Source organism: Saccostrea cucullata, unplaced genomic scaffold, assembly GCF_032062105.1.
Source record: "Saccostrea cucullata isolate Sc308-1 unplaced genomic scaffold, CSIRO_AGI_Scuc_v1 ctg4436, whole genome shotgun sequence".
Lineage (NCBI taxonomy): Eukaryota > Metazoa > Mollusca > Bivalvia > Ostreida > Ostreidae > Saccostrea > Saccostrea cuccullata.
This window is the reverse complement of record NW_026933696.1, coordinates 1-58,513: the sequence shown is the minus strand read 5'-3', so window position 1 is coordinate 58,513 and position 58,513 is coordinate 1. Positions and strand designations below refer to the sequence as shown.

Genomic DNA, 58,513 nt, shown 5'->3' with positions numbered 1-58,513 from the left:
GCTTTTCCAGTTCGCATGCTATTTTGATTGCAGCATTATTTGTAATATTAGGATAATATATTTGTTATTCTATTTTAATTAATTTGTCTTAAACGATTTTTCCTATGTTTCAATTTTAAAACAGGGTTACGTATATTTCTTCATATTTTTAATATTACAAGAAATTACTGTTGGAGGTTTGGAGGTTTTTTAACAAAATTATAAGGATTAGCAAACCATCCGTTAAAATGTTTTAAGAAATTTATTCCGCAAAGAAGTAAAATGCAACTTACGTAGGATATGTACGTTTGTGAGCTATCTTTGGCTTGAAAGAGGAAATATCGGAGATTTATGATTTTGAATGGAAAAATATGAAGTCGGGAAATTTTGCAATTGTGTGTGTCGGTTTAAAGATATACCATAGAGTCTGACACATCTGTTTCATACTTGGATATTTTATTTGAAAATTGTTTTCAAATAATGTCGTAAATGTTTACGACAACAATGCCATCAACAACGACCACATTAACAACAACAGACAACGGACACATTCTAACTAGAAAAGCTCACTTGAGCCTTCGGCTTAGGTGAGCTAAAACAAGTCCTACTGCAGTGGGAATGTAAGTCCGTTTGTAGTACCTACCAATTCAAGCCTAAAAACAAGTCCTACTACAGTGGGAATGTAAGTCCGTGTGTAGTACCTACCAACTCAAGCCTAAAACAAGTCCTACTACAGTGGGAATGTAAGTCCGTGACTAGTACCTACCAACTCAATCCTGAAAACAAGTCTTACTACAGTGGGAATGTAAGTCCGTGTGTAGTACCTACCAACTCAAGCCTAAAACAAGTCCTACTACAGTGGGAATGTAAGTCCGTGACTAGTACCTACCAACTCAATCCTGAAAACAAGTCCTTCTACAGTGGGAATGTAAGTCCGTGTGTAGTACCTACCAACTCAAGCCTAAAAACAAGTCCTACTCTAGTGGGAATGTAAGTCCATGAGTAGTACCTACCAACTCAAGCCTAAAACAAGTCTTACTACAGTGGGAATGTAAGTCCGTGTGTAGTATCTACCAACTCAAGAGTAAAAACAAGTCCTACTACAGTGGGAATGAACAATCGTAAATCTATTCTTCCTATGGATGCTTTTAAATTAATATGATACATAATGACTCTGCTGTTTATAAGATGAACATTTTTATTGATATAGCCTCTACATTTCTTTGTATAACTATGATCCACTTTATTAAATGGCTCCTCTATTCTCCTGATTGGTCATGATTTGAACAAATTTCAAACAACATTACCTTTTCTGATGCTTTTATATTAGTGATCAGTCATGGCTTTCTTGTTCTTGTGAATAATATTTACGATTTTCCCTTTGTATTCCTTTATAAAATCTTGATCATCCATTGTGGTCCCATTCTACCCCGGGGGTCATGATGTGAATAAAATTGAATCTTAACCACCGGGGATGCTTACATATAAAATTATGAACAATCACAGATTTTTAAAGATTATTCCTATCTATTCTTATGTATTCTTGTATAAAATCTTGATCACCCATTGTGGCCCCATCCTACCCCTGGGGGTCAGGATTTGAACAAAACTGAATCTACACTTCCAGAGGATGCTTCATTATAACTATGATCAATCATGGCTTTGTTGTTCTTCAGAAGAAGATTTTTAAAGATTTCTCCTATATGTTCCTATGTTAATCTTTGATTACCCATTGTGGCCCTACCCCATCCCTAAGGATCATAATTTGAAGAAATTTGAATTTACACTTCCCAAGGATGCTTCTATATAACTATGACCAATCGTGGCCTTGCTGTTCTTGAGAAGAAGATGTTTTCTTATGTACATTGTATTCCTATGTTAAACTGTGATACCCCATTGTGGTCCCAGCCTTTGAACAAACTTGAATTTACGCTTCCTGAGAATGCTTCCACATAAGTTTCATCTTTCCTGGCTCAGTGGTTCTTGAGAAGAAGATTTTTAAAAGATTCTTCTATTTTTTCACTAATTCATAATTATTTCCTCTTTGTTTGCGGACATAAATCTTCATTTCCATAAACTTGAATCCCATTCACTAAGGTTACTTTGTGGCAAGTTTGGTTGAAATCAAGCCTAAAAACAAGTCCTATTAAAGGTGTGGTTGGCTTTAAAAAATGTAAAGGATTTGAAAAAACTAGTGATGCATATTCTATTTTAATACCAAACCTATCTTGAATGGGAAAGCAAGTACATACCAGTATTACTTTTATACATCCTAGTGATTTTTAAAGAAAATAATATTTACAGCGGAATTCAGTATAATAATTGCAGACAATCACAATACTAAATACTCAGGTCATTAGAGCCATAAGGGGCACCTGTTACTTATTCAAAATTTCCATTTCTTCATTTGATTCTTATCTTAAGTCCATAATCAGTCAGGGGGGAGACTGAAATCCATCACATTTAAAAATGATTGATAATTGTCAGTTCTTCTTAAGTATATAATGTACATGTTTTTATTATTTTTGTAAATATGACCTTTTTTCATCACATTTCCATTCCAAGTGAATTTCTCCATTTTATTTACTACGGTAATTGGATATAGTACACTATTCTGCCCTAGACCCATGTGAAGACAAACATCTTGCCACGTAATTAAAACCATAATAATTTACTCAGTAATGTGCCCCATAAAACTAACAAGATAATTAAGTGTGCCAAGGCCTAACAATTTGATAAAAAAAATGATGAAATACAGTAATATTTAATTTCAGAGGTAACTCTATTTTCTAAAATAAATTCTAAAATAGATATACCATTGCTTTTCATTATTATTCTAAAAATGATGAATTTAAGTCATTATTAAAAATAAATTGATGACTCGAATTCATCATTTTTTTTTAAAGATGGATTTCAGTCACACCCCCAACTGTTAATAGAGTTGCTACAGGCATTTATAGCAGTTTTTATAAACATACTTTTGAATTCAAAGAATGAAAAGGAATGTCTTTTTGAAATGCATATACATATACAATTAATTACAGTTCTAGTAATTGCTTTAAGCATGGCCCATGTCAGATTCTGTAAAAAATGGTTTAATAAAACCAAAAAAAAGGACAATAATATTTTGTGATAAAGTTGCCTGTTTTTATTTTGATTAAGAGTTATTCCTCTTGTACTAATTTAAACTTTTAACTGCTTTACTTTGGGAAAAGACCCTGACATTTTAAGAAAGCAAATTAATATTGATTGCTTTGTTTCATTGGTATTAATATGATCATTCTTTTTAAATAATTAGTTTCAAAAATCTAGAGAAGTTGGTACGAATTTGATCTTTTGGATACTAATTATTTTCATGCATCAACTTTGATTTGATGTTCATTTAACTATTTTGTTTGTAGAAACCTTCCAACATTCTAGACGTTTAAGAATTCCTCAAAAAATACATTTTCGTTGCATATTTTCGTTTAATCATTTGTGCATCTCTTCGAAAAAATGTAAATGACAAATAAACCAAGAAATTAATGCATGTTAAGAAATATACTGTAATTATAAATGATATCTGATAAATGTACTTGCTGGGAAATTAATAGCAAACTACACACAAATTATTGTAGCAATCTATTTTATTTTCCAGGGAACCAGAGTTTAAACTGTAATTGTTGACATTGATAAAAATAAACTTGTTTTATATACCATCTTTCTGGTTCCCATGCATTAGTCCCCTACAGTTGATAATCTTCCGGTCTTCAAATTTAGACGCTGTTTTTCCTTTTAATTAAATTAGTTGAATTGGCAAGTTTTTTTTTTTAAATATTTAATTAATTAGATTAAGATTTCAAATACACCGTGTGTGGCATGGCATGAGACACAAATAACATTGAAACGCAGACAAAGAAAACAGAGAGTTACAAATGTTTGCAAGAATCAGCGAAATAGCAAACAATTTTCAAAGGAATTAAAATAAATAATGTTGCTGTCAGATATTTCTTCTTTTCTAGACGAACCATGTGATTTGAGACATTACTGCAGGCTGCTGATCAGGAAATGTTTGGGAGCCGGAAGACTTAAGTATATACTGGAACTTCCGGTACCCAAACTACTCCATCAATACTTGCGACTTCGGGTGCTAGTCCTCCAATGGAATTGCTTTTACTATATGTTATTTCGATTGTTGCTGTTTGTGCGAGGACTCTTTTGTTTGAAGAAAGGAATAATAAATTTGTCAAACAAAAGTAATGAATGTCTCGTAAACTATCTACCGTGTCCTCATCCTTACTTTTTCGTAAATAAATTGCTATGAAGAAGGATATGGAGATAACGAACAGTATTCAATATCAAAGTCCATAAACAATAAAAATGGCAGAAAAGCAAACACGGACCTCCGAAACATCAGAGCTGTGATCAGGTGCTATGGAGGAGTGAGCATCCCCTGCTGACCGGTCACACCCGCCGTGTGTTCCTTGTCATAATATGGAAATAACGGAAAAATCCCTCGAACCCGAAACTGCAGATGAATTGCGCTACAGTATACTCAAAAAGTTACAAACAAGGATTTTTGAACGCCCAAGAACTTTTTAAAAATTTGGATTTTTTGCATATGGAGCTAATGTCTCCCAAGTGCATATATATAAGTTCAGAGAAATATATCTTGATACATATAAATAAAAAGAGCAGGTCTTCTTCGAATGGATCAAAAGTTGACCACTTATGGAATTTCTAATAGAATATACTTTTTCCAACTGTTAAATACTAGATTAAGTGCAGTAGTGTTACTACATGTACATACAGTATACAGTTCATGCATGTTATCTGTACAATAAAATTCAAAAGAAAATATTTCACTTATCAGAAAAGCAGTCACTCCTTTTCAGTTCTTGCTATGCTAAAAAAGAAAAACAACATGTTCATTTATTTTATTGATTACGCATACAATGCATACCTCATGACATGCTTTTAATTTTTTGCTATGTACAAATATTAGGTTAGTTTGATCAAATTATATCATTACTTCACGAGCCAATAACATAAGGATATGGAGATGACGAACAACATTCAACATCAAAGTCTATAAAACAATACAAAATAGGAACGGAGGAAACACGGACCTCCAAAACATCAGAGGTGGGATCAGTTGCTATGGAAGAGTGAGCATTCCCTGCCGACTGGTCATACCCGCAGTGTGCATCTGACTCCTCAGATAGAGGAATAATATTGATTTGTTTTTGTTTTTGTTTTTTTTAACATATTTCCTTTATTCTCATTTGTGTAGCTCTGTGTATGCTGTTTATTGGTTCTTGTCTGAGAGATTGTTGGTATGAGTATAGAGCAGCCTCAAGGTTCCCTGTCACCTGTTGACAGATCCCCAGAATCTACCACGATATATCTCTGTTATCTAATTATATAAGCTCTCCCTGATCACAATGAACTAGGGTCTGTAGATCATCTAGAGCTGTTTGTGCTCTCATTGTGTCTACATGTCTGTAGTACAAGATTTCTAGCATGTATATTAGTATTAATAATGGGACAATACCCGGTATATGCAGGGAATTGGTTCTGTAGAGCAGACTGTTGTTCTTGTATCAATTCATTGATGTAATGGATTTCATTTTCAAGTTCAATATTCCATGCTACAGCATGTCTCATCTTTGTAACCCAAGACTGTCCCCCTTAAGCCTTAGTACAGTGGACCCTCATTTATCCGGACGCTTTGGTTCCCAGTCCATTTGTCCGGATATGTGAAGCATCCGGATATCTGAATCACCAATAAAATAAGACAACACAGCATTTAAAAATTTCGTTCCGATGAAAAATCCTCCGGATACTGAAGCATCCGGATATCTGGCGTCCAGATATCTGAAGGTCCACTGTATACCTGCACTGCTACTTTAAAGTTATTTATCAGATATGGCTGTGCTAACTTAGTGTTAATCATCTCTATAATAGATAAAGAAAACTGCTGTCTTCATGTGATAGGAACACAGTAAGTTATCATCATCACATACTCCCTCGTTAATTATTTCTGTTAAGAACAATTAAAGTAAGCCGTAGGTTAAAAATTGACAGTGGTTCATTGAATACACTAGTTTTTGTTCTGCCAGAGAGAAGGAAATTCTCCATTCGTGGTTTTCATGTCTACCTAGCTTATGTCCAACTGCTACAAAGTGACATCGATTTCTCACTATATCATTCACAACATGAGGCTGTGATTGACATCTATCTATCCATGAGGAGGCAGATGGAAGCCATAAGTCACTAACAAAACTGTGAGCATTATCATAATCGAGTTTTCTAAATGTTCCACTGGAACATGGTCCATGTGGAACAGTATGACGAGGTGATGCAGAACACATAATCTGTCGGTATTTAGAACTAGATATATAATGCCTGTTATAAATTCTGACACAAACTATTTGGGCAACTATGTTGGTACTTGGTGACAGTAAATACAACAAAGTGTACCCTGGTGGACTATCAGAACAGTCACAGAGGATCAGTGTTTGTCTGTGTGTGTTGTAATACTGAGACTGAGATAATTCCCAGATCACACGGTGATTATTTGGCCAGAACATCATGTCAACATCTGATCCTTTCAGTCTGAATCCCTCTTTGTAATTTCCACCTAGTAATACACTATACCCATCATCTGTTCTCACTTTCTTTTCCATCACATCATTAATATCCAACACATCCCTCCTCATAGCCACCAGTCGTGAGGTCCCCACTTTATGACACAAAAAAATAATATTTTGTTGTCCGGAATGTTTGAAAATACTGATTCAGATGGGGGGTTTTTCCATAAAAATATTACTATCATTGAAACGTACATTGTGAAGTTTTAGCAGAGTCCATTTTTACACGAGAGACCAAGAAAGTTTCAGGTGCAAAATTAAGTACAGTAAGCAAATTGGGAGATTTATACCCCTGCTTTTAAAGTCTCATATCTTGGTTGAATTGCCAGATTTATGGCATTTTGTACCTGTTCTCTCTGCCCTGGATTGTTTATCTAGCATGCAATGAAATGTTTAGTATTTTAGAAAAAATTTATTTGATTCAAAATAATGGTTACATGCATGTCATAATGCACCACAATTTAATTCAATTTCCCTCTGACTTTCCCATATGAAATAAAACATCCTTGATGGACTTAAAGACCATCAGTTATTCATGTATTAATTATATGTCCTGTCTGAACTTTTTTGATTTCAAAATGTACACTATACAATAGTAAGTGCTTTTTACTTTTTTGATAATCTTTTGATGTAGACTCATCATGGATGAGTATTGTTTTCAAAAATAAACAAACAAATAAATAAACTTGTGTAATATATGCTATTATTTGCCGGGCGTGGGGGTTGGGTCTTCAGATGACTGAAATTTCCTTACCAAATAAACATAAAGAAAAATAAATTGGAGAAAACACTGTTACAACGCCAAATGTAATTTATACACAAAATGTAATAAATCGAGATCATTGCATTTTGCGTCGAAATCAACGCAGGATATAATAACGCAAAATTTGAAAATACACTTTTTGGAATATTACACTTTGCATTATTATTGGCCGCAGCAGCGGCGGATGTATTTGTGGTTGTGTTAGAAAGTGCACATGGGGAAATGAGATGTTATTTTATTAGTTCAGTAAAATAATTATCAAATGATAACATGTTTAAAATCATGAGTAAAATATTTTGAAAAATTGCTTTAAACTAAGCTTTAATCGTTTTTATTATATTTCAGTTTCATTATCATTTAGCATCACATAATTTATAATTTATGGTTTAAAAATTTGTTTACAATAAGTACTCCCCATCCAGCCTGGGAGTGTGTAAGATACAAAAGGAAATCATCGTGATTTCCGAATAATAATGACGTGCACGTGGTAAGAGTGCATGGTAAATAAAAAAATTGAAAAGTTTCTCAACTAATAAAACTTGCATGAAAATCCTACAGCTGCGAATGACAGGAAGATTATTTTTTATACATTTTGCACGGTGCCATGCAGCATAGCCTACTTTGTAGAAAACATACAGGAACTATCCCGTGACAAAACCCAGGATATCAGCACGTGATTCATTTTGAAAGGACTACATCTTCAATTAGATGCCAATAATTTCTCATATATTCATCATTGACTTATTTACATCAATAATTCCATTGGATGAGCAAATGCACTAAAACTTCTATTAACTGTTTTAAAATATTTATTTATTTATTTTGCTTTAAAAACGGCATGAAATATTCCAACTTTGAATATTGTGTGCTTTCCTGGCATGAATGCTTTGAATTTTGAAAGTACTTTTTTGGGGACAACTGCACTTTACCGGTACGTACAAATTAAATGGAAATAGCACGTGCTCTCTCTCTATAATAGAGTCACGCGTTAGCGTGACGATTTTGCTAAAAATGCAATAAAATGCAAAAATAACCCATTTTTTGAATTCCTCTTCATTTTTTAAGTTAATAAACTTCGCTTAATTAACGAAGTTATTAATTAGAAATGAAAGCATTTTCAAAACAAACCATTCACTTTCATTCTGTCGGCCACATTTTTAAGTCATGACGTTGTTAAGCACGTGACTTATTTCAGTGCTGTGATTGGTCAAGGTAGGTGAGTGGAATAGAAAGTTAGACTTCCACTCTATACGATTGTAAACAGTGATTCAGCGTGCACATTGTTTACGATGATTTTTATTGTGTTTTTTATGAATGGAGATTTTTAATTGACTGGCTGCAAAATTCTGGACTTCTTGGGAATTTTAGAGATAAATATGCCCCTTAGTTGACGGAAATGTTTAATCAGTGAAAGGACAAAACTTGTAAACATGCAGTGAGAACGGTCTTGTTTGAAGATACAGCAATCGGCAGTAGGTTTATCAGAAAAATGAAACGTTTGAGACACATCTTGGATTTTTAAAAAACAGATGATGCAGTTAATCTAACATACCCCTGGATTTACGAACTAAAGTACCCGGAGATTTTAATTTGCAAAACACTGGCTATTTTACCAACCATAATATTGGGACTTCATGGAATGAGTCAGGAAATCGCTGCAAAAACAAGACTGCAAAACGACACTATGATAGAAGCTTTAATTAAATATTGACGATAAATTTACCTCCTTCATCACCCATAAACTGCAAAAAAGACACACTATAAAGTTGTACAGCGCAGATTTATTCAGCGACTAAGGTAATGTTTTTATTTTTTATTTATTTATCGTAAGTATTCGGGGCTTCCGCCCCCAAACCCCCGCTTAATAATGCGAGAACCCATTGAGATATCTTTTTCTCTCGCTTCGAAAGTTTCTTACACAACAAAATGGCGTCGCCCATCATAGTTGATACGTTGCTAAGTTTTTACGCCGCGCAATCTCACGCGCGGATCTAGAATCAAAATGGCGACCGTACTGGTAAAGTGCAATCTATCCCTTTTTTGACATGCTAAATATGTTAGCAGCCGATTTGATGCTTTGCATCAATTTTCCTTGTTACATTTTGTGTCGAAATAAACGCGAAATGTAATAACGCAATATGTAATAAAACGATTTTTGGATTATTACATTTTGCGTCGAGATGAAGCAAAAGGCAATCAAACATTTAAAAACAAATCTTTAATCTTAAATAGAGAAAGTGTAACGGGATAAAAAATTTTTATTCCTTTAAAGGGAAAGAAAAATGCGAAAATCTTCACTGTTTTTCCATGATTAAAAGTTATAATGTTATGATTACCTTCATATTAAGCTTTTCCAATCCTATTTTGAATGTTTTAATGATACCGATTGTTATCTCCATCTATTTCATTAGACAGTCGAAAATTTGTGATAAATATTTTGAATGCATGTTTAATAGACTTTGATAAATAATACTGTAAAAAAAAAAGATCTTTAAAATGTTCCCTAACAAAAAAATACTATGGTAAACTATAGTTAATTATAGTTTACTATAGTTAACTATAGTACCAAAGTAAAAACTTTGGAACTTTGATTTACTACAGTGAAAACTTTGGAACTTTGATTTACTACAGTGAAAACTTTGGAACTTTGATTTACTATAGTAAAAACTTTGGAACATTGAATAACTATGGTATAAACTTTGGAACTTTGATTTACTATGGTAAAAACTTTGGAACTATGATTTACTATGTGAAAACTTTGGAACTTTGATTTACTAAAGTAAACTATAGTTAACTATAGTAAACTATAGTTTGCTATAGTTTACTTTATTATTCTTCTGTTAAAATAATTCCTATATAAAGTTCAGAAGGTAAAATAACTATTCTTCATAGTCTGAAAATTTCCCCGCATAGAAAGCTATACCCCGGGGTATAGTTTTTGCTACCCACCCCTCGGAAAATTTTCATGCAATTTTTGACGCCAATTTTAATTTCCAGCGTTAAATCCATAATCTGATGATGTCATAATGACTTCGGTAGCATTGTGGCGTCATCAGGATTTCAGCTTATTCTTGCAGTATTATCTAATTCCAAAGAAAATTCAAACCTTAGAAATTATAATATACATCAGTATAATAAAACACTTATCCACTGGTTGTAAGTGGGATAGCTCTTTCATCAAACCCTTGACAGAAACTATTCCCCTCGGGCAATCCCTCGGGGAATAGTTCCCTGTCGCGGGTTTGATAAAAGAGCTATCCCACTCACAACCATTGGATAAGTGTATAATAGTATTTTTTTGTTAGAGTTGTTACAACTTTCCCGTAGTGGAGATTTTAATTATGTGAAGGACTAAATCTACATCTCTTGGCAATTTGGCAAAAGGAATCAGCCTCTTAATTGACTTCCTGTGTTGTACTTAATTTTTCTTGTTGGCTTGTCTTACTTATTTTGATATTGAATACTATAATTAAAACTTATTTGATATTGTATAATATAGCCAGAACAAAATATTTATTTGAAAAAAATTATTTTAATTTTTATATTCAGACGGTCTTGTGCCACTTACACATGACAATCAATTCTTTAGAATATTTATTAAACATACACTAATTTGTTTTGATGTTTTATTAGGCTGGAACATTGTTAATCACCCATTGTTAATATACAATACACAAAGCTACAGATAGTCCTTAGTTAATTAAGCTTTAACATAACCAGTTTAAAATTACATGATGTATAATTTATTTGTTGTAAATAATACCTACACCACATGAGATATATGTATATCAAACATTTTGAGGATTGGAAAAAATCATTGAAATCTTTGAATCAAGATTAAAATAATTTTACTTGCACGCTACCAGGTATTTATGATAATATTATTTAACAATATTGAATGGACGTATCATGCTGTGGTGGGGCACTTTATTACCTTTATAGAAGTAAAAAGGACTGAAAAAATAAAAAAAAATAAATCAGAAGTAGATATATGTAAATAATAATCTCCATCAGATGAACTAGTACAAATGTCTTACAATTACCCCCGGTAATTAATTGAGGGATTCCATTGACAAATTTCTTGTATTCTCATTTCTGTAGCTGCGTATACACGATTCTTTGAAACAAGTTTGACAGAGTTCTCGTGCTTTGTCACACGGCGGCGTTGTCGTCGGTCGCCATTACGGTGCTGATAATGTGATAAGAGTGACAGTAAGCACTACGAATAAACGGGTGTTAAATGCATTGTTTTCTTTGTTTTCCACAGTCATACATGCTGAGAAACAAGTGGAAAAGTGTGTTGGTATAGTAAATAAATCTAACGAAGTGATATTCACGTGTGTGTTTTAAAATCAAGTTTTCAATTTCATTTTGTTAGTAAACAACCAGTAGTTTTCCGAAACCTTTTTTTTTATTTGATGTTTTGTATATAATTTTATACACCATGTGCTGGTTTAGTCAATAAAAATTAAATAGAAATAATTAACAATGACAAAGAAATTGAGACAAAATTATTATTTTTTTTTAAATATATAAATATTTCGTGTTTAACATTTGAATAAAAAAATATATGTCAGTCGAGAAAATCTAGACGACTGCATACTATTAATTTAATTTTACTTCATGGATATTGATTTATTTAATAATCTATATAGAGTTATACTAAAAAAAAATAAATAAATACGCTCTATTGTTCTTTATCTGATTTTAATTACAGTTCACATTCGCCTAATGGCTATACACATGTATATGAACAGCCCGCCTGCCGAGAAAATCATTTTACGCATTTAGAAAAAAAAATGACTTAGGCCTACTTTCATATATAATTAATATTTAAAACATTTGAGAAGGAAAATTAAACAGATTATTATTTTAGAGTGTGCTGCAATATTAAACACGATTATCGTTTTATGAAATGATTCCACACATGTGAAATCACTTAGAAAAAAAAAACTTTAAAAATGGGAAGTTTAGCCTTGCGTGAGCATTTAACTGACTTGTTGCATGCTCTTCAAAATCAGTCCTTGCTTTATGAATAACATCTTCAACCTTTTTTTTTTAACTAAAAAGATGAATTGATTATAAATTTTATCACACACTGACAGGTATTAATAAGTTTTAAAATATGTACTAGTATACTTAGTAAATTGATGTATAAGTAACTTAAAACTTTCTCCCCAAGTCCTGTACAAGAATCGAGGAAAAACGGAGAAAATTAAATTTTTTTAATTCATTAGTTCTGGATTTATCATAATACTGGTATAATATTATAGGCGTCGGGGGCAAACTGAAATAGAAAAGGAAAGAAGGCACGGGAGGGTGAAATCTTAAATATATCATAAATGATTTTCTTGATCTACCTGTAATAATATTGAAACCATGCGCATGTAGCCCTTCAGAAATTTAGACAAAAATATTCACAATGACAAATGTAGATCTGTGTCGGGCCTGAAAGAAATTTTGTCGTCACTTATAAATTTTTTTTAACGCCCATGGCACGCAGATTTTTTTTTAATGTGAAAAAATAGAAGGGGTAGGTTGTATGTTTCACTTATATAAAAAGGAGAAGATTAGTCGACAACTCGCCCCTCTTTTAAATATCCTAGTTGTTCGTTTTCCAATACCCCACGAGGACCCATGGACCTAATGCATAATTTAACACGTATAGTTTATCAATGAACTAAGTGGGAGAAAATCATCGCAAAAATTAAAACATGAATAATAAAAAGTTTCAGTCATACATTTGTTTGCATTTGTATGCTAATATTTATTTTCAAAACGGATTTACAACTCACCTGTTATAATTTTTCTCGAGACCCCCCCCCCCTTCACTGTGTAAAAGATCTGACATTCTTACTTATATAAGTTTTTGCCTTTATAATCTTGCTAAAATTTATTTCAAAGAAAACCCGGCGTAATATTCATTAAACCTCCACAATACGGATAAAATTTAACCAACTCGGCCTTTAACAATATAACAATCAATCGATCAGTATTGATTTTCAAACATTAATTTTAATTATACGAATAATGAAGAAAAAAAGACCAAATAAAAGAATGAATCAGTTAACTTTGACTTAATATAAATGCGTGTTTGTATTAGTATTACGCCAATAAATTGATGAATAACGAAGAAAAGTTACTGCATTGAGTATGACCGAAATGTGACGTTATCAGCACCTTAATGGCGTCAAGTCACGTGATCCAAACATGGCGGCGCCCATAAATAAGGTCAGAGAATAGAGTATATTTTGTGGCGAAGTGGTACGCACTCGTCTGAGAAATAATTGATATGAGTACTGCAGTATATGAGAAGCCTAAATGTTCCCTATCTCCTGCTGACAGATCTCCAGAATCCGCCATGATATGTCTCTGAATAATAAAGGTATAATCTGTCCCTCTTCATAGTGAATTAGGGTCTGTAGATCATCTAGAGCTGCTTGTGCTCTCATTGTGTCTACATGTTTGTAGCACAAGATCTCTAGCATGTATAACAGTATAAGGGGTGGGATACCTAATGCAGATGATTTCTTCTGAAAAGCAGACTCTTGTTCTGGTATCAATTCACTGATGTAATGGATTTCATGGTAAAGTCTGTTAGCCCATGCTACAGTCTGTCTCATCTTTAGAGACCAGGACTGTCCCCTTACAGCCTCAGGATACATCTCTGGACCTAAATTAAAGTTATACATGTACGTCGCATATGGCTGTGCTAACTTGACCTTGATCATCTCTAAAACAGATAAAGCTTCCGTGTATCTAAGTGTCTTGTAATAATACAGAGCAATGTACAAGCTGTCAGAAATGAAACCAAACTTGGCTGCTAATTTCAGCATGTGACAGGAGATTTTGTCAGCTCTATACCTCAGTTTGTTTTTATGTGTGTAAGTTTCCATGTATACTATGAAAGCAGTTTTATGAAAGAGAGTAGATGTAAGTTTCTGTAACATAGGGACGTTATACTGCGTAATTAGGACTGAACCTACCAGCTGTTCTATTGTATGTAGGCATTTCATATACATCTGTATGTTGAAAAAGTAAAATGTTTCATTGCATCCTATTTCATAATAAAGGTATCTATCAAACTCATGCTCAAAAATCAGAGTATGTTCATCTGTACAGATGGAGAGTCTGGGATTATGAAGGACATCTATAATATAAGACCTAATGGAAGGGCTGTGTAGCAGGAATGTTAAACCCTTCTCATACAATCCATACAGTCTAGTAAATAGTTGATGTTGTTTTTCGCCATGAATTTTACTCAGAAACATGTTATCTGGAATGAAAAAGTTAGGACAGACCCCCTCATTTACCCAATTAAGGATGAGTTTAAAGCAGAGCCAGAAAGCCCCCAGAAGATTTTGTGGTCACCAGTGGGGTATAGTATTTTGTTGAATCACCCAGAAAACTGTTGTCTTCATGTGATAGGAACACAATAATTTATCATCATCACCTAGTCCATTGTTAATTATTTCTGTTAAGAACAGTTTAAGCAAGCCGTATGTTAGGAATTGACAATGATTCATTGCGTTCACTAGTTTTTGTTCTGCCAGAGAGAAAGAAATTCTCCATTCATGGTTCTCATGATTCCCTAGTTTATGCCCAACTGCTACAAAGTGACATCCATTTTTTACTATATCATCAACAACATGAGGCTGGGGCCAAGAGTGACATCTGTCTATCCAAGAGGAAGCGGGTGGAGGCCAAAAGTCACAAGCTAAACAGTAGGCAAAATCAAATTCTACTGTTAAGAATTTTGCACTGGCACAAGGTCCATGTGGAATGTAGTCTGAACACACGATTTGTCTGTATTTAGAACTAGATATATAATATCTGTTATACATTCTAACACAAGCTCTCTGGATGTCTCTGTTCATGCTTGGTGACAGTAAAGATAACAAAGTAAATCCTGGTGGACTATCAGAACAGTCACATATGATGAGTGTTTTTCTCTCTGTGTTGTAATACTGAGACTGAGATAATTCCCAGATCACACGGTGATCATTTGGCCAGTACATCATGTCTGTATCTGATCCTTCCAGTCTGAATCCTTCTCTTTGACTTCCACTCTTCATCATCCTTCGCCCATTAATTTGGTTCACTTGATTGTTCACCATCTCACTGATGTCCACCACATCTCTCCTCATGGCTACCAGTTGTGATGTCCCTACTTTACGACACAGTCCCACAAACACTGACTCTGATATGTGTTGTATGGCTGTCTTACTGTAAATAACCAACGTTAAGTTTAGCATATCTTTTTAAGTGTAACACTTATGTAAATCATTAGAAGTTATCATTCATAAGTTTGTTTATGTTCTACAAAAACAATCTAAATAAATATCTAATAACCACGTCTAAAGAATTAACCAAAGAAGATGTACAAAAGTAATTCAGATTGAAAGCACAAATGCGTTTTCGACCTTTTCATTGCAATGAATTGCGTCGTGTATCGTATGTTCTCAACTCATTATTGAAGTTGTCGTCCGCATGACCCTAGGGACGTGGTGACCGGTCAAGTAAATCAAAATTTGCAGCTCTCCATCGGCAAGTGGTTGCGTCTTCATATGAGCGAAGAATTCTCGAGAGAGACGTTAAACAACCAACAAACAGACATTATTAAAGAAATAAATTGAGGAAACATTCAAACGTCTACGATTCTTCTGACTGTGGCCTTTGATTTTGTATCAAAATATAAAACAGGGGTATATAATCTTTGATTAGTGTACATTTTAAAATGCACTGATTTCAATAACTAAGTGTTGTAAATTATAGAATTATACACCGCTGTCGTGAGAATATTAAATAGAATTCATTTTTTACACGGTTTCGGGTGCTGTACATAAATAAATCCATTAAATCGTCTTTCATTTTTTATGTTCCCATCTTTCAATGATTTATCTAAGTTAAAAATGGGAAAAAAAATTACCAAAATGGGGAAAAATGTTATAAGAATGTGTTGTCAGGTGTTTAAATATTGATTCAGATAGTGTAGATATTTTCAGTGAAAAATATTAATAATGAGACTTACATTTGTGAAGTTCTAGTGGAATCCATTTTTACACGTAAGATCTGAAAAAGTTTCAGATGCAATAAGTAATTAAAGCAAGTAAACTGAGATATTTATTGCCCCCCGCTTTCGGAGTCTCATTGGTTGAATTGCGAATAATTATAGCATTTTGCACCTGTTTTCTCTGTCCTGGATTTTTTCCCATACATACATTGTTTAGAATTTTAGAATAAATATATTTGGTGGAAAATAAAGGTAAAACATAAATTTCATAATACACAATTTAAATCACATCCTCTCTGACTTTTCCATGAGAGACAAAAAATCTTCCTTGTTGGTCTTAGAGACTGTGAGAAATACATGTATTAATTTATTTTATGTCCTGTCTGGACTTTTCTGATTTTTATTTAATTTGATTGCATTTATTTTTTTTAAATAATCTTTTTTCTTATGATGTAGACTCATCAAGAATGAGTATTATTCTCAAATATAAATGAACAAATAAATAAACGTGTGTGTACAATGTATGCGTTTGTTGGCTGGGGGGGGGGGGGTCTTTAGATGACTGAAATGTCCATACAAAATAAATAGAAAGACTATTAAATAAAAATTTTATCCATAGGTCAACTATATACTGCTTCAAAATATGCCGGCTAGATTTTCATTGAAAAATGCACTATGCCATCTGGCTATTGCATCAACCAAAAGAAGAATTAAGTGGAGATTTGGTCAAAGATTGTTAATGAGGACGCTGTTTAAATAAAGAAAGTCTAACGCGAGCTAAAAAATAAAATTTTATTCCTTGACAGGGCAAGAAAGATGCGAAAAGCTTCACTGAATTTCTATATTTAGAAGTTATAATGTTATTTTTACCTTCATATTAAGCTTTTCCAGTTTGCATGCTATTTAGATAGCAGCATAATTTGAAATATTAAGATAATATATTCGTTATTTTATTTCATTATTTCTTTAATGATATAACTATGTATCAATTTTAAATCAGGATTATTTATATTTCCTTTTCTTCATATTTTTAATATTACAAGAAATTACTGTTGGAACGCTTTTTGAAGGTTTTTAACAAAATTATAAGGATTTACAATCCATCCATTAAAAAAGTTTTATTTTGCAAAAGAGTAAAATGCAACTGCTGTAAATGTAGTGTATGTTCGTTTGTGAGTTATTTTTTGGCTTGAAAGAGGAAATACCAGAGATTTATAATTTTGAGAGGGAACATTATGAAGTCGGAAAATTTTGTAATTGTGTGTATCGGTTAAAATATAACACAGAGTTTGACACATCTGTTTCATACTTGGATATTTTACTTGAAAAAGATGTTAATGGTAATCTAACAAACAAGCTATATGATAAACGTGACAACTTTAACTTTTTTATCGTCATTTTCCCTTACTTATGCAGCAATATACCTTCATCACCTGAAAGCGGAGTATATATACATGTATCTCAGTTGATTCGATACGAAAGAGCATGCTCTACCTATGAACAACCATTTTCCATTTTATTCTTATCTTTAGTCTATAATCCAGTGACTGCAAGCATTTATAGATGGAATGACCAGTATTTACAAGCATACTTTTGAATTCAAGGGATGAAAAAGAATGTCTTTTTGAAATATATATAGTTATACACGTACAATTTTTAATTACAGTACTAGCAATTGCTTTAGGTATGGCCCATGCAAGATTAAATATGGTTTAATTTATTCAAAACCAAAAACAGGATAATTTTACTTTGACATGTTATAAAGTTGCCTGTTTTTATTTTGAATAGGAGTTATTCCTCTTGTACTAATTGAAACTTTAAACTGCTTTACTTTGGGAAGGACCCTAACATTTTAGAAAAGCAAAATATTATTGATTGCTTTTATTTATTGGTATTAATCTAATCTTTCTATTAACAATTGGTTCCAGGAATTTACGGAAGTTGGTACGAATTTAATCTTTTTGACACAAATCATTTTCACGCATAAACTTGGATATGATTTCATGTTCATTTAATTATTTTGTTTGTAGAAACATTCCGACATTCTAGACTTTTCCTCCGGAAATAAATTCTAGTTACATATTTACGTTCAAATCATTTGTGCATTTCTTGAAAAAATAAATTAATAACAAATAGAAAACCAAGTCATTAAAGCAATTTAAGAAAAATTATAAAAGATAATCAGAAAATGTACGTGTTGAGGAATCGAGAGCAAAAATTAATTGTTGTAGCAAACTATTTTTTCTGCCAATCAACCAGAGTTTAAACTGTGAATGTTGACAGTTTAGTGAATGTTTCAAAACAACCACCTTTCTGGTTCCCATGCTTTAGTCCCCTACAGCTGATAATCTTTCGGTCTTCAGATGAAGACGCTGTTAAATTAGTTGTCTTGGAAAGCATTTTTTTTTAAAGAAAAGATTATTTAATTAACTAGATTCAGGAATCTTATACATGTATATCGTATATGGCATCATGGTGTGAGACGTTGAAAAGCAGATAAAGAAAACAGAAAATTACACATGTTTGCAAGAATCAGCCAAATACAAAGATTTTTCCTCTTTTCATAAATTATAAGATATAGAACATATTTCTTTAAACATGACTTAAAAGCGAATAATTTGGAAAGGAATTGAAATAAATAATGTTGCCAGTTATATTTTTTTTTTTTTTTAGATGAACCACGTGATTTGAGACATTACTGCAGGCTGCTAATCAGGAGATGTTTGGGATCCGGAAGACTTAAGTATATACCGGAACTTCCGGTTCCCAAACTACTCCATCAATACCTGGATTTCCGGTGCTATATTGAAATTGTTTTTACTATATGTTATTCCGTTTTTGCTGTTTGTGCGAGGACTGTTTTGTTTGAAGAAGGGAATTTAATAAATTTGTTATAACAAAAGTAATGAATATCCCGTAATCTTTTTACCGTGTCCTCCTCCTTACTTTTTCGTAATTAAACTGCTATAAGAAGGATATGGAGATAACGAACAGTATTCAATATCAATGTCTATAAAACAATAAAAAATAGGAGCAGAACAAACACAGACCTCCGAAAAAGAGGTGGGATCAGGTGCCATGGAGAAGTGAGCATCTACTGCTGACCGGTCTCACCCGCCGTTTGCTCCCTGTCATGATCGAGAAATAACGGAAAATCCGTTGAAGCAGAAATTTCAGATGAACTGTGCTACAATATACTCAAAAAGTTACAAACAAGGGATTTATGAATGCCCGAGAACTTTTTAGCTCCACTGAGCCGAAGGCTGTCCGTCTATCTCTCTGTCTGTCTGTAAACTTTTCACATTTTCGACTTCTTCTCAAGAACCACTGGACCAGTTTCAACCAACTTGCCACAAAGTATCCTTGAGTGAAGGGGATTCAAGTTTGTTCAAATGAAGGGCCACGCCCTCATTCAAAGGGAGATAATTGGGAATTAATGAAAATTTGGTTGCATATTTTAAAAATCTTCTTCTCAAGAATCACTGTGCCAGGAAAGATGAAACTTATCGGGAAACATCCTCAGGTAGTGTAGATTCAAGTTTGTACAAATCATGACCCCCGAGGGGTAGGGCGGGGCCAAAACGGCCGACCAAATTTTTACATAGAAATATATAGGAAAATTCTTTAAAAATCTTCTTCCAAGAATGACAAAGCCATAATTCAACATATTTATATGGAAGGATGCTCAGGTAGTGTAGATTCAAGTTTGTTCAAATTATGACCCCCCGGGGTAGGGCGGGGCCAAAATGGCCGAACAAACTTTTACATAGAAATATATAGGAAAATTCTTTAAACATCTTCTTCTCAAGAATGACAAAGCCATAATTCATCATATTTATATGGAAGCATGTACAGGTAGTGTAGATTCAAGCTTGTTCAAATCATGACCCCCGGGGTAGGGCGGGGCCAAAATGGCCGACCAAAGTTTTGCATAGAAATATATTGGAAAATTCTTTAAAAATCTTCTTCCCAAGAATGACAAAGCCATAATTCATCATATTTATATGGAAGCATGCTCAGGTAGTGTAGATTCAAGCTTGTCCAAATCATGACCCCCGGGGGTAACGCGGGGCCAAAATGGCCGACCAAAGTTTTACATAGAAATATATACGAAAATTCTTAAAACATCTTCTTCTCAAGAATGACAAAGCCACAATTCATCATATTTATGTGGAAGCATGAACAGGTAGTGTAGATTCAAGTTTGTTCAAATCATGACCCCCCGGGGTAGGGCGGGGCCAAAATGGCCGACCAAATTTTTTAAAGATATATATAGGTAAATTCTATAAAAATCATTTTCTAAAAAATAGCAAATCCATGATTGGTCATTGGACTAATTTTGGATTTCAACTTTACAATAAAAAGCCATTTTCTACTTTTTCCTACCCTTAGTGCTCAGGTGAGCGATGTGGCCCATGGGCCTCTTGTTAAAAATTTCGATTGTGTTTGCTGATTGCGCGGGTTTGTTAAGGCAGCACATGGATCAGAATTCGGCGAATTAACACTTTTTTTTTAATTATGTAACACTAATATATCGGAAAAGTCAAGGATAAAACTTTTGCTATCATTATGCATTCTATAGACTTCAATGGAACTTCTACTACAGGAGGCACTTCACCACGACGTCATCACGTGACGTCTATAATTAGAAAAAATGCCTTAATGAAAAAGTGAAAAGTTTAACACTACCCCAGGGATAATTAGTTTCAATTAGTTATAATAGTTATGTAAAAACATCTCTGTACCATGCAAAATGCTGCTAGAATCCTACTGTCCTATTATAGAAATAATTATTCAACAATTTCGACCGAAACCTTCCCAAAATTTTTACATTTTGTTCATAACATCGAAAAAAATGCATCAATTCCCGTAAACCATACGATTCTAGCAGCACTGTCCAAAAACAAAAGAATAGGAACTTTAAATAGAAACAAAAATTAAGTTTCAAGGTATGCGGCGTAGTGTTGAACTTTTGCATCTTTTTTGTTACGAACGACAGAGGAAAGGCTGATTGGCAAGTAAACACCCTCCCTGCTTTAATTTTACGAAGAAACTTTAGAATTATATTAGCATACCTTACTCATACGCTTTATTCCGACAAGAATCACACATGATATTCATTCTAATTCTTTTAAACTCCGATTCCCTGTGTTTGTTTACATCAATTCTCGTTACGTTTCACTTTCACTCTGTTACTGCATGATCAATAGTTATGACGTCACGGGTTTGGTATGTAACCCCTGTGATAACTACAGAGGCCCAGGAACGACAAAATTTCGTTTATATTATGCCTCTGCATATTTTGATTCATTTTTACGACCTCAAATCAATCTTAGATATCGATTTAAAGAAATTGTTATCTGTAAACCTCACGTCATATAGCTTACTATGACGTCATATCATATAGGCAATTATATTTGGTTATAACCTTAACCTACCTGCGTGGATATATGAGTGCATTTTTTATTTAGAAGTTCAAAGAAATATATCTTGATATATATATATGCAAAGAGCAGGTCTTCTTTGAATGGATCAAAAGTTGACCACTTATGAAATTTCTAATAGAATACAACTTTTTCCCTTTAAAAGCAGCCACTCCTTCTCAGTTGTTGCTATGCTAAATAAGATATACAGCATGTTCATTTATTTTATTGATTGCGCATTCAACGCATACTTCATGATATGATTTTAACGTTTTGTAATGAACAAACATAAGCTTGCGGGTAATTTCATCAACGCATATCATTCCTTCATAAGCCAATAACATAAGGATATAGAAATAACGAACAGAATCCAATATAAAAGTCTATAAAAACAATACAAAATAGGAACAGAGCAAACGCGGACCTCTAAAACATCAGATGTGGGATCAGGTGCCATTGAGGAGTGAGCATCCCATGCTGATCGGTCACAACCGCCGTGTGCATCTACATTGTAAATCCTCTTGATAGAGGAATAAAATTGATTAAGTAAGTTTATTTACATGTTTCTTTTATTCTCATTTGTGTAGCTGTATGTATGTTGTTGATTGGTTCTTGTCTGAGAGATTGTTGGTATGAGTATTGAGCAGCCTGGAGGTTCCCTGTCACCTGTTGACAGATCCCCAGAATCTGCCAAGATATGTCTCTGTAATCTAATGATATAAGCTCTCCATGGTCATCGTGAACTTAAGTCTGTAAATCATCTAGAGCTGTTTGTACTCTCATTGTGTCTACATATCTGTAGCACAAGATTTCTAGCATGTATATTAGTGTTAATGATGGGACAATAGATGCAGGGAATTGGTTCTGTAGAGTAGACTGTTGTTCTGGTATCAATTCACTGATGTACTGGATTTCATTTTCAAGTTCAATATTCCATGCTACAGCCTGTCTCATCTTTGTAGACCAGGACTGTCCCCCTACAGCCTCTGTACATCTCTGCATCTACTTTAAAGTTATTTATCACATATGGCATTGCCAACTTGGTCTTTATCATCTCTATAACAGATAAAGCTTCCATGTATCTACGTGTCTTGTAATAATACATGGCTATGTAAATCATGTCAGTAATACAACCAAACTTGGCTGCTAATTTCAGCATGTAACAACAGATTTTGTCAGACCTATATCTCAGTTTGTTTTCATGAGCATAAGTCTTCATTTGCAATAAAAATGCTGCTTTCTGAAGGTCAGAAGCTATTAGTTTCTGTAGCATTAGGACTTGGTACTCAGTCATGTGGAGTAAACCCAGTGACCGTTCTGTTGTGTGTAGATATCTCATACACCTTTGCAAGTTTAATTTGTGTAATGTACCAGACCTGTGTATCTCTGATAAAAAGTGTACATCAAACTCAGCCTCAGAAATCAGAGTATGATCATCTGTACAGATGGACTGTGTAGCAAGAATGCTAAACCCTTCTCATACAACCCATGTAGTCTGAAAAATAATTGATGTTGGGCTTCACTATGAATTTTACTGAGAAACATGTTGTCTGGAATAAAATAATTAGGACAGACCCCCTCATACACCCATTTTAGGATTTTTTAAAAAACAAAGCCAAAAACACTCCAAGAAATTTTGTGGACACCAGTGAGGTATTGTATTTTGTTGAATTTCCAAGAAAACTGCTGTCTTCATGTGATAGGAGCACAATAATTTATCATAATCACATACACCCTTGGTAATTATTTCTGTTAAGAACAATTTAAGTACATGTATGCCGTGAGTTAAAAATTGACAGTGGTTCATTGAATACACAAGTTTTTGTTCTGCCAGAGAGAAAGAAATTCTCCATTCGTGGTTTTCATGTCTACCTAGCTTACGTCCAACGGCTAAAAAGTGACATCGGTTTCTCACTATATCATTCACAACATAAGGATGGGGCCATGAGTGACATCTGTCTATCCATGAGGAGGCAGATGGAGGCCAAAAGTTATTAACAAAACTGTGAGCATCATTATAATCGAGTTTTCTAAATGTTCCACTGGAACAGGGTCCATGTGGAACAGTATGACGTGGTGATGCAGAACACATGATCTGTCTGTATTTAGAACTAGATATATAATGCCTGTTATACATTCTTACACAAGCTATATGGGCAAGTATGTTGGTACTTGGTGACAGTAAATATAACAAAGTGTACCCTGGTGGACTATCAGAACAGTCACAGAGGATCAGTGTTTGCTTGTGTGTGTTGTAATACTGAGACTGAGATAATTCCCAGATCACACGGTGATTATTTGGCCAGAACATCATGTCAACATCTGATCCTTTCAGTCTGAATCCGTCTCTGTAACTTCCACCTAGTAATACACTATACCCATCATTTGTCTTGACATGGTTTTCCATCACATCATTAACATCCAACACATATCTCCTCATGGCTACCAGTCGTGAGGTCCCCGCTTTATGACACAGTCCCACAAACACTGACTCTGATAAGTGTTGTATGGTTGTCCTACTGTCGAAGAACAAAGTTAAGTATATCTATTGTAATGTACTACTTTAGTTAATCATTTGAAATTATCATTCATAAGTTTGTTTTAGCCCTCCCCCTAAACTTGTAACGTGAGAGGGTATATAGTGATTGGGATGTACGTCTGTATGTACGTCCGTCCGTTACGATTTAGGGTACCCATCTCTTATCCGCAACTCCCTTATACCACCGAATGAAACTTTTACAGAATGTTTGTAACATATTGCCAGTGCACCTCTTAGTTTACTTTTTGATCGGACATATTTTAAATTTCCCAAAGCAAAACATGGACACTGTCATTCGGTCTATAATATTGAAGGTTACCAAAGGTACCCCGACTCTATTCGCAACTCCTCTTTTACCAATTAAAGGATTAAAGAATGACACTTTCAAAGATTCTTTAGTACAAAATGCCATTTAGACCCTTTTTTCAGATGACACTCATTTCGCGTCTCCCAGAGCAAAACATGGACTTTGACATTATAATCACAAGGAAGGCCTATTTTACCTGTGTTTTTTGTTTTGCTAAAATGTTTTTAAAAAATAGTTTACATCCAACTCTAAAATGTTAATGGAAGAAGATGTGTAAAACCGAATCTGACTGAGGGCACAATTCAAATGCGTGTTCAACCTTTTTCTCACAATGTTTGGTGTTATGTATCGTTTGTTCTTAATTCCTTATTTTAATTGAACAGAAGAAACACAAAAAATTTATTTTCCTCTGCTTTCTTGTATTAAAGTATTCAACATGCATTAAAAATTAAGGCAATTTTGAAATAGTGTAAATATTAAAGTAAAATGCTGTCATGACAATATCTAATATACTAGTACTCCATTTTAACACAATTCTGAACAGTATTGGGTGACCCAACCCTCCATAAAAACTTTCATAATACCATCTTTCATTTTAAATAGCCGTTTGTCTTTTCAACTTTCAACTGATTTTTCAAAGTTCAAATGAACAAAAAAATTATATTTTGTAGTCCAGAATTTTTGAAAATACTGATTTAGATGTTTTTTTTCATATAAAATATTATTGTCATTAAAACTTACATTTGTGAAGTTCTAGTGGAGTCCATTTTTACACGTGAGATCAAGAAAGTTTAAGATGTAAAAATAAGTACATTAAGCAAATTGAGAGATTCATACCCCGCTTTTGGAGTTTTATTGGTTGAATAGCCAAGATTTATGGCATTTTCTACATGTTCTCTCTGCCCTGGATTGTTTATCCAACATGCAATAAAATGTTTAGTATTTTAGAACAACTTTATTTGGTTAAAAATCGGTAATATAAATGTCATAACATGCATAATGCACCACAATTTAACATTGTTTAAAATTCTCTCAACTTTCCCATATAAAATAAAACTTTCTTGATTGTCTTACATGTATTACTCAGTAATTATATGTCCTGTCTGAACTTTTTTGATTTCAAACTTTACACTATACAATAGTAAGTGCTTTTTACTTTTTTTTTGATAATCTTACGATTTAGACTCATCATGAATGAGTATTGAGTAGTGTTTTCAAAAATAAATAAACAAATAAATAAACCTGTGTGGTATATGCTATTATTGGCCGATGTGTGTGTGGGGGGGTGGGTGGGGGTCTTTAGATGACTGAAATTTCCTTACCAAATAAACAGAAAGAAAAATAAATTGGAGCAAACACTGCTACAACGCGAAATGTAATAAATACACAAAATATAATAAACCGTGATACTTGCACTTTGCGTCATTACATTTTGAGTTGATATCAACGCAAGATGTCATAACGCAAAATGTGAAAACACACTTTTAGAAATACACTCTGCATTATTATCGGCCGCAGCAGCGGCGGATCTATTTTTGGTTGTGTTAGAAAGTGCACATGGGGAAATGAGATGTTATAATTTTATTACTTCATTAAAATAATTATCAAATGATAACGTGTAAAATAATGAGTAAAATATATTTAAAAATTGCTTACTAAGTTTTAATCGTTGTTATTATATTTCAATTTCATTATCATTTTGCATCACATAATTGATAATTTATGGTTTTAAAAAGTGTTTTCAATAAGTACTCCCCATCCTGCCTGGGAGTGTGTAAGATACGAAAGGAAAGTGCACGTGATAAGAGTGCATGGTGAATAAAAAAAATTGAAAATTTTCTCAACTAATAAAAACTTGCTTGAAAATGCTAGAGCTGCGAATGACACAAAGCTTTTTGCACCGTGCCATGCAGAGTAGCCTATACTTTGCAGAGAACATATAAGCATTATCCCGTAACAAAAACCCAGGGAATCAGCACGTGATTCATCTTGAGAGGCCTACATCTTCATTTCGATGGCAATAGTTTCTCATATTCATCATTGACTTTTTTACATCAGGGTTAGGATAAATCCATTGGATGAGCAAATGCACTAAAAACGTCTATTAACTTTTTAAAAATATTTATTTATTGATTTTGCTTTGAAGACGGCATGAAATATTTCAACTTTGAATATCGTGTGCTTTCCTGGCATGAATGCTTTGAATTTTATTTGTAGTTTTTTGATATGCTAAATACTGTTAATCACATTTTTATTCGCGAGAATTTTATTTTCGCGTAATTACGCGAGACGGTATGCTTGCAAACATTTCATTCTCGCGTATAATAGAATTCCTTATGATTATATAGAGCAATGACCACATTCCTGAAAAATTTGTCTCGCTTACGAAGAGTCAATGACTATCTCCCGAAAAAAAGGTGTCGCGAAATTTAAGTGATCTACTGTATGTAAGCGGCCGATTTGATGCTTTTTTGTCAAAATAAACGCAAAATGTAATAATTCAATATGTAATAAAAAGATTTTTGGATTATTACATTTTGCGTCGAGATGAAGCAAAGGGCAATCAAACATTTAAAGAAAATCTTTAATCTTTAATAAAGAAATTGTAACGGGATAAAAAAAAATTATCCTTTAACAGGGAAAGAAAAATACGAAAATCTTCACTGTTTTTTCCATGATTAGAAGTTATAATGTTATGATTACCTTCATATTAAGCTTTTCCAATCCTATTTTGAATGTTTTAATGATACCGATTGTTATCTCCATATATCATTAGACAGTCTAAAGCTTGTGATACTTTTTTTTGAATGCATGTTTAATAGACTTTGATAAATAATACTGTAAATAAAATGATCTATAAAATGTTGTTACAACTTTCCCGTAGTGGACATTTTAATTATGTGAAGGACTACATCTACATCTCTTGGGAATTTGGCAAAAGGAATCAGCCTTTTGAATGAATTCTTGTGTTGTACTAGATTTTTCTTGTTGGCTTGTCTTACTTAATTTGATATTGAATATTATAATTAAAACTTATTTGATATTGTGTAATATAGCCAGAACAAAATCTTTATTTAAAAAAAATATTTTCATTTTTTATATTCAGACGGTCTTGTGCCACTTACATGACAATCAATTCTTTAGAATAAACATACACTAATTTGTTTTGATGTTTTATTAGGCTGGAACATTGTTAATCACCCATTGTTAATATACAAAACACAAAGCTACAAATGGCCCTTAGTTAATTAAGCTTTAACATAACCAGTTGAAAATTACATGATGTATAATTTATTTGTTGTAAATAATACCTACAACACATGAGATATATGTATATCAAAAATTTTGAGGATTGGAGCAAATCATTGAAATCTTTGAATCAAGATTAAAATAATTTTACTTGCACGCTATTTATGATAATATAATTAAACAATATTGAATGGACGTGTGTTGCAACCTCTATTGAAATAACTACCACTATTGAAATAATTATATCAATAGTGGTTGAGAGTGCATTTCAATAGCAAACATAAATGGTTCCCACTATTGAAATATGACCACTATAGAAATAATTATTTCATTAGTGAGTGAGAGTGCAGTTCTATATCATAACAATAGGTTTCAACCACTATTGAAATACTACCAGTATTGAAAGAAAAGTTTCACTGCGTCAGAAACTTTTGAAATAATTATTTCAATATATCTTGTATTCATTGATCAAAGCACTATTGAAATCAATAATGTTATCGATATTGAGATATTAATTTCAAAAGTGAACATTGTTTCAATAATGGTCGCACCCTTTGTTTGTTATTGAAATGAATCTCACCCACTATTGAAATAATTATTTCAATAGTAGTCATATTTCAATAGTGGTTACTATCTTTGTTTGTTGTTGAAATGCACTCTCACCCACTACTGAAATGATTATTTCAATAGTGATCGTATTTCAATAGTAGTTATTACCTATGTCTGTTATTGAAATGCACTTTCAATATTTCAATAGTAGTTATTACCTATGTCTGTTTTTGAAATGCACTCGCAACCACTATTGATATAATTATTTCAATAGTGGTTGTATTTCAATAGTGGTTACTAACTATGTTTGCTATTGAAATACATTCTCAACCACTATTGATATAATTATTTCAATAGTGGTCGTTATATCAATAGTGGTTGCAACAAGTAGATATATGTAAATAATAATCTCCATCAGATGAACTAGTACAAATGTCTTACAATTAATCATTTGAGGGATTCCATTGACAAATTTCTTGTATTCTCATTTCTGTAGCTGCGTATATTTTGTGGCAAAGTGGTACGCACTCGTCTGAGAAATAATTGATATGAGTATATGAGAAGCCTATAGGTTCCTTATCTCCTGCTGACAGATCTCTAGAATCCGCCATGATATGTCTCTGTCTATGGAAGGTATAAACTGTCCCTGATCATAGTGAATTAGGGTCTGTAGATCATCTAGAGCTGCTAGTGCTATCATTGTGTCTACATGTTTGTAGCACAAGATCTCTAGCATGTAGAGCAGTATAAACGGTGGGATATCTAATGCAGAATCCTTATTCTGTTGAGCAGATTGTTGTTCTGGTATCAATTCATTGATGTAGTGGATTTCATGGTAAAGTCTGTTAGACCATGCTACAGTCTGTCTCATCTTTAGAGACCAGGACTGTCCCCTTACAGCCTCAGGATACATCTCTGGACCTAAAAAAAAGTTAGACATGTACGTCGCATATGGCTGTGCTAACTTGACCTTGATCATCTCTAAAATAGATAAAGCTTCCATGTATCTAAGTGTTTTGTAATAGTACATAGCTATGTACAACCTGTCAGAAATAAAACCAAACTTGGCTGCTAATTTCAGCATGTGACAGGAGATTTTGTCAGCTCTATACCTCAGTTTGTTTTTATGTGTGTAAGTTTCCATGTATACTATAAAAGCAGTTTTATAAAGGAGAGTAGATGTAAGTTTCTGTAGCATAGGGACGTTATACTGCGTAATTAGAGGTGAACCTACATGTACCATCTGTTCTATTGTATGTAGACACCTCATATACATCGGTATGTTGAAAAAGTAAAATGTGTCATGGCATCCCATTTCATGATAAAGGTCTCTATCAAACCCATGCTCAGATATCAGAGTATGATCATCTGTACAGATGGAGAGTCTGGGATTATGAAGGACATCTATAATATAAGACCTAATGGAAGGACTGTGTAGCAGGAAAGTAATACCCTTCTCATACAATCCATACAGTCTATTAAATAGCTGATATTGTTTTTCGCCATGAATTTTACACAGAAACATGTTGTTATCTGGAATGAAAAAGTTAGGACAGACCCCCTCATACACCCAATTAAGGATGAGTTTAAAGCAGAGCCAGAAACCCCCCAGGAGATTTTGTGGACACCAGTGGGGTATAGTATTTTGTTGAATCACCCAGAAAACTGTTGTCTTCATGTGATAGGAACACAATAATCTATCATCATCACCTAGTCCATTGTTAATTATTTCTGTTAAGAACAGTTTAAGCAAGCCGTATGTTAGGAATTGACAATGATTCATTGCGTTCACTAGTTTTTGTTCTGCCAGAGAGAAAGAAATTCTCCATTCATGGTTCTCATGATTTCCTAGTTTATGCCCAACTGCTACAAAGTGACATCCATTTTTTACTATATCATCAACAACATGAGGCTGGGGCCAAGAGTGACATCTGTCTATCCAAGAGGAAGCGGGTGGAGGCCAAAAGTCACAAGCTAAACAGTAGGCAAAATCAAATTCTACTGTTAAGAATTTTGCACTGGCACAAGGTCCATGTGGAATGTAGTCTGAACACACGATTTGTCTGTATTTAGAACTAGATATATAATATCTGTTATACATTCTAACACAAGCTCTCTGGATGTCTCTGTTCATGCTTGGTGACAGTAAATATAACAAAGTAAATCCTGGTGGACTATCAGAACAGTCACAGATGATGAGTGTTTTTCTGTGTGTGTTGTAATACTGAGACTGAGATAATTCCCAGATCACATGGTGATTATTTGGCCAGTACATCATGTCGGTATCTGATCCTACCAGTCTGAATCCTTCTCTTTGACTGCCACTCTTCATCATCCTTCGCCCATTAATTTGGTTCACTTGATTGTTCACCATCTCCCAGATGTCCACCACATCTCTCCTCATGGCTACCAGTTGTGATGTCCCTACTTTACTACACAGTCCCATAAACACTGACTCTGATATGTGTCGTATGGCTGTCTTACTGTAAATAATCAACGTTAAGTTTAGCATATCTTTTTAAGTGTAACACTTATGTAAATCATTAGAAGTTATCATTCATAAGTTTGTTTATGTTCTACAAAAACAATCTAAATAAATATCTAATAATCACGTCTAAAGAATTAACCGAAGAAGATGTACAAAGTAATTCAGATTGAAAGCACAAATGCGTTTTCGACCTTTTCATTGCAATGAATTGCGTCGTGTATCGTATGTTCTCAACTCATTATTGAAGTTGTCGTCCGCATGACCCTAGGGACGTGGTGACCGGTCAAGTAAATCAAAATTTGCAGCTCTCCATAGGCAAGTGGTTGCGTCTTCATATGAGCGAAGAATTCTCGAGAGAGACGTTAAACAACAAACAGACAGACATTATTAAAGAAATAAATTGAGGAAACATACAGACGTCTACGATTCTTCTGACTGTGGCCTCTGATTTTGTATCAAAATATAAAACAGGGGTATATAATCTTTGATTAGTGTACATTTTAAAATGCACTGATTTCAATAACTAAGTGTTGTAACTTATAGAATAATACACCGCTGTCGTGAGAATATTAAATAGAATTCATTTTTTACACGGTTTCGGGTGCTGTACATAAATAAATCCATTAAATCGTCTTTCATTTTTTATGTTCCCATCTTTCAATGATTTATCTAAGTTGAAATGGAAAAAAAAATATTAAAATGGGGAAAAATATTATAAGAATGTGTTGTCAGGTGTTTAAATATTGATTCAGATAGTGTAGATATTTTCAGTGAAAAATATCAATAATGAGACTTACATTTGTGAAGTTCTAGTGGAATCCATTTTTACACGTTAGATCTGAAAAAGTTTCAGATGCAATAAGTAATTAAAGCAAGCAAACTGAGATATTTATTTCCCCCGCTTTCGGAGTCTCATTGGTTGAATTGCGAATAATTATAGCATTTTGCACCTGTTTTCTCTGCCCTGGATTGTTTCCCATACATACATTGTTTAGAATTTTAGAATAAATATATTTGGTGGAAAATAAAGGTAATATATAAATTGCATAATACACAATTTGATTCACATCCTCTCTGACTTTTCCATGAGAGACAAAAAATCTTCCTTGTTGGTCTTAGAGACCGTGAGAAATACATGTATTAATTTATTTTATGTCCTGTCTGGACTTTTCTGATTTTTATTTAATTTAATTGCATTTATTTGTTTTTAAATAATCTTATTCTTATGATGTAGACTCATCAAGAATGAGTATTATTCTCAAATATAAATGAACAAATAAATAAACGTGTGTGTACAATGTATGCGTTTGTTGGCTGGGGGAGGGGGCTTTAGATGACTGAAATGTCCATACGAAATAAATAGAAAGACTATTCAATAAAAATTTTATCCATAGGTCAACTATACACTGCTTCAAAATATGTCGGCTAGATTTTCATTGAAAAATGCACTATGCAATCTGGCTATTGCATCAACCAAAAGAAGAACATAGCATTAAGTGGAACTTTGGTCAAAGATTGTTAATGAGGACACTGTTTAAATAAAGAAAGTCTAACGGGAGCTAAAAAATAAAAGAAGAAGGTATGGTTTCCATACAAATTTTGCCCTGTGATTTTCTAAAAAATGAAACTGATGTAAAAGTTGAAAACTCGTGCTTTTTAAATAATTGAAATTCAATGCAGAAAAATTATACAAGTCATTTTTCTCATATGTGTTTTTAAATGCTAATTATGACGTCATAAACATGTGCATTTTCCCGTATTTTCTTAAAAAGTTGCAGAAGACACCAATTTTCAATGAAATTTTCTTTCAGATAACATTGTCCACAGGCATCGCCCACAAAGATCTTGAGATCTGTGATTTGTTATTGAATTTTGCACAAGATATCAAAAAATTAACGTGGGCGACGGCTGTGGACATTGTTTTCTAAAGGAAAATCACCCTTGACATGTGCCGATTTGAGGCTTTTTCTTTTGAAAATAGAGAAATGCTTCACATTAATGACGTCATATTTGCAGAATGGTAAACCTTCATGCCATATTCTTTCCTGATTTATCAGAGTCATTTATTTAACTAATATTTAAGCCAGTTTCAAAACTTTTTGATGTCATTACATTTTCAGGGTGCAATAAAGCTAAAACCATACCTTCTTCTTTTATTCCTTGACAGGGAAAGAAAGATGCGAAAAGCTTCACTGAATTAGTTATTATGTTTACCTTCATATTAAGCTTTTCCAGTTTGCATGCTATTTAGATAGCAGCATTATTTGAAATATTAAGATAATATATTCGTTATTTTATTTCATTATTTCTTAAATGATATAACTATGTATCAATTTTAAATCAGGATTATTTATATTTCCTTTTCTTCATATTTTTAATAGTACAAGAAATTACTGCTGGAACGCTATTTGGAGGTTTTTAACAAAATTATAAGGATTTATAATCCATCCATTAAAAAAGATTTATTTTGCAAAACAGTAAAATGCAACTGCTGTACATGTAGTGTATGTTCGTTTGTGAGTTAATTTTTGGCTTGAAAGAGGAAATATCAGAGATTTATAATTTTGAGAGGAAAATTATGAAGTCGGAAAATTTTGTAATTGTGTGTATCGGTTAAAATATAACACAGAGTTTGACGCATCTGTTTCATACTTGGATATTTTACTTGAAAAAGATGTTAATGGTAATCTATAACAAACAAGCTATATGATAAACGTGACAACTTTAACTTTTTTATCGTCATTTTCCCTTACTTATGCAGCAATACACCTTCATCACCTGAAAGCGGAGTATATATACAATGTACATGTATCTCAGTTGATTCGATACGAAAGAGCATGCTCTACCTATGAACAACCATTTCCCATTTTATTCTTATCTTTAGTCCATAATAGAGTGACTGAAAGCATTTATAGATGGTTCACCAGTATTTACAAGCATACTTTTGAATTCAAGGGATGAAAAAGAATGTCTTTTTGAAATATATATACTTATACACGTACAATTTTTAATTACAGTACTAGCAATTGCTTTAAGTATGGCCCATGCAAGATTAAATATGGTTTAATATATTAAAAACCAAAAACAGGATAATGTTATAAAGTTGCCTGTTTTTATTTTGAATAGGAGTTATTCCTCTTGTACTAATTGAAACTTTAAACTGCTTTACTTTGGAAAAGCAGATTAATATTGATTGCTTTGTTTCATTGGTATTAATCTGATCTTTCTTTTTAAACAATTAGTTCCAGGAATCTACGGAAGTCGGTACAAATTTAATCTTTTGGACACAAATCATTTTCACGCATCAACTTGGATTTCATTTGATGTTCATTTAATTATTTTGTTTGTAGAATCATTCCAACATTCTAGACTTTTAAAAATTCCTCAAGAAAAAAATTCTAGTTACATATGTTCGTTCAAATTATTTTTGCATTTCTTGGAAAAGAATGTAAATGACAAATAAAAAACCAAGTTATTAAAGCATGTTTAGAAATAATTATAGATGATAATGTTAAAATGTACTTGCTGAGGAACTGAGAGCAAACCGAGCATTAATCATTGTAGCAAACTGTTTTCTACCAATGAACCAAAATAGTTTGAACTTTTTTGTTTTTTTCCATCGAGTTGAAGAGTTCTAAATCTTAAAGGAACTGTGTGTTATCTTTCAACTTCTATATATGGTGTTGTACACTTCTGTAACGATTCATAAAAGAAACATCTAGAATATATCTTCAGTATTTTTTTTTAATATATTTTTCTTTGAATCATCAAAAAATTTTCATCATTTAATATCTTTCAAAAACCCTTGGGAATGCGTGCTAATTTTTATCTATGAACATTTTATATATTCTTAAATTAAGAACATCTTAAAAAATTATCAATGGGTAAGGTACATTGCGTATGCCCTTAAACTGTACATGTTGACAGTGATAAAAAAAACTTGTTTGATAAACCACCTTTCTGGTTTCCATGCATTAGTCCCCTACAGCTGATATTCTTCCGGTCTTCAGATTTAGACGCTGTTTTTTTAAATATAATTAGTTGACTTGGCAAGCATTATTTTAAAAAAAAAGATTAATAAGATTAAGATTTCACATACACCGTGTATGGCGTTATGGTGTGAGACACAAATAACATTGAATAGCAGACATAGAAAACACAGAATTACAAATGTTTGCAAGAATCAGCGAAATACATAAGGTTTTTTTCCCCTGTTTTCTTAAATTTAAGGAATAGCAACATACCGGTATTTCTTTGAACATGACTGAAAAGAGACTTATTTTACAAAGCAAAGGAAAGTTGTCGTATTTTTTCTTTTCTAGGCTTCTGATTAGGTGATGTTTGGGAGACTTAAGTATGTTTTTTTTTGGCTGCATTTCATTTCCGGAATATTGAGTAATTATCAACTTTTCATTTCCGACATTTTTTTTGTTTTCATTTCCGACATTTTTTTGTTTTCATTTCCGACATTTTTTTGTTTTCATTTCCGACATTTTTCAGATAGTACCTTTAGTAACAGATTTGAAGACTTTACCTTGAAAAATCTAAAAGAAAACATATAATAAATAAATTATTGAAATCCAATTTCTGAGTTTTTTGTAAATTTATCAATGAATCGACTGTGGCAAAATGAACACAACTACCTTAATTAAAGTTTGAGAGATTGACTCAATGTTTACTGAATTACTCTGCGCAGATGTAAAGCAGAAAAAATAAAGCCCTGTGTTGAGCTGTGTGATGAGTGCATTATCAACCGGAGTAAAAACTGGATAAGAGTACATCAAGTGTTGGACAAAAGTTTGGTTCATTGAATTCTTTAACCTAGACTTATTGCTACATGTATGCATATATGTATATAATAAATAGATTTAAAAAAAAAAAAAACTATTTAAAATCAATATTTTGCAATAAATACTTTTAAAATTTCATTTTCGCTGACAAGGAAAACATTAAATTGATGCACAGGTAAATTCCGGAAATGGTATCAAAATTATGTCGGAAATGAAAACAAAAAATGTCGGAAATGAAATAAAAAATGTCGGAAATGCTATGCAGATTTCCGGAAATGAAATGCAGCGTTTTTATTTATTTAATCAATATTTTATTATGTAAAGTAAGATTACATAATTGGATTGGACATCAGGCATGGCCTATATAAGTCCTCTCTAAGGTCAAGGTTACAAATGTTAAGAACTGACAAAAAATTACAATGATGAAAATATTCCCTATAAGTTACATTAAATTCTTTTGTTAACTAACGGTGGGAAAAAAGGAAATAAATTGAATTAAATTATACAGAAGAATTATTACTAAGCTTATGCATATTCGCTATACAATATAATGCAAAATAGAAAAAAATATAAAAAATAAAGAAAGAAGTGCAAACAAAACAGCAAAACAGAATACGTAAAGTGCAAAGAACTAATATTTAAGAAAATACAAAATAGAAGGAAATAGTAACATTTAAAAGTAAATAAATTCAAGCAATGACAGAGTAAAGAGAAAAATAATAAAGTGCAAAGACAAATTACCATGAAAAATACAACATATACATGGAAAATGGAAATGCTGAGACTTGAAATAAGTAGAAAAAATAAGAAATATCTGGATTTGTTTTTTATTTAATTACAAAATACTATCAAAATCTTTTTGAAGACTTGATGTACAGTTGGACTGCTTCAAAAATTGAACAGTTAATTTTATAAGGTAGTTGCCTATCACCAATTAGCAAAATATTCAAAATTTGATCAGGAGACATTGTTTCTAATTCTATTAAACTCTGAAGACTTTCAAAAAGTATCATTCTCTGATTATAATAGGCAGGACATCTTAAGAAAAAATGATAATTATACTCGTTCAGATATCCACACTTAGTACAAGATGCTATTTCACTTAAGTATTGATTATACAGGTGAGCATTTAAATTACTAGATTCATTTCTTAATTGACAATGTATAATGTTTTCCTTGCGATTGCCATAATGAAAGATTTTAACATCCTTTATTCTATCTGCAGCAGGTTTCTTTAAGACATTTTTAAAACATGAAAAAGATTCAATACATTTTGTTTCAAGTGGTAAATTGTTCCATAATTTAATAGTAGAAGGCAAAAAACTGTTGAAATATGAGACTGTCCTTGCTTGAGGCATAACAAAATTAAAATTATCAATATTTCTAAGATTGTAACCATGATTTGGTGGCATAAAAGGTGTGACCATTTCTTGTAAATAAAGGGGGGTAATCCATAAACAGTTTTATAGAACAACAAGAGTTTTTGTCTTTCCCTTCTCTTATTTAATGGTTCCCAACCTAATTCTAAATACAAAGCATTTCTAGATGAATTTTTCCTGAGTCCTGTTATTACTCTAGCAGCTTCTACTTGAATATTTTCTAAAAGATTTGAGAGTTCTTGTGAGCAATTATCCCAAACAATGCTACCATATTCTAAGATGGGTCGAATAAAAGCAAAATAGACTTTTACCATTGCACTTCTATCTAGCAGATGTTTCAACATTCTTAAAAGATTTAGTCGAGAACAAGCTTTTTCGTATAAATTATTTAAATGAGATGTCCATTTTGCATCACTTTGGAAAAGAAGTCCAAGATGGCAGTGTGACCTAGATTCACTAATAATGCTACAATTACAGCCAAATTGGACAGGGGGATGGTTATTTGAACTTCTTGTAAAATTTACATTACAGGTTTTGGTTGGATTGAAATCCACACCCCATGCTAAGGCCCATTTATTAATTTTATCTAAGTTAGATGTAAGTGATACTGCGGCTGCATTAACATCATTATCTACCACTATAAACAGTGATGTATCATCTGCAAATAGCCTGGTATTATTAACTAAATTATCAGTTATGTCATTAATATACAGGAGGAATAAAAAAGGACCTAGAACAGAACCTTGAGGAACACCAGCTGATATAGGTTTAAAATTTGAAAAGAACCCATTTACAGCCACTCCTTGAACTCTATCATCTAAGTAATTTTCTATCCATTTTAGTAATGTACCTTGAATTCCATAAGATTTGAATTTAAAAAGTAGACCTTTATGCCAAACTCTATCAAAAGCTTTTGAAATATCACAAAAAATGAATCTGACATCTTTGCCTTTATCTAGATTAGATATAATTGTATTATAAATTTCCATAATTGGTTGACAGTTGGGTCATTAGGTTGGAAACCCGACTGGTATTTTGTTAAGATATTATTTTCTAATATAAAATTGTACAAATATTTAAAAATAATTTTTTCCATAATTTTGCAAACAGCACTAGTTAGTGAAATTGGCCTGTAGTTATTTACTAAGTCAGGACTACCTTTACCCTTAAAAACTGGGGTAATATTAGCTTGCTTCCACACATTAGGTAAACGTTTTAATTCAAATGACTTATTAAAAAACTTAAGTATGTACAGGAACTTCCGGTACCTAAACTAATCCATCAATACTTGGAATTCCGGTGCTAATCCTCCATTGATTTTTTTTTAATTTATGTTTATATTTTGTTTTTACTGTTTTTGTGAGGACTGTTTTCAGTGTTTTGTTTGTTTAAAAGTCTATTTCATATATGACATGTGCATTACCTGTGACAAGATAATTCCGAGCATGCTATGATTTCATATACCCCTTGACCTTGACCTTCACGATTGACCTTATTCTTTAAAAAAAAAAATCAACTTCAGTGTTAATATCTAAATAAATGACACGTGATAGGGTGTTCATATTAGACACAATATGTCATAAAAAATAACATCTCACCCACAAAGACACCGAAAGCGGGAGACCACAATTCTTTGAATTTGCTTGTTAGTATAGGTCCCTGGATTAACGTGAGTATTTTGAACACAGCTATTTTGATGAGTCCAATCTTTACATGTAGTTACTTAACTTACTCTCGTCTTTGATTACAGATACTTATTTCCTTTTTAAAATATTCAAATATTGAGGATTTTAAATATAATGTCTCTTGAATTCACTGTTAATTTGTTAACTTAATGCATTTCTTTCAAGACTTTGATGCATTAATTAAAAAAATGGAAATACCTTGACAGAAAGACCTGCATTATTATTCATAGCTGTCTTACAATGTGCAATAATGTAAACAGAATTAATCATGACAATGCAAGACAGATTAGAAACATGTATGGCGCTTAACCTAAGTCCCCCGCAGCTGTTAAATTTATGTCGTCTGATTTAAATTCTCTAACTGAACTAGTAAAAATAAAGTCTAAAATAATAATAGGCACACAGAGGAAAGCCGTGCACAAATTATTAAGATAATGAAATAGAACTGAGCAATTTCGAAGAAGCAACAAATAATTTTATGAACAACCAGTTGTAGAATTGAATAGAGTTTACAAATTTTAATTTAGTTTAAGAAGTATTTTATTCATAATATACTATAGAAGTATACAATGAACAAGGATTGAACAGCAGGCCAAGGGCCTATATATGTTCTCTCCATTTTTTCAGGTTTTTTTTTATTTTAGTCACTGGAATTAAAGAAGAGCAAGAGGGGTCAGGATCAAAGATAAAATTGAAAGAAAGAAATTATTTCAAGGAAAACATCGGAGAAAGATGAATGACCTAGTGCAAATTACTGAGGAGTTGTGGTTAAGGTTAAAGCTTCTCAAAAGAAGGTAAAAAGTAAAGGGAAATACAAAAGAAACGAAACTAAAATAAATTTTGATCCCTAGACCTTAACCTTGGAGTTTAGTTAGTTTTTTAAACGTGCCTCAGTCATAATTTTTTAAAAACATAAGTTCGAGATCTTTTATTCAAAATGGGAATTTTTGAAAACTAACAATTTTGAACTTTGGAGTGATTGACATAATTTGAAAGTTGGCCTTAAATTTTGTTTTCCTCTTTTCAAGACCTTTCTTTGGGTTTGTTTGTTTTTTTTCTATTTTTGGTCGTGGAGTTTGACTTGCATTTTAGAAATTAATTTAGCTGCTAAGCTGCCATACAGGGACGTCGGTGTTTCACTAAGGTCCGTGTAACACTTAACAATTCAAATATCTAAAACGATTTAGAGTTTTCGAATGTTAATATATTAGTTCAAATTTCTAACTTTCAAAAACTCAAACTGATTTGGTATATTGAAATTTAACATTTCACTTCAAAAATCAAAACTTCCAAATATCCAAACAAGTTTTAGAATTTTAAGTTTTTCGATTTTTACCTTAAATATTCAAAATTCAAATTTCCAAAAACAAATTTTGTATTTTAAACTTTTGAGATTTTAATCTACCGTTTGTTAACAAAGTTTACACTTAACAATCTAAAGTTCGGTAATATTTTTCGCCTTTTGGGTATTTGAAATTAGCTTCAAACTTCTAAACTCCAACTTTGAAACGCTATAGATTTTTAGAAATTTAGAATTTTGATTCAAATGTTCTAATTTCAAATAACGTAAACACTTTGAGTTTTTAGAATTTTACTTTAAATATCCAACATTTAAACCAGTTATGGAATTTGATATTTTGGATAATTGAAGTAAACTTCTAAAAACTCAAAATGTACAAAGTGTTTTGGTTATTTAAAAGTTGAGTTTTTATATCAAAATTCTAAATTTCTCAAAGTTGAAAGCGTTTGAAAGTTGGAAGTTTGAAGTAAATTTTAAATATTCAAAAGACGAAAATGCTACCGAAATTTAGATTGTTAAGCATAAACTTTCTAAACAAACGATATAATAAAATGTCAAACGTTTAAAATACAAAAATCGTTTTTGGAAATTTGAATTTTGAACATTTAAGGTAAAAATCTAAAATAATCAAATTCTAAAACCTTTTTAGAAATTTGAAAGTTACCGTAGGTGTTTGAACTAAAATATTAAATTTCAATATACCAAATCAGTTTGAGTTTTTGAAAGTTAGATATTTGAAGTAATATATTAACATTCCAAAACTCTAAATCGTTTTAGAAATTTGAATTGTTAAGTGTTACACGGACCCACTAATGCCTCTTTTTCATCTGTAGATGACCCATTTGGTATGAAACACAAAGTCTGAGGTTGGTAAGCAGGCGATTTCTTAGACCTGGAAGACTTGTATGTACACTAGAATTGTTTTTAACATTCTGTTAACTAAAAATTAATAAAATCTCTTCAGGCCTAGTTCTTGAGAGGAAAATTCTCAAATAATTCCACCGTTTTTATTCTTTCTTTTTAAATTTATTTCTCCGCTTAGAAGAGGGTGATGCCCTTTATTTGAATAATTTTGAATATCCTCCATCCAAGGGTACTTTGTGCTAACTTTGGTTAAAATTGGAAAAGTGGTTCTAGAGAAGCATTGAAATTGTGAAAAGGTTTACGTCTATGAACACCGAAAAATGCTAATCTCCCTCCAAAAAAAAGCCACCGGAATGAAAAAGACGTATTATAACTATGCGTGCCGTCATTTCCAATCAAGAAGTGACAAGAATTGACAGAAGTTCATATTTTAACAAATTAATCGGAAAATAAGATAATTCAAGCTTTTTAATTAAATATCCCTAAATCATCTTGCGTGATGCTCTGATGGCCTCAGACATACAACTAACAGGTAATCAGCAGACCATGGCTGCTAAGGAGAAGACTGTCATATTATAATTGGACTATTCTATATAGTATAAACTTACGCCATTTCCGTAAACAAATACCCCGACTTTGTGCTCACAAATAGATATGTCTGCTACCACTACAATAGTCATGTCATATCGAATCAAAATCCCCTGCTCGAAATAATTACGCTTAACATGTTGTTGGTGAATATATCATTGATATTAATAATTTTTCAAACCAAAGCAGGGATAAATGCTGATTTTTCATTCAATGTAATGACGTGGTATATGAAGTAATTCATATGTCAGACAAAATTTTAAGTCTTCATTTTCTTTCATATTCTGTTTACAAGCTTGTTAATAAGAACCCTTTCACTGTTTAAAATGAGGCCCTTCATTGTCTATTTTTTTTTATTTGTGGGTAAATTCTTATTTATACCCCATATCCAGCCGTCTTTATTGAAAGGTCATGCATTTCAGCCATTGACTTTTGTTATCAGATGAAAAAAAATTCTTAACTATTTTTTCTGCACTTTTATTAATCCAGTTAAAAATGGTGCCTTCGTGGTATTTAGAATTGTCTGGTCTGTCTTCTTTGCTATCTTTTATTGATTCTTAAATTGTTAGAGATAAATAACAAACTGAGAACACTTGAAACAAAAATGTTTCAAAAACAAAAATGGAATTGCATTGTCAGTTGCGAAATAATGCTAGTAATTTAAATGCTGACTTATTTAATCATTTTTTAAAGGAAGATAAAAGTTGTGACATGAGCGGGTTTAGTTCAGAAACACCATATCACTTTTTTATGAATTGTCCAAAATACTGTATGCAAAGACAGAACCTAATACAAAACTTTAATACTTTGCAATTACCAATGTCTTTATCTTTACAACTTATTCTAAATGGAGACAATAATCTTACATACAACCAAAATATTGCAATATTTAAACTTGTTCAGGAATTTATTGCAACTACAAAGCGATTTGCATGATATTTTATCTGCCTTTGTTTTTCAATTGTCAAATCACAGAACCAAAACCTATTTATGTTTTCTTATTCATTTTTTAAATTTATAAAATAATTAATATAATTGCCAGTCATATATGTTAAAATATAAAATTTAAATTATATTATCAGCTCATATATTTCTCTTTTTTTGTTCTCCTTAATTTGCCTTGTCATATACATTTCTACTGAATATATGCATGTATATATTTAGATTTTTCAATGTTATATTAATAATGTTTAATTGTACATGTATGATTTTGACCTTGTATTGTGGAAAGAACTTATATAGGCAGTGCCTGCTGTCCAATCCTATTATGTTTATTCATAATAAAATATTGTTTAAAAAAGTGTAACATAAAAACTATAACTTAAATTAAATTATCTTAATTATATTTAAGAAATATTATAAATTCAAATTCCTTTACATTAAAAGAAAACAAGATATTATTATGAAAACGAAATAAGAGGAAAAAAGGTTTGAATTTTTTTTTATTTCAATACTATATTAATAAAAAGTGGAGGTAATACCTCCTCGGAGGCCCTCAGAAATATATCTTTACCTGGGTTGCCAGGAGCTCCCAGGATCAGATAGAAAGAATTAGTATATTTCATCACACATCTATAAAATAGAACTATTGAACAAATACAGTAATATGTATATAAAGATAGCATAATATTCCACATGTACTCAAAACAAAATTTTCATATATATTTAACACTAAGAAAACAAACAGATTCAATTTCATAAGAGATAATCGTAGGGGACACCAACACATAAAAGTCCACATTTCCCCCTACGAAAATAAACCCCTAAGGCCAGGTCACCTTTGGGTCAATATATAATATATAATTTCATAATTTTTCTGACAATTCTCTGATGATATTGAAATCACATGCAATAGTTTTTGATAATTTTGGTTTTAAATATGTTAATGATCTCTTTAATGAACAAGGGTTTAAAACAATATTAAAGAAAAATTAATATGATAGCAAAATTACCTTTGTGAGCATATGATTGTGAAAGGTTAATTTAAAAATCATATCCCAAAAATAAACCTACAATGTAAAGCAAATAAATGTAATCCACAGCTTCGCTTCAACTTTCAACAATATTTTGAATAAGTTGAGGGCAAAAAATCTAAACTCTTCTACAATATTCTGTTACCCAAAGCATCAAAAAAACCTATAATGGGAAGATTTTGGGCTAAGATATTTAACATTGATGATTTCCACTTATGGGAGAACATTTACATGGAAAAAGTCAAAGAATTTTTTTAATATGGATGTGTCAGAGTTTAATTTTAAATTAATGCATAAATTACTGGCCTGTAATTAGTATGTTTGTAAATGGAAAAAAGACTTCAGTGTAAACTGTTTAATTTGTAGAGGAAACATTAAGCACCTTTACTTTTGATTGTTGTGTAGTAAAACCCACACTGTAAAAAATGATGTTTAACTTGTGTTTTATTTTTAAACAGTCGTGTTTTACAATTAAACATAGTACGTTTAAATACAAAACACTTGCGTTTTATATATAAACACTGATGTTTAAACTGGTGTTCAATAAGTAAGGTGTTTAATCATCCGTCTTAAACACGTAATATTCATATGCATCAAATCAAAAAATAAATTAAGTGTTGCTTCTTAGTATTTGCTGTATGAATTTGTCATTTTTACAATGTCTTAATTTACGAAGTAATTCCGCATATAGCATCAGATATTCATCGACACAGAAAAAAATACGAATAGCAAGGCAATATGTTGACTTTAGATCATACCAAACGCATTCACAATTAACATTAATTGGTAGTAATTTTGTGCCAAAATTTCAAAATTTTCAGAAACTGTTAAAGAGGAAATAGAAACAAATATTATGATATTTTCTATAATTGTATCGTTATTTTAATCACCGGTGTTTAACAAGTGTTCATTTCTTAATCATATATATTTATAAATTAAACACATGGCATTTATATTGAAATTGCAAATTAAAAACCAGTGTTTAATACGTTGTGATAGAAAATGACGCAGTTGATTATGTCATAACATGCCATTTGAACGCAGAAGATGCAGAATCACGCACATACTGACAAGAAACGCCATATCTAGCAAGGAAGTAAGAGGTATATTTATACATTTCTTTTAAAAAAGAATGCTGAATACATTAGATATCTAAAATGTTTTTCATTTATGAAATGCAGGATTGTTTCCTATAGTTAGTAATCGTCTGAGTGCAATCCGGCCATGCGCAGAGGTAGACAAATAAATGCTTATGTAGTCTTGATATCTAATTTTAAAATTTGCAGGGACATTCATCTGGTACTGTGAATCCTGAGAACGAAGATCATACTTAACCGTGAGAGGTGAGTCTTAAAAGAAAAAGCCCCCCCCCCCCCCACACACACACCATTGGTTCCTGATAAATGAAAATAATCCAATTAGGAACCTACCCTTGCTAATATTTATGCTCCTTAACATGCAACAATACCACACTCGCACATGTACTAGCTGAAGATCTGTAGCGTTATGGTTTTTATGTATTTGCCTTTGACCATAACTAATACATAAAACTATTACGCTACAGATCTGCAGCTAGCGCATCTACCAACAATAATTTTATCTTCAGCCCGTGCACGTACATGTATTCTTTAAGGAAACTTTACTTTTTTTGAGGGAGTGTGATACATGATAGAAAAGGCCTTGGGACAAGGTAGCCCCCCCCCCCCCCCCCATTCTCTTAAATTTTGCTGTTGAGTTGCTCCTACAGGTACATGAACATTTATTTTTTTTTAGTGTACAGACTGTACATGTACGCTTATACATGTATGATTTACAGGTATTTGAATTGCAGATTTTTATTCCAAACTTGTTTCTCAGTATGTATAATATAATTTAAATTGGCGTGAACAATAACAAACATTTTTTTTTCGATATTTATGTGGATCTATTCTTTTACAGATAAGTATCTGAATTTGCATAGTGAATATTTTTTTCATCCATCTTTCAGGATATGAAGAAATTAGAACTACTTGGGGTGAATGCAATTTTGGAGAATGGAAAACTGGAGATCAACATCCGTTGTAGAAGAACCTGAATTTTACCCGCAACCAGAGGAGCTAGACTAACTCGGTTAGAATATGATATGGATATTGAGTGAGTGATACCCCGGCATCTCTTGTTTAGCAGCAAGAATTGGTCCTTTACAATTCAAAACTGGAAAAATGTCTTTATTTGGTTAAAACTCTGAATATTTGTGAAAGTATAAACTTGTAACATTTACAACTAGATTTATTAGTGTAATACAAGTACATATTATTCATGCTGTACCAAGACAACAAATATCATTTTCAGTTTTTTGTATCATATTTATTCATCATTTTGCTTGTTTTATTTATTAAAAAAGATGTAAAGGATGATTTAACCTTTTTTTTAAAAAATGTTTTAAATTTTACTGATGAAAAACATTATACATTTATTGACTGAGTTCGAGGGCAACATGCGTTTTGTCGGACCCAAGAACCAAACTGTCTGCCTGAGGCCGTTAGGCCGAAGACAGACAGTTTGGTTCGAGGGTCTGACAAAAGTCATTTTGCCCGAGAATTCTGTCAATAAATGTTTTGTTATACCTTTCATTTTATTTATATTTTTTTGACACACGTGTATTTTGTACTATATTCCGTAATGTAACATTAGATCTGTCACTGTTTAAAACCAAAGAATGTAAATGAGATTAAGCTCCGCCCATTCTGTGACGTAAGCGGTCCAACATCTCTCTGAGCGGTCCAACATCTCACTCAGCGGTCCAACATCGATTTTTTTATGCCCGCTCAGCAAAACATTAAAAATGTTAGACTTTTTTCTGTATAGATTTGTATAGGAACAATTTTTTAAAGGTATAACAATTCATTTTATTAAGCGATTATGTTTTTTTCATATTTCAAAGACCCTCCCCCGCCCTCCCGACACCAATTTATTGGAGTTTAGTTTAAAGATGCAGATTTTACATCTTCATGCTAGTTTATTTTGAGAATGCTATTTTTTTCAACCAAAATTGAATAATGTGTCCATGTGTTGGTAAACGTGTTATTTAATGTTTCAGTTGTTTATAAAGTTTGAACCCTCAGTCAACATTAAATCAATTAATTAAAAATAGCTTTATGTACAACATATTCATTATCAACCGCAGTGTGTTTTGTACTGATTTATATTTGTTTCAAATAAAAATGTTTAAAACTTATAAACACGTTTAAGTATTTATTTATTTTGTAAAATAAACACGTTGAAGTGTTTAAAAATTGACCTTTAAACATGTTTAAGTGATTATTATCTGTTGCATCAAATAAACATGTTTAAGTGTTTAAATGTTTAGGTTGAAAACGTTTATAAATTAAACATGAAATGTTTAAATTTTAAACACTCACGGTGTTTATGTATATTAAACTCTGAGTGTTTATTCAGTGTTTAATCTTTAAACATTTTGTGTTTTTGAAGTGTTGAATATTAAACCTCATGTGTTTAGAATTTAAACATTCTAACGTGTTTATTTCTTAAACACTTCGTGAGGTGTTTAAATTCTAAACGCGTTGAAGTGTTTATTATCTGTTGCAATATGGTGTTTATTTATAAAACACTTATTTTTTACAGTGCATTTGGTGTAAAATAAGGTTGCTTTTAAACATAGATGAGTCATGTAAAATTATTGTCATTGGTTTTCCAACATATTGTAATAAAAATACTTTCATTTTAAACAATACATTGTCCTTCATTGCCTACAAAATATATAAATATAAAATGAAATGTAGACTTTTAAATGAGAGTGTGACTAATGAGAGTTTATTGTTTTTCTTAAAAAATGCACTTACTCAGTTTTATTTCATAAAAAGGTTTGAATTTATATATATATATATTGACATTGAATAAAATCCACCTATCTGATTGGAGCTAATTTTTTCCTTTGTACACAACATCTGATTTCAATTTGTCTACCCATGTGAAACACGGACCAGTAAAATTAAATACGTGGACTTGGCAACAAAAAGCGAAATATAAATAATCTACCAATAACTGATATTGTTGCAATATTTTGTTATTCTTTTCCCAGCTCCTCTAAAAGTTAAAACCCTCATATTAAAGTTTCATTATTTCTTAATACTTTTTAAAATTAATATACTGCTAGTAACTATACAAGGTGGGAGTTGGGAATAAGGTTATAAGTTATAACCGATTTTTTTACTTTCATCGTTTAGCTGCCACTAAATAACCTTTGCCTGTGCATTTCTTCAGATATTTGTAAGCTCTCGCAAATAGATCTCTGTACATACCACAGCATGCGAAAAGGATTCTTTTTAGCTGTGTTCAAGGTAAACTTGAAACGTTGCCAAAAATTGCGTATATGAACATAAGCATTAGAGTTGACAAATCAAAGATATCGCCCACGGCACGTGTACGGCACGCGACACAGATAAAAATAAAACACAATTTCTCCCTCCTACCAAGTTGAATAAAGTTTGAGAGGTAAGAAGATTTAGATGCGGTAGATTTTCTTTTTTCTCCATTAACATAAGATTAATTTGACGGGGACGAAGTTTTGTATGCAGAGAGATTTTAAAAGAAGAACTGGGGACCCCAGCAGCGGGATGGATCCGGGTGAAGGATTTCCCCGTCTTACTTTGTTATCTCTAAACACCTCTTACTTTGTATGTCAACACCAACCGCTCTTTTACAGCTGTACAAAAAGAGGCTTAAAAACAGGTGATAGGGGGCACGAGAGTTCCAGTCATACTCTCGTGTCGAGAGATAGGCAGAGAGAGGGGATAGAGAGAGAGAGAAGCAGAGAAAGGGAGTAGAGAGAAAGAAAGAGACAGAGTCTGAGAGAGATTGTTTTAAGTTTTGATTTATAAACATAAAATTAATATCAAAAGTAAAGTAAATATTTCATGTTGATATTAAACTTTGATGAGGATTTTTTTTTTTGCTGGGGCGGGTAACAGGTGACTAATGAGGGGTTCTTTTTCCCGCGTTTGCCGAGTCCCAGCTGTGATCTTCGGTGTACTGTACAGTGACGAATAACTTCTGTACTTACAAAAAAAAGACCCCGAGTTTCTGCAGCTTGTACGGTGCAGCAAAAAATGTAGTTTTACTGGTAGATAGATTTTTGTGGCTAAGGTTCCCCTTGCGCAATATATCGCGCATACATTATTTTGGTTTGGAGCATTTTAAGCTTTTATTTAAATAATTTTAAGTTAAATTGAGAAATTTAGCATGCACCTCATCTTACCTCTCCCTTCATTCCCACTGGCACAAAAGGCAACATAATTCATCAAATGTAACAACATTTTAAAAGATCAGAGGGAAAATTAATCACACAACTTCTTGAAACTGTTTAGATGTTCATAGAGGTTTTCCTTACAAGATTTTTTTTTTAAAAATTCAAATTCAAATATTGTGGATTTACATGTAAAAAAAAGAGTAAAACGTGATAAAAAATTTCTTATATTTCAGTGCTTGTTCTTTGTTTTGGTCGGAAAGGACTATATAATGATAAGAGCCAATTTTGGCCATGAAAAGTCAATACATTGTATTTTAGAACGATATATTCAGATAAATTTCAATAATATATATTTTGAAGAAGAGATTATATTGTAAATATTTCCAATAATTTTTTTTCACATTTATATGACCCACTGACCTAAAAAAAAAAAAGAAAGAAATGATGCCATTTTTTGGTATCTAACCAAAAGAAGCAAAAGGTATGCCTTTTTCCTGATCTTTTTCTTATGGAAAACAGAGCGCACTGTACAATCTAAACCTGTACAATACGCATTATTTTTCTGTCAGTAATAACTCTTGTATATATATATCTTTGGTAGAAATATAAAGTTTGTTCAAGTCTGCGCATAGTATTTTCGGGAAGAAAAAAAAGCAGTTTTATACAAAATATATTAAAATTGAGGGAAATTTTTTATATCATATTTCTTAATTAATTGAATTTTTATCAAATTGAAAATGGCCAATAAATGTTAGATATATAGCTGTGAAAAGTAAATCTATATATAAAGTAAAATTAAGATATTCATTGAAGGGGGCCATTATATTTGAGGCATTTATCATACATAATAGCTTTCATTCCCAGATACAATAAATAAAAAAAATGATTAAATTGAGCAAACACAACTTGAAGCACGATGATTCTCAGCTAAACTATAGGGCATAAAAAATATTTGAAAATTATTTTCAAAAAAAAAAGAAAGAAAATTAATGCCTCAATTTTCCAGATGAGTGCTTAAAAAAATAAAAGTATTACAAATTTGAAGATAAAAAAAAGTAATCAGATTCTCAAAATAACGAGAGAAAAGTCATGTGATACGACGAATTAAAGGGATTGTAATATAGAAAGAAAAATGACGAACCAGGTAAAATTACCGATTTTTAAAATGATTTTGTTTATTTTCTATTCAAAATGCCGTAGAATTGACCTATTTGTTTCAGCTTTTTTATCATGAGATGTGACCTAGCACAATTTTATTGAATGGCCAATTTTTTATCCAATCCAATCTCGGAATACCTTGGGAAAAGCGTACCCCTGCACTCTCTCTCTTTGACGAGACGCACAGATTTCCTAATCCCGGTAAGATTATCTTTCAATTCCTGTTCGTTGCAGTTTTTATCTCATTTACAAAATAAAATTCGTGGAAGAAAAAGAAGTCCTTTATCGTCACCGTGGGGACTATGGATAGTCAATGAAAAGCTTTATTTACATATCTCCGCTTGATCAGTTGATAATGCAGTGGCGCGGTGCGGCGCTCACACGTGTACCTCAATGCTAAAACAGAACAAATCTGGAATAAAAGGAAATCGAGATTTTACTTATTGATATGTATCAGTGGATATCTCTGACATAAAGGCGGTATACTCTGGTTAACTGATACATTCAGTCCAGAGACTAATCAATCAGAAATGAGAACAGATTATCTGTAAAACATTTTTTCGAAGAGATAATATATCTTTTAAACGCATAACAGATCTTGTTTTGCCGGCTAAATGTCCAATCTCTCGCCAAAGGTATTCTGATAGCACTTATTTTTATACAAAGTTACTTCTCTAGAAATTGAGAGAAAAAAGCTGATCTTACGTTTTCATGTGATAATTATTTTATTCTGCAATATCATTGCAACTGTAAAGCCCGGTCGACATGCAGTGTACGGTTGCTCCTCGTCTGCACTCGGGTTCATTTATTTGCATGAATTTGCAGGTATGCACAGCGACGATCTGTGTTGGTATTCGGGAGTAAATCATTTCAGGACGCAAATGCACATAAATAATTGCAATTATTGGAAAATGCGCAGCTATAGGACCCAAAGCTCCGCCACCAAAGGGTGCAGACACTTTATCGCATTGAGAACCTCTTCGTGTTTCCGGGAACAATAAACAAAAATTCAAAGAAATGCACAGTTCTCTTGAACTGAGATACAGAGATTGTCAACTAAATATGGATGGCATTGTTTATGGGCGTGTCGATGGGTACGCACCGAGAATCACCCAGTGGACCGTGACTGCTGAAATATAGATGACTCGACAACCGACCAGTTGATTGGTCGATTAAAATTTTTATCCAATTTCTTCAGGTAGAGTATAAATAGGGGGAGATATAGTAATAGTTAACTGCATTTCCATTCCCCAGCTGTCTTATTTTGTACAATTCCATCGCAGTGTGGTCCCCATAACCAGCGTACTAAGTTAAATATCGACAAAACTACAGGGGATGTCGAAATGAAATTAAAACCCCATGTGTAACTCAAGAAAAGGGCCACTGAAACAATTCAGCTGGAAAACTATTTTACGATAGAAATTAATAATTTAGAGAACTTAACGAAGAAGAGATATTGACGCTATACAAATATGATGCAGGAACTGGTCAGGATGGATTCGTTCATGTTACCGTCGTCTGTGATGCGTGCTGCTATCGACACAGACTCCGCGCAGAAGACAGGGATGCCGTGTGCCTTGACTTTCTCTATCCAGGATTTAAACAGCAGTCTCCCAACAGATACCATGGATACGGACGGTTTTGGAACCCCCTCTTCTTATATCCCCAGTGATAGCGACACGCCCCTCTCCACACCCGACACCCCTCTCACACCACGTCACGGACTGGTGCGACCAAACCATTTCTTATTCCCCGGTGATTCCGGATTCCACGCTAGTCATATCTACTCTCTAAACAGCGAAAAAGTGTCATTGAAAAGTTCTACCAAAACTAAAAAGCGAACTTCAGTTGCTCCAAGTAAAGACGTGCTGAAGCGCAGACGACTAGCGGCAAACGCCAGAGAAAGACGGCGGATGGAGAGTCTGAATGTAGCGTTCGATCGTCTGCGAGAGGTGATTCCGTCGGCGGGAGAAGACCAGAAACTATCCAAGTACGAAACACTGCAGATGGCGCAGAGTTACATAGGGGCACTGCAGGAGCTGCTGGAGAAAAAGTGAAAAATTAACAGAAAATTAGATCAAAAAAAGAGACAAGGTCTAATTAACTTACTGTACAGATTTGTACAAAGTGATAAAAGAGGACCGAGATGGAACCGCTTTAAAAGGCCGCTCAGAAATGTGTTCCTAAATGTACATCACGGGTGACACGGTGGAATAACAGAGAAACGATAGATTTAAATGTGCCTCTATCTCCCCAATCAGACCCGTGTATAATGGGGTGCCCCCGTCACAATAGACGACTTCCGCTAAAAAGAACAAAATATTGTGATTATGTAACAAGAAACTGGATAGTATCGTCTCATCAAGTTCGCCACTATTGAAGAGACACAAAAGACACGTCATAAAAATACAAAATTTATTCCGATTTCTCTGAAATTGTTATAATTCTGTTTATTCGTACGGACCATTTCTGGAAGACACCATGCACTGCCTGATTGTACAGACTGCTTTTACGTGAAATGCTATATGTAACCCAAAACAATACACTGTGCCTTACACGCTCTTTTGTTTAATAGGAGCTGCGTGTTATCAACTTTTTTGTTATTGTATATTTTATTCTTTTATATTGTGCTCCCTTTTCGCGCAGCTTTTTGTTCTATGTTAACTAATCATATATACACATTTATATATTTTGTAAAATTTCAAGATTTTTATATTTTTTACAAATTAAAAAAAAACAAACAAATGCGTATGATTATTTACGGTTATAACTTTAAAATATCTTAGAGTGTGCTGAAAAGTGTGAATTGAACGAGGTGTCCTCTATAAAAATTTGAATTGTTACATTAAAATTCGTCATATATACAATTTTTTAATTTAGGAATTCAAATTTTTATATATGACAGTTGGTCGAGTTGGCGAATGGGGCCATCCAGGGCAATCCTACATAAGTACTGATAAAGAAACAGCTATAGCTTAATTTCTAAGCATACACACTGTGCATCATACAGTGTTGTAAGGCCCATCACTTTGCCTTGGTGGGTGTTCTCTGCATTCCATGTCAAACTGATCCCATGAATGTGTTGCGCTTGCTTAAAAAAATGAATTAATTTAGCGAAGGCCAACTAAATTAGATATAGTATAATTTATCCAAACCAGCTACCACCGGTTCCATAAAATTTGGCGGCTTTAGACAGAATTTTAATAAGGCGGGCAGGAAAAATTCAGAATAGTTGAAATTTTGAAATTTCGTTATTCTATTTTCAAGTACATTGTAAAATATAATTATATGATAAAATCAATCAATATTTTTTGGAGTCTAGAAATAAAATAGTCTTGCATGACTTACTGTATTTTTTTTTAACTCTTTATGTCACGGAGAAATTGGCGTTTGGATGATATTTATGTTAAAAATAAAATCATTTATGTTATCTCAAGTAATACTAATTCTTATATATTCTTTTAAATAATTTAAAATTATTTTAACATGTCAAAGAGCTCATTTAACGTATAACCTTTTACATCAATTATTGTTCGCGCAACTAAAAGGTTGGAAAAATGCACTTATTATTTTTATGAATTAAAAAATTTAGGGGGTACAATAAAATATATGCATTCTTTAAGATATTGTTGAGTTTTTAAATTATTGTATCAATTTCATGAATTTAGTGTTGTTCAGTGCGTAATTAAAATGTCTAACAGAAGAAATCGTTTCCTTACACTGACATTAGCCGAAATGGAGATGTGTACCAGACATAAATCAGACAAATATTAATTTTGGTGAATAATCTTTTAGTACATATATTTCTTAGATTAATTTAATTGATACATTTTATATTACTTTTCCAACGTAAATATTAGGAAGGCTTTCTTAAGTGTAGCCATTTTGTTATGAACGCACGAGTCACTGTATTGTTACTAAATATGTCTCAGTAACATATCAAAAATATATAAAATAATGTAAGATATAAAGCAATCATGTATGGAGCTTGAAAGAACATTTAATGCTGGATTTACAAATTGCACAATCTTTACAGTAATGGTCTACATGAATTAAATGCAAGCATCAATAAAAGTGTAGCCATTTTGTCACAGGTACGAAAAACGTCATTTTACGCAATGCGTTTGTTGAGGTACGTCAGGTATTATCGCCGTGGCTTCATATTCCTCGGATGACTTTTTCGCACATAACCTCGGACGTCAATATTACCATCTTGCCGATTCAGTCATGTGATCTTATTTGAATTTTTTTCAAATGTCATACATTTGAAATCGGGGTTATTTTGTGGCACACTCAACAGTTTCTTCTTGCTTTCAAAGCCTATTAACATGACGATGTAACCAAAACCTGTTTACGATAAAGAATTGCACAAATTAAGAAACATTTTCGAAGAACGTTATGCAGAGCGAGATATGGAATGAGTGATAAGGCAGTTTCCGGCGGAGAAATGTAAGGATCTGTTGCGTATTCCTCCACCAATCACATCCGAGGTTTGAATGGAGCGTAGCGGAGTCAGCCGAGGATTGCCGATTGCCGTGGCTTTTTTCATACAGGTCCGTAGTACCAGCTCACATGTACTCGTGGACATGCAGGAGTCAACCCCACCTCACCCCCGATATTCAACCCCGGAGCTTGTTGGAGATTTTTTCCCAAATTATATTTATTACACTTAATCATCATCTGTTCACGTACCAAAGGAAAAAATATGAAAACCTCAAAATGATATCGTTCCACAAAAAATACCCTACTTAACGAAGTATGCATTATAAGAGCCCCCCCCCCCTTTCACCAAAAATAGTAAAAAGATTTTAGAATTTTCGTGATAAACCAATTTTCAATAATGGTGAAATGTCTCCATCTCTCCTATTTTTCACCCCCTCAATATACTAATTTAATACCTTTTTTAATTCAAAATGACACCAGTTCCATTGAAATGTAGGAAGTATAAAAATGTAAACTTTCATTTTTTTTCTCTATTCACCCAAAGCGCATGCGGACGCTATATAGAAATAAAAGACTTGTAATGACCTAACTGAAAAAAAAATATTGAAGGAGGTTGAAAGGGAAAACTACTTATACATTTTCTCCTTATAAGACAAACAAGTGAGAAAAATAGAAAGAAGAATATTCACAGAGTGCCTTTGGCATTTCAGTAATTAAAATTTTATTATTAAGATTTATTAATAAACATCTAAATATTTCAAAAAAGAAGGTTCAAACATTGAACATTATGTGCCCTTTTATTTTTTTTTTAACTTTTGAAAAATAAAATTCATTTAAAGATTTAAAATATGCATGTATAAGGTTCAAAACGTTATAACAACGTTATGACTTTTAATTGATTTGACAACGTCAATGTTAATTTCCAACGTCATGACTTACTGTATTTTTTTTTCCTTTTATGTCACAGAGTTTGAAAGTCGTGGTGAAATGTTACCAAAGTCAAAATCTAGATACGTATACTATATTATATATCAGGCGGACCGGGTTTTGCATGTCAAAGAGCTCATTTAACGTATAACCTTTAATACAATTATTTACGATTTGATAATAATTGGATTGAACTTTTAATTTTTATGAAAAAAATTTACGTCAAGATTCAATTCTACTTAAAATTATTGATGACAACAACACCCCCAAATTATTTACTCTTTCATGGCCTCTATGTTGTTCTTTTTGCTTTTAATAGAAGGAGATACCGGTAGGTTCTGGTCGTCAAATTAAAGTCGTACATCAGCATTATAACCATTTGGATGATCTTTTTATTCTGATTAGCTATAAGTCTCTCAAGAGCGCGATGCACACCTTATCTACCTGGCGAGAGTGCAGTCAGTGTTAAGAAGTTAATTGATGTTTTTCACACAGAGATAGAGGTTATAGCATGTCATTTTTCTCTTGACGATATTAAATAATACCGATTACATTAATCTCCTCCAGAATAAATACATTTACGTTAGAAGAAGAAATTCACACGGGAAATTTAGCTTTAATCCTTTTGTTGAAGATGGTATCATATTCTCATCTTTTTTTAAAAGAAATATTAATTTTCCAAAAAAATCGCTATTGTTTGGTGCAACAGCAAAGTTTATGCCTAAGTTCTTATGCATAATTAGTTTGCATAAATTTTTACAGAAAACTTAATCCCCGGAACACCCAACATAATTCACTGAAAAGAAATTCTGAAGAATTGACTTATTATTCACTGTATATATTCTCCTTTTTGAAACACTTTCCGACTAACAACAAAATAAATTATGCATGTTTTGAAGTTTAATATTTTGTTCATATTGCTTTGATCAATGAAAAGTTCAGGTGGTTTTTCAAATTTTCTTCTGAATAATTAAAATCTCTAGAACTATTTATAATTTTGTGCACTGGAAATTATGGACAGACAAAATAGGAACAAACTTCACCTGAATTCTCGCTATAGGATAGGCATATTAAAAATGGTGAATTATTAATGTCATGGTATTTCCACTGCGAATACTCATGCCTACTTTAAAAATCGATTTTTATCTTTAAAAAGATTAGTATAAGCGGTGAAATATATCATTTTAAATTTGGTGAGGAAAATTTAGCAATTTTGCTAAAGAGCATGCTCAGATGAAATCCTCGTCACTTCAAGAGTAATGTAAACAATAAAACTTTCATTGGATTAAAGGAATAATGGAAATTGATATATCTAATTGTTGGTCTCTAAACATTTCGATATAAATCTTTTTTAACCCATGTATTATTATATTTGAATGATGCATTTGATTGTAGATAAGATAAGAGAAATGCTTTATTCTGGAAGGATGTTGTCATTTCTACGAAATTCTGAAGTTCTGTAAAATGTCATGTGACTAAAATAGCTTTCCATAATTTCAAGATAAAACCGAATACTTTTTTTTTGCATTGAAACTACTTCTTGCACAAATAAAATATTGGAGGGCGAAGAAACAGTATCCAATATCTCTCTCTCTGCTTGAGGATACATGTTCCTCGTAATAATAGAATATTTAATTATTTCACTTTAATTTTGCGAATGTAAAAAGAATTGAATGAATACACAAAAAGTTGCATTATATTTTCGACCTAGCATAATTATTGGCGCCGTGGGGATAACTCTGGTATTCCATGGGAGACACTGACACCGCTTTACGTAGGTGATGTATTGTACACTTATCATATCATATATAAACGTCTCCTCTCCAAAAACAAAGATTTCGTGTATATGCATTTCACTGAAGGCTTGAGTACATGAAATCTGTAACAGGACCTCGGGTATAACCATTCCATCACAGTAAGGCGCTTCCTGTCCGTCCCCACACGATCCGCGGCGCGAGTGCCTGATAGTTGACGGAGAGAGACTTACGTCCTGTGCGTGTCTGTATCAAAAATCCTCACCCTGAAACCGAGATCTACAAATATCTATATTTGTGTAATTAGGCTCACTTGTCGGGGCCTAGCGGTGACACTTTGAGGTCACAAGTTGATCTCGGCACACGCCGATCACCAGCTTTACCCCGCGACATAAACCATTTATATATCTCTTATTGGATATAAGTCGTTCATCTACCGTGCTTATATTACACGGATCTGTTACTTAGCGAAAGTTGTGAGATTTGTCTGTCGGTAAGCACGCAGAAGTCGTGTGACAAACATTTTCATTATTCATTGATTTAACAACATCGTCAAAAATTTCGTGTATATGCATTTCACTGAAAGCTTGAGTACATGAAATCTGTAACTGGATTTTTTTTAAAATAGTTTGAATAACAAAACTTCTCATTTTACATGCAGCCAATGTTTCCTGGAGATTTGCTTTTAATGAATGATGTTTGTTAATTTTAATAATGAAAATCATGGTACATGTAGCGTGTTTTTTATGGGTGGGTTTGGCTGCTTTAAAAATTATGACTTACTGGAATGAATGATTTTGTCTGAGAGATTTTAACCAACTGGATTTGATTATCCGATTTCTGGTTATTAAAATTACTAAATGGTAGGTTTGTCCGAGAAATTCCAACTAACTGGAATTGATGAGTTTGTCTGAGAGATCATAACTTACGGAATGGTTAAGTATATATGAGAGATTTTAACTTACTTACAGGAATGGATGATTTTGGTAGGTAAATTCTGACCTACGAGTAAGAGCCTCGGTTAACGTCCCTACGTTCCATATATACAGGACTAGATTTACATGTATCTCAAAAGGGAATAAAATGTAGACGAGTTTGTCTGAGAGATTATAACTTACAGGAATATAATATGATCGAGTTTGTCCGAGAAATTATAACTTACAGGAATGATCGAGTTTGTCTGAGAAATTATAACTTACAGGAATATATGATCGAGTTTGTCTGAGAGATTATAACTTACAGGAATATATGATCGAGTTTGTCGAGAAATTATAACTTACAGGAATATATGATCGAGTTTGTCTGAGAGATTATAACTTAGGAATATATTGATCGTTATAACTTACAGTTTTGATCGTGTTTGTCTGAGAGATTTTATCTTATACTGGCACGAATGAGTTTATCTCAGAAATTATAACTTACTGAATGGAAGAGTTTGTCTAAGAAATTCCAACTAACTGGA

The 58,513-nt window shown here is 32.4% G+C and overlaps 5 protein-coding genes across 5 annotated transcripts; 1 reads left to right on the top strand and 4 right to left on the bottom strand.

Moving 5' to 3' along the window:
• Positions 1-6,014: 6,014 nt before the first annotated feature.
• Positions 6,015-6,680, bottom strand: LOC134239005 (uncharacterized). Its single transcript, XM_062721148.1, has one exon. It carries the CDS (start codon positions 6,678-6,680, stop codon positions 6,015-6,017), a length of 666 nt encoding a protein of 221 aa, XP_062577132.1.
• Positions 6,681-13,691: 7,011 nt separating this feature from the next.
• On the bottom strand, positions 13,692-14,645 carry LOC134239004 (uncharacterized). The gene has a single exon (XM_062721147.1). It carries the CDS (start codon positions 14,643-14,645, stop codon positions 13,692-13,694), a length of 954 nt encoding a protein of 317 aa, XP_062577131.1.
• Positions 14,646-14,740: 95 nt separating this feature from the next.
• LOC134239007 (uncharacterized) lies at positions 14,741-15,704 on the bottom strand. The gene has a single exon (XM_062721150.1). It carries the CDS (start codon positions 15,627-15,629, stop codon positions 14,742-14,744), a length of 888 nt encoding a protein of 295 aa, XP_062577134.1. The 5' UTR covers positions 15,630-15,704; the 3' UTR covers position 14,741.
• A 13,315-nt stretch (positions 15,705-29,019) lies between these two features.
• LOC134239008 (uncharacterized) lies at positions 29,020-30,966 on the bottom strand. The gene has a single exon (XM_062721151.1). It carries the CDS (start codon positions 30,964-30,966, stop codon positions 29,020-29,022), a length of 1,947 nt encoding a protein of 648 aa, XP_062577135.1.
• Positions 30,967-50,823: 19,857 nt separating this feature from the next.
• LOC134239006 (neurogenin-1-like) lies at positions 50,824-52,658 on the top strand. The gene has a single exon (XM_062721149.1). It carries the CDS (start codon positions 51,400-51,402, stop codon positions 51,982-51,984), a length of 585 nt encoding a protein of 194 aa, XP_062577133.1. The 5' UTR covers positions 50,824-51,399; the 3' UTR covers positions 51,985-52,658.
• The last annotated feature ends 5,855 nt before the right edge of the window (positions 52,659-58,513 follow it).

Coding starts and splice junctions, on each gene's coding strand:
- LOC134239005 (XM_062721148.1), bottom strand. CDS start 6,680: ATGAGGAGGGATGTGTTGGATATTAATGATGTGATGGAAAAGAAAGTG.
- LOC134239004 (XM_062721147.1), bottom strand. CDS start 14,645: ATGTTTCTGAGTAAAATTCATGGCGAAAAACAACATCAACTATTTACT.
- LOC134239007 (XM_062721150.1), bottom strand. CDS start 15,629: ATGCTAAACTTAACGTTGGTTATTTACAGTAAGACAGCCATACAACAC.
- LOC134239008 (XM_062721151.1), bottom strand. CDS start 30,966: ATGCTAAACTTAACGTTGATTATTTACAGTAAGACAGCCATACGACAC.
- LOC134239006 (XM_062721149.1), top strand. CDS start 51,400: ATGATGCAGGAACTGGTCAGGATGGATTCGTTCATGTTACCGTCGTCT.